The following is a 72,089-nucleotide window of genomic DNA, read 5'->3' as shown; positions in this document are numbered from 1 at the left end:
GTATTTATTTAGGCTTCATTCTACATTCTTAAACAATCAGTTATTTAGAGCAAAGCTACTTTCTCTTTCCCTCTAATTAGAAAAACATTCTTTATACTTTTTATACAACATGCTATTATCATAAAATCAAACTTACTAGAACAATGCCAATCATTCAAAACACTTTAGTTAATGCATTCTGAAACAGTAATAAACAATCTTTTGGCAGGGATTAATGGACTGTATAGGTGTTACATTGTTCTGTAACAGGACGCTGAGAATTGTTAGGAATAGGAATTTGTTTTTTTGTTGCTCATCCTGCAAAGGCAGAGGAGGCGGAGGCAGCCAATTTTCCTCCTTTTTAACTACATTTTTTTTTCAGACTCCTCAGGGAGAGCCCTGGGCTGAATGGATGATTGAAGGGGACATAGGGCAGTACAAACTAGCCCCCAGGTCATTAAGGTTGAGACCGATATTTTGCTTCCTTATTTACGTTTCTTCTTAAAGATGTAGCTGATCAGTCTTCAGAATTCTAAATTTAAAGTGCCTTGTTGAATAGAAGATAGCTGGGGGGTTTTGTTCCCAGTACAGGTGGGGGAGCAGGAGGAGGCAGTGGAAGCTCCTTAAATTGAGGTGGGGGAGCAGAGGGCGATGGAGAGCGTGGCTTAAGGGGGAGAGAATTCTCACCCTCTGGGTCTGCTGGATTATCATCATTATTCTCCTCTTCATCGTCCATCTGGAGGGGCTTTAAAACTGACTTAATTAAGGTCCAAGTGGACCAAATAGTGACTGGCAAAAGGACACCCTGAATATGCATTTTTTTTTAACTCTTTACCCACCTTATCCCAATTACTAGGTTCCAGGGTGCTAAGAGAAGGAAACCAAGAGCAATACTTTTCTACAATTTGCAAGTGCTTTAGAATATGAGATTCATTAGCCTTAGCACCACCAGCTTTTAAGAGCTGATGGAAGAGATAGACATAAGGTTGACACTTGGTTGTGCTGTCTCTGTTTCTCATAGTAACCCTGCTGATGCTCAGGAGTCTTCTCACCCAGAGAGGTAGTGAGGCCTCTGCTCCACCGGAGTTTCTGTGCTGATATCATACACCTTAGCCGATTAAATGAGCCTTCCCCAGAACGGAGAGGACCAGCCTCTTTTGAGATTCCAGTCCCACATTGGGTGCCACCTGTTGCCGGGGGTGATGCAGAAATTAAGATTAGAGACAAAAATATCTCTTGGAGACTGGGAGCAGGGGACACACCGCCTGTCAGGCGAGTGAGTCCCTTTTCCAAGACCCTTATTTATTATGCTTTTAGGGTAGAGAAATGCTTTACTGTGCACATAGACATTTTCACATGGTTGTTTACATCTGTCTGCAAAATGGGTCTTATATTACTCTCAAGGACAATAACAGAAAAACAGTTCCCCAGCTGCATTCTCACATCCATGCATACTTTAACAAGGTATGCCTTGATAGTGTTCCCTCTCAGCAGGGGCCTAGTGTTCCAGGCCCCCACCTCAAGTATGCAGGAAGGAGAGGAGAAACTTCAGGCTCTGTTTTCCACACTTTCATCAACAGTAACAAATGTATTATACCAATACTATGAGACAACAATGGAGGGTGGTTGCTTAGGGGTATGGGAGGATTTGTTTCCTTTTTTTTCTTTATTTCTTTTCTGGAGTAATGAGAATGTTCTAAAAATTGAAAAAAAATTAATTGTGGTGATGGATGCACAGCTGTATGATGATACCATGGGCAATTGATTGTACACTTTAGATCTTTGAATAATTTTATGGTATGTGAACAATCTCAATAAAAAAAAAACACAGTCAGATATCCTTTGCTCTTTAGTCTGATTTATCTTCATCCTAACCAATTCCACCTTATTCATATCTCTAATTGAAGTCTCATCTCTTTTCCAGCTTTTTTAACAGTTGCTGTACGGGGTAATGCTGACATTCAGAGCTGCCAAACTCTGGCTCTGAGCCTCAGGTGCCACATTGATACCTGAAGTTCCAAGGACAGACCAGGTTATACAAAAACAGTTCAGTGTTTCAGAATTTAGAGATAACCATTACAACTCATGAATAGATGTGACTGCTGTAAGAGTTTAAACCTTTACCATAGGCCTTTCCCTGATAAGCTATGCTCTCAGATTCAATTCTCAAGTTTTGCACATTATAGTTAGTCCATATTAGTGAGGTGTTATAATGTTTGTTATTTCAATTCTGGCTTATTTCACTCAACATAGTGTCCTCTAGGTCTGTTCATCTAGGTGCATACCTCACAACTTCATTTCTTCTTGCTGCCGCTCAGTGTTCCATTGTATGTATACACCACAATTCACCATTCTGTTTATCAGTCAATGTACCCTAAGCCATCTCCATCCATTGCAAATTGTGACTACTGCTGCCATAAACACACCAGTGTGCAATGTCCACTCATGTCCCTGTTCTCAGTTCTTCCAAGTGTATGCCCAATAGCAGGGTTGCAGAATCATATGGCAACCCCCTAGTTAGCTGCCTATGGAACCAACACTGCCCTACAGCAGGGCAGAGCCATTCTACTTCCCTACCAACAGCGAGTAGTTACATCCCTCTCTCCACATATTCTCCCTCTGTTTATTTTGTAAACAGTTTTATTCACACACCATGCAATCCACCCTAAGTAAACAATCAATCATTCCCAGTATAATCACATAGTTATGCATTCACCACAATTTATGAGGACACTTCAATTTCTTCCACAAAGAAAGAGGAAAAGGAGAAAACAAAATGAATAAAAATACAAAAGACTTTTATACTCCCTTATATATCCCTCTTATAGACATTTATCTTTGGTATACTGCCTTTGTTACAATTAATGGAAACATCTTACAATGTTACCATTTACTATAGACTCTAGTTTGCATTGATTGCATTTTCCCCCTATACCATCCAATTTTCAACACCTTGCAATGTTGACATTCATTTGTTCTCCCTCATTTAAAAACATTCTTATATTTGTACATTTAATCACCATCATTTACCACTCTAGGTTTTGATAAGTTATACAATCCCAGTATTTATCTCCTATCTTTCCTTCTGGTGTCACACATGCTCTTAGCCTTCCTCTTTCAACTGTACTCACACTCATTTTTGTTCAGAGTACTTAAAATATTGTACTACCATCACACACTATTAAGCTATCCATTCCATTTCTGGATCTATACAGTCAATCCTGTTGAACTTTCTGTACACCTTCAGCAGTAAATGCCCGATCTCTAACTTCTTTCTATCTCCTGATAACCTGTAATCTCAGCTCTCAAATTTCAGTCAAGAATATTAGTTCATAGTAGTGAGACCATACAATATCTGTCCTTTTTTTTCTGGCTAATTTCACTCAAGATAATGTCTACTTTATACTATTTTGTCTTTTGGATTTTATATGTCATATCTTGTTTTACTTTTATTTTTTCCCTCTTTCTCTCTTTTTACCCTTACTGATAGTCTTCATTCATACATTTTTCTCCAAACCTCTCTCTCTCCTGTTTTTTCCTATCTTCCTGAAGTGCTCCCTTTATTATTCCTTGTAGAGCAGACATCTTGTTCACAAACTCTCTGTGTCTGTCTCAGAATGTGTTAAATTCTCCCTCATTTTTGAAGGACAGTTTGCTGGATTTATAATACTTGGCTGGCAGTTTTTCCCTTTCATTATCTTAAATATACCATACCACTGTCTTCTTGTTCCATAGTTTCTACTGAGAAATCCACAGCTGGTCTTATCAAGCTTCCTTTGTATGTGATGGATTGCTTTTCTCTTGCTCCTTTCAGAATTTGCCCCTTGTCTTTGACATTTTGTAATCTGATTATTAAGTCCCCTTAATAATCTATTCTGTTTGGGGTACACTGTGCTTCTTGGATCTGTAATTTTATGTCTTTCATAAGAGATAGGAAAACTTCAGTGATTATTTCTTCCATTATACTTTCTCCCCCTTTCCTCTTTTCTTCTCCTTCTGGGACACCCATGACACATATATTCATGTGCTTCGTGTTGTCATTCAATTCCCTGAGACCCTGCTCATATTTTTCCATACTTTTTCCTAAGTGTTCTTTTGTGTGTAGGATTTCAGATATCATGTCCTCTAGTTCACAAATCCTTCTGCTTCTTTAAATCTGCTCTTCTATGTCTCCACTGAGTTTTTCATTTCATGTATTGTGTCTTTCATTCCCATAAATTCTGCCAATTGTTTTTTCAAATTTTTGAGTTCTTCCTTTTGTTTATCCAATGTCTTCTTTATATTCTTCATCTCTTTTGCCATATCTTTCCTCTACTCATTGATTTGATTTCTGAATTTGTTTAGCATATTTGTTTGAAGATCTTTAATTAGTTGATTCAGATTTATCTTTCATTAATTTGAATTGTAAGTTTGTTACTTTTACTGGACTATATCTTTGTTTTTCCTAGTATGATTCATAATTTTTTGTTGTCTTGTCATCTGGCTTCCTTGATTACCCCAATCAGATTTTCCCATACCAGATGGGCCCTGGTCTCAGGATGGTGTAATCTGTATCAGATTTCCTTGAGGATGAGACCCAGCAGGTTGTCAGACTTTCCTGTGAGGTCTCTACACTCTGTGCTTTTCCTATCCTGCCCAGCAGGTGGTGCTTGTCAGCCTCCAATTCCCCACTGGCATAAAGAAGTGAGGTGCCTTTAACTCTCAGTGGGCCCTCTCCCTGCCAGGGGCTAAGGGTGTCAGAAGCCAAGGTTAAGCTGTTTGCTTATTTTTTTCCCCCAGGCCTTGGGATCTGAGTTCTCTGCAGGTGAGCCACCACTTGAATTGAGCCCTTCCCCCCTTTCTTAGGGAAAATAATCCCTTTAGGGAATTATCTCCTACACTTGAGTTTTTCCTTTGCCTTTTTGACTATCTTAACTCCACCCTTGCCTAGGTCAGTGCTGACAATTGAAAATGCCTGGGGCTTTCTGTAATGAGATACTTAGAATGAGGAAAAAAAGGAAAAAAGAAAGAAGTTCCCTGTTCAGAGCCAGTCCCAGCCCTCCAGTTCACCAGGCAAGAACTGGAGTTGGTACCCAGTTCTGTGTGCCCCTTTTCTTGGGACACAGTCCTTTTCCATATTCTGAGCTCAGCCAATGCCAAAAGCTTCTGTTTTTGTTTATGTATTGTTTTCCCATCAGCTCTGTCTCCTCTCTGCTGGGAGAACCATTCAGGTTCCTTTCCTGCTTGCTCTTGGTTTATCTTTGCTGGTAGTTTGTAGACAGTAGTCCAAATTTCTTAATAAAACCACAATTTGAATTTGGATGAGCTACATTTCCCATGCTCCTGGCAGGAACTGCTCTTTTTCCCACATGTTCCAACTCAGCCTGTCATGCCAGAGGGGGCCAGGTGCCAGCTCCTCAGTTTGGGGAATTTTACTTACAGTTCTATGCTGTGATCTCAGTGATTCCACCCATTCCAGAGTGGTGTACAATGTTGTTTGGTCACAGAAGTCCCCCTAACATTTGCTCCAGATTATTTACTAGTTGTTCCTGACTATTTGCTAGTTGTTCTTGGGGACTAACTAAATTCCACACCTCCCTATGCTGTCATCTTGCCTGCATCCCTATTATAACCTTTTTTATTTATATTGAGTCAGTAATAGACTGCTTTTCATTTCTGTTATTATTTATTTCTTGTTTCTTTGTCTTATAATCTTTTGTTGCACATTGTACATTTTAATATTTTAAAGTGTTAACTCTGGGATTTAGTCCCTGAACTGTCTATTTCTTAAATTTGTATTCAGTTAGTTATATGACACTTTTTATTATATGCCAGGAGCTAATCCAAACAAGCAAACCAAGGCAAAAATTGCCTTTCATTGTCTTTGCAAATTGGCTCTGTTTGACTTGTCTCTTTCAGATCCCTCTTATCAGGAAGATCAGCCCCAAACAAATGTAAATGCAAGTTCATTTCTGTTTTATCTGTTCCTGTTGAAGCCAGAGCCACAAAGCATGTTTCTTTTCCTGGGCTTGTTCTTGCTAGAGGCCTTTGTTTACAGGAGTTTGAGTGAGTTTGCCCTCTATACCCTTTGAAATAGACCTTCTTCCCCTCCTGGGTGTTCTTTTAAGTCACTCAATGCAGGTAGTCCTTTGCTGCTTCAACTTAATTGTTTCTCCCACTGTCCCAGCTGTCTGCAAGGGGCTTCTCTGCCCTGAGGACAAACTTTGGGAGGGTGAGCACAGGACACATTCTGGGCTCATCTCTCAGACTTCCACCTGATAGATTGGCACTGACATATATGCACCCCAGTATGCACACAGGGGCCCTCTGCTCCCTCTGGAACAGGACCAAGGACCCACAATGGGGGTGCTTGCTGGATCTACCCTGTGTTGTGGAAGGCTGAAGAAGGATTTAGCAAGGACACTCTGGCTTTTGAACTATATTTTCTACATTCAGCAGTTGCCTAATTAATGCAGCCCTTTTTCTGCTTCCTGTAGTTTTGAGGAAGGTGATTCTCTTTAAGATTGCTTTGCCTCCTTTGACCAAGGGGTTTGGAACTATGGCTTCCTCAGAGCTGGGCCCCGGGGATCTGAAGTATCTGATCAAAGGTAGAGATCTGGGATCAGACCAGGCACCCCTGGAGTATGGAGGACTAGGTCTTTATGTCCCATCCTAGCAGCAGCAAGCTTGGCCAGGGGTCTGAACTCCAGTTCCCACTGCTGCCTATCAGGAAGTTGGGGAAGGGGGGTGGTAGCCACTAGAGGGAGGGTGAAACTCACTGATCACAATTTTCCACCCTCTTCTTCCCACTCTTTCCTGGATGCTACACAGTGTACCGCTGACTCCAGAGTTGCAAAGTAGTTGATTCAGCTCCTGCCAGTTCATTCATTGTTTTGGTGGAGGGACTGATTCTTGGTACTTTGTACTCTGACTTCTTCCCACAATCCTATCCTCTAGTCATATGGACTTTTTTTTTTTTTTTTTGAGGTTTTGTTGATTTAGATTTGCAAGCATTTTGTTGAGGATTTTTGTATCTGCATTTGTAAGAGAAATTGGGCTTTAATTTTGTTTTCTTGTATCTTTATTTGGTTTTGGTTTAGGGTGATTTTGGCTTCATAGAATGAGTTCAGTAGTGTTCTCTCCTCTTCAATATTTTGTAAGAGTCTGGGCAGAATTAGTAGTCATTCTTCTGGGAATGATTGACAGCTTTCACCTGTGAAGCCATCTGGGCTTTATTCTTTGGAGGTTTTTCATGATTAATTCAATCCCTTTATTTGTCATTTGTCTGTTGAGGTCTTTTAGAGTGTGTATAGGTTCTCTGTGTGTTTCTAGGAATTTGTCCATTTCTTCTAGGTTTTCTAAATTGTTGGTATACAGTTAATTATAGTATCTTATTGTTATCCTTTTAGGGGTCAGTAGTAATGTCCCCCATCTTATTTACATCTCCTCTCTCTCTTTTTTTTTTTTTTTTGCAAGTCTAGCTAAGGGTGTCACAGCATAATATCTCTACTGAGGACTCTGAAAATGAGGACACTGACTCTCTCTATGTAGGGATCAGACAGCTGTACAGCCTTGCTGCTCTCATAAACCACCTGATGCTTTCTGTTCTGATAGTGAAGAACAAGTTATTCCTTCAGATTTAGAAGCATATTTAGCAGAACTTTTACTCAAAAATACTCAAGTATAATTTCCAAGTGATAGAAATTGGAAAGGCCTTACTTACTAAGATACCTTGGACAGATGATTCATATCCCTCAAGTCCTATGTTAGAAAATTGTAACAGAAGGAGAAGCTAAACAGTTAAAAGCTGTGAATATTTTTAGAAAAGCAGAAAGCCCTTCTCAACCTTCTTGGATATAGGTAACATGTAGCCATCTTGTCCTCTGTGTAAAAAGAAAACAAGATGGGGCTGTAGCTGTTACTTCAATCATAAATAAGTCATAAGTAATGTAACAAGCCTGAATAGAGTTTTGATCAAATATATGCTTATCAACATGATGTAATGGTTAAGCTAATTATAGAATGAAATAAGAAATCTGTACTAAGTTACATATAAGTAAGAGTAATTTCTCTTCTAATTTTTAGTTTTTATGTAAAAAAGGTGGGTAATATCACTCTTACAGAAGTCATAGCTTAATTAGTAGAAACATTTTCAGTACAGTTTTGCAAACATTCAAGGTTTAGTGTGAATCTCTAATAATGCTATAAATACCCTCCTTTTTTTTTTAAACTCACCTGTGGTTCACCACGTGTATTTCACCATCCAAGGTTCAAACAACAACAAAAATAGAATATAATTTAATTGAATGTATCCTAAATCATCATATAGAATTTTAATAAAATGTGTTGTTTAGTAGTTGAAAGCTATATTCATAAAAATGTCTTTTAATATAATTGTGACTTCTCTGATTTCTGAGAATTTATTTTTTTGGTGCAAAATAGATAGAAAAATCACCAATAGAGGAAGCTATTATTTCACAGGCATTAAACTATTTTAGACTGCAGAATACTAGCATGAGTGGAGGAAAGTCATTTACCCATGGAAGTGGCTACACACCTTGTATGGTTTCCTAAGGAAAACAGGTTGGGGTTGAAGGGGTGTATTAGCAATGGAAGATTAGCAATAATAAACCAAAGCAATACTCTTAACAGTGTGAACATTAGGAAGAGCTATGTTAAGAAGAAAGCTTAGCTGTGCTTATAAGGCCAGGGGACAATTTAGAATGAAGTGACCAATAGGCAGTAAAAACAAGGGGATAAATTGCCTTTCAAAATAAACAGAATATACCTTTTATTATGGCTCTATGAGACAATTATAAATGTTTCAAACATCTCTATTAAAGCTTTCTCTAGAGAGATCAGTCATTTTTTATCTTATTCCATGGCATCTTTGAGTTTTGTATTTTACCATGTGCATTTTTCACAATTTTATGTTACCCTAATTATGCTGTGGTTGTTGGGCAGTTTAATTTCCTAATGGTCTATTGCATTGTAGAAGAAACACATTCTATCTCCTTTGAAATTGAAAAAATGAAGAAGAATCAAAAAGGCAGTATTAATTTGTGTTGAAATCCTACACTTGAAAATTTTAACTTAAGTGAGATTAGCGTTACTGGTGACTCTTTTAAAAATAAGATCCTAAACCAGTTTGCTCCCTTCAGGGACTTGTTATAAGGATACTTTTTGCTCATTGCTAGCTAATTTGATGTCTTGGAGTATGAAATAGGTGGATGGAGAGGCAAAAAGTCACAAATAAAATTCTCTAATGGCTATTTTGGAACTCAGCAAACATTATTCTGCTTCTCTAGGGGGCAGTCCAGGAAACTTGGGTAGTGCCCTCTATAAATATTTTGTTACTTTCATCACATTTTCTGTTAGATAGGTATTTTAGATCCTTTGTAATAATGAAGATACTTAAATTCAGAGAAGTTAAATAATTTGCCTAAGGTTTTCCAGCTTGTACATGGTAGGATAGGGATTTAAACTACATTACACAAAGCATGTGTGCTTTGAAGGATGAACTATAAGCCTTACTGTGCATGAAAGTGCTAGAAACAACTCTGTAGTAAAAACATTTTATTACTTCCTTTAAATATGATATTTAGGATTTCTCCTTCATTACTTTTCTTTTTATTTTATTGAATTTGTTAATAACTTTAAATATCTGCACACATATTTAAACTTTTGGAAAAAGAATATGTTTGATTGTGTTACACAGATATTTTAATGCCAAACCTCCTTCTCTCTTTTGCTCCAATCTCTCGCTTTGTCTTTCCTCTCCTCCTTCCTGAGGGCCCCACAACCACATGATCTACATTAAGAACCTAATCCTTCCATATTTTCCTTTACCAATATGGATATAGAGGGTTGACTTCTTAATGATATTTAGTCTTCCAATCCATAAACACAGAATGCCCTTCCATTTCTTAGGTCTTTGATTTCTTTTAGCAATGGTTTGTAGTTTTCCCTGTACAAGTCCTTTACAACTTTAGTTATATTTATTCCTTGATATTTGATACTTTTAGTTGCTATTGTAAACGAATTTTTTTTCTTGATTTCCTCATCAGATAGGTCATTACTAGCATATAGAAACACTACTGATTTTGTGTGCTGATCTTGTATCTTGCCACTTTGCTGACCTCTTATATTAGCTTTTGCAGCTTTTTGGCAGATTTTTCTGCAAATAGTAAAAGATTTACTTCTTCCTTTCTGTTCTGGTTTGCTAATGCTACCATTATGCAAAGTACCAGAAATAGATTGGCTTTATAAAGGGGGTTTATTTGGCTACAAAGTTACAGTCTTAAAGCCATAAAGTGTCCAAGGTAAGGCATCAACAATAGGGTACCTTCATTGGAGAAAGACCATTGTCATCTGGTAAACCTCTGTTAGCTGGGAAGGCAAGTTGCTGGCATCTGCTTGCTCCCAGGTTGCATTTCAAAGTGACATTCTCCAAAATATCAGCTTTCAATGGCCATCTTCAAAATGTCTGTCTCAGTGGCAGCAGCAAGCTCCTTCTGTCTGAGGTCTTATATGGGGCTCTAGTAAACTAATCAAGACCCATGCTGAATGGGTGAGGCCACACCTCCATGAAAATTATCTAATCAGAGTTATCACCTACAGTTGGGTGGGTCACATCTCCATGGAAACAACCTAATCCAAAGGTTCCAACCTAATCAACACTAATACATCTGCCTCCACAAGATTGCACCAAAGATAATGGTGTTTTGGGGGCCATAATACATTCAAACCAGCACACTTTCCAATTTGGGTGTCTTTTATTTCCTTCTCTGGCCTAATTGCTCTAGCTAGGTCTTCTAGCACAATGTTGGATTACTGTGGTGACATTGGGCATCCTTGTTTTGTTCCAAATCTTAGTGTCTTTCACCATTGAGTATGATGTTAGTTATGGGTTCTTCATATATACCCTTTATCAAGTTGGGGAAGTTTCCTTCTATTCCTATCTTTCAAAGTGTTTTTACCAAGAAAGGATGCCGGATTTTGTCAAATGCCTTTTCTGCATCAATTGAGATAATCATATGTTTTCCCTCTTTGATTTCTTAATGGGATGTATTACACTAATTGATTGTCTTGTGTTGAACTACACTTGCATACCTAGGACAAAATCCACTTGATCATGTGTGTGCTTTTAAAGTGCTGAGGATTCAATCTGCAGGTATCTGGTTGAGGATTTTAACATCTATATTAATTAGAAAGATTCGTCTGTAATCTTTTCTTGTAGTATCTTTATCTGGCTTTGGTATGAGGGTGATGTTGGCTTCATAGAATGAATTGGCTTCATAGAATGAATTGGCTTCAGAGTGTTCCTAACTGTTCAATTTTTTTGGAAGAATTTGAGCATGATTCATATTTATTCTTCTTGGAATGATTGGGAGAAGTCACCTGTGAAGCCATCTGGTCCTGGCTTTTCTTTGTTAGGAGGTGGGGATGGCTGATTCAATCTCTACTTGTAATTGATCTGTTGAGGTCTTCTGTTCCTTCTAGAGTCAGTGTAATTTCTTTGTGTGTCTCTAGGAACTTCCCCATTTCATCTAAGTTGTCTAATTTTTTTTATAAACAGTTGTTCATAGAATCCCCCTATGATTCTTTTTACTCCTGTGGGGTCAGTGGTAATCTCCCCCATCTCATTTCTGATTTTATTTATTTGCATCTTCTCTCTTATTTTTCTTTGTCTGTCTAGCCTAGCCTTCATCAATTTTATTAATCTTTTCCAAGAACCAACTTTTGGTTTTGTTAATGCTCTCTATTGTTTCTTTATTCTCAATTTCATTTATTTCACTCTAATCTTTGTTATTTCTTTCCTTCTGCTTGCTTTAGGTTTAGTTTGCTGTTCTTTTTCTAGTTCCTCCAGATGTACCATTAGGTCTTTGATTTTAGCTCCTTCTTTTTTTAATGTAAGCATTTAAGGTTATAAACTTCCCTCTCAGTACTGCCTTTGCTGCATCCTATAAGTTTTGATATGTTGTGTTCTAGTTTTCATTCATCTCAACATATTTACCAAATTCCCTAGTAATTTTTCTTTGACCCACTGTATTTTTAAGTGTGCTATTTTATTTCCATATATTTGTGGGTGTTCCAGTACTCTGACTGTTATTGATTTCCAGCTTCATTCCATTATGATCAAAGAAGATGCTTCATATAATTTCAATCTTTTAAAATTTATTGAGATTTGTTTTGTGACCCAACATGTGATCTATCCCATCCATTAGCACTGTTTTTTTCCTGGAGGTCAACTCTGGGAGAAGTGTCACCCTGGAGAGGACTTTCCCAGCCAGAACAGTCCAGGGGAGAAAGTCAGGAAAGACACTAAAAAGCCTCTTTGATGGCTCCCCAATGCTGCACTTTCCTGACCTGCTCAGAAGATGGGGCTCTTCAGTAAGCCTCTTCCCACAGCCTAAGGAGGCCCTATCTCTTTGAACTTCCATAACCTTTTTCCCCATCAATTGTGCAGTTTAAGCAATAGCTGTGGCATTCCCTGACTGGGGTGGGTTAAAACTGTGACTCAAAGCTGGGTCCCAGGGATCACAATTTGCCAGTCAAAAGCTGTGATCAGTACTTTGCCATGTGGCACTCTGTTCTTGGGGAACAGGATTTCCACATCTTCTCAGTCTGCAGCAGCCAGTCAGGAACTGAACCTGATGTGGCTAGACTCAAGACTGGTGATTGTGTGCCAGCAGTCACTGCTGAGAACTTGACTCACAGTTCTGTACTGCAGGGTCTCAGCCTCTTCATCCTTCTCTTCCCTGGATGCTGCATGGTGCTTCCCTGGTCTTCAGAGCCCCAGAACACTTGTTTCAGACAGTTTCTGCCTGTCCACTAGCTGTTTATGGAGGAAGAGTGAGTACTGCAGCTCCCTACTCCACCATCATCCGTGATGGTATTTTTCAGACACGTGCACGCACACACAAACACGCATTATTCGTTTAAATATGTTCTTCTGTACCCTTTTCCTTTTTTCTCTATTGCATTCTTTGGGGGTTTTGTATGTCAATTTATAAGAATAAAGCATGCTGTATACTGCAGATATTACCCTTTGCTGTCATATGTGTTAAAAATATTTGTACTTTTATACATAATCAAATTTGTCTATATTTTTCTTTTCAGTTTGTGAGCTTCTGGTATTAGTTAAGATGATCTTTTTCTGTTCCTGAATTGTATCTGTAGTCTCCTACTTTTTATTATTTGATTTTTACACTTAAACCCTGAAAAATGTCCCTTTGACACAGGAGCCAGCTTGTAGTAAAAGCCATTGGCCAAATGTGGGATAATTTGGGCATCAAAAGAAACAATGATAGTAATGGATTATATCTCATCAAATCTAAGAATTCATGAACCCATACTGACACCAATTAATTAATTAATTAATAATAGAGGGGAAATGGAAAGTTCTTCCTTATAGCAGACACTCCTCCTAAAAATGTAGAATGAATGATGGAATTTGGTGACCAAAATAGTAATCAATTCAGACATTAACCATCAATGAATGCTAAAACTAGTGAGTAAAAGTTTAAAGAGTAAAAGTATATTTCCAAAGTCTCTAAGTTTCTCCACATAAAATGCTTATTAATTTCAAATAGAAAAATAGTAACTATACAATGAAGAATCCTGACAGATATCATCTTAACCAAATAATAAAGTTAACATTATCAGTAATGGGACAAATCAGCATCATATGCCTCTTGTTATGACACACTGAGCAGAATATAACAATTTCTTCTCTGCTAATTCTGCCAAAAAAAAAAAAAAAATGCATAACCTGAATCAAATCATGAGGAAAGAGACAAATCCAAATTGAGGACCATTCTTCAAACTAACATACTGTGCTCTTCAAAAGTGTAAATGCCATGAATGGCAAAAACTGAATAAATCTTCTAGATTTAAAAAATTAAACATTTTGACAACTCTATGTAACACAAGAGCCAGAATTTTGATAAGGACACTATTGGAATAATTGGTGAAATTGTAATGAGGTCTGTAGATTCAGGTGTTGTGTCAATATCAATTTCCTGGTTTTTATAATTCTACTATATTTAGTAAGAGATTACTCTTGTTTTATACACTAAAAGTACTTTAGTATACAAGGAGCATCATGTATAACACACTTTCATACACTTCTGAAAAAATTTTATGGACGCATAGATAAAGAGAAAATGCAAGTGCAAATGTGGTCAGATGTTAACATTTGGGGAATCTGGGTGAAGGGAATATTAGAACTTTTTGTACTATTCTTGCAACTTTTTGTAAATCTGAATTTACATCAAAATCTAAACAGTAGAAAAATCGTCTATATGCTAGCAGTCAGACATTGTTCTAGTCCACACTTTTACTACTTCACATTCTCTACTAGTACTTCCAAGTCCTGGCTTCATGGAATGGTTTACTTCTACCTCCTCACCTTGTGTGGGTTTGTGGTGGTTTGGAGCTCTATGTACCCCAGAAAAACATATTCCTAAACTTAATCCATTCCTGTGGGTATGAACCTTTTGATGCGGTTACTTCAGTTCAGATGTTACCAGCATCAATCAGGATGAGTCTTAATCGTGTTACTGGAGTCCTCCATAAGCAGAATGAAATTCATTCAGAGAGTGAGAAAGCCACGAGGAGCAACCAGAAGCCGAAATTCCACAGAACCCAGAACAGAACCAAGAGGCCACCATGAGCATTGCTGTGTTACAGAGAAGCCAAGGGCCAAGATTTGCTGCAGCCAGCCCCAGAATGCCAGTTTACAGGAAGAAAAAAAGCACTGCCTTGATGACACTTTGATTTGGACATTCTTTTAGCCTCAAATCTGTGAGTAAATAAATTCCCATTATTTAAGCCAATCCACTGCATGATATTTGCTTGAGCAGCCAAGGAAACTAAAACAGGGCTGAAGGCCTTATTGCTTCATCACAGCCATCAAAACTCATGTTTTATTGTGAAGTGTAGTAGGCAGACTGTTTTAGTTTGCTAATGCTGCCAGAATGCAAAACATGAGAGATGGATTGGCTTTTATAAAAGGCGGTTTATTTGGTTACACACTTACAGTCTTAGGGCCATAAAGTGTTCAAGGTAACACATCAGCAATTGGGTTCCTTCAATGGAGGATGACCAATGGTGTCTGGAAATCCTCTGTTAGAGGGGAAGGCACGTGGCTGGCATCTGCTCCGAAGTTCTGGTTTCAAAATGACTTTCTCCCAGGATGTTCCTCTCTAGGCTGCAGTTCCTCAAAAATGTCACTCTTAGTTGCACTTAGGGTATTTGTCCTCTCTTAGCTTCTCCAGAGCACGAGTCTTTCAACAGCCGTCTTCAAACTGTCTCTCATCTGCAGCTTCTGTGCTTTCTTCAGTGTCCCTCTTGTCTGTAGCAGCTTGCTTCTTCTGTCTGATCTTATATAGTGCTCCAGAAAATTAATTCAGACCCACTCTGAATGGGCAGCCCAACACCTCCATGGAAATTATCCAATCAGAGTCATCACTCACAGTTGGGTGGGGTGCATCTCCATGGAAACACTCAAAGAATTACAATCCAATTAACACTGATAGGTCTGCCCACACAAGATTACATAAAGATAATGGCATTTGGGGGGACATAATACATTCAAAGTGCCACACAGGCTAATGAGACCCCAAAGATATTCACATTCTAATCCCTAATTTCTGTGAATATGTTATGTCATATGCAATGGGAAATTAAGATTGCAGATGGAATTAAGGTGGCTAATCACTTCACCTTAAAATAGGGAGATTATTCTAGATTATCTGGGGGGACCAAAACAATTACTAGTGTCCTTAAAAGTGGAAGAGGGAGGCAGAATAGTGGAGTCAGAGAGAAATGCAGTGAGGGGAAAAGAGTCAGATAGCTACTGGCTTTAAAGATGAAGGAAGTGGGCCATAAGCCAAGAAATGCAGGCATTTTCTAGGAACTAGAAGAGGTACAAAAACAGATTCTCCCCTAGAGCCTCCAGAAGGGAACACAGGCATGAATAAAACCTTAAGCCCAGTGAGACCCTTGTCAGAATTTTGACCTATTAAAACTGTAAGATAATAGATTTATGCTGTTCTAAACCACTAAGTTTGTGGTATTCTGTTACAGCAACAACAGAAAAATTAGTACACAAGGATTATCAAATGCTAAAAAATGGCTCATCACTTTTTTGTTGTTGTTTTCTACCCCTGGAGATTTCATTTCTCTCTCTTGTTGTTTGTTTTAGTTAATTCAGAATTTCTTAGTGTTTAGAGTTTATAGTGAAAAGTATTTTTCAAAAATATACTTATCAATATTGCAAGAAATAGAAGTTCCTTGAAGTGAGACACACACACACACACATGCACACACACACAGACATATATATATATTTGATATAATTTTAGATTTATGGAAGAGTTGCAAACATAGTGAGAAAGTTTCCATTTATTCTTCACCCAGTTAGTGTTAATATCTTATATAACCATAATACAATTATCAACACTGAGAAATGAACATTGCTGTAATAAAGGGCTTGACTCCATTTTTAACATCTGACCACTCAGTTTTCAAGCCCACTCCTTCCCCTTTTCTGTTTTGGTAATTCACATCTGGGGAAGCCAATTAAAAAGCCTGGGTGCTCCCTTCTTTGTCACTGATGGAAGTTTAAACCATACAAAAGCTACGTAAGGCAATCCTCAATCCATCTCCAGTCCTTCACCATCCTCAAAAACAAAGCCACTTGCCCTCCATTCACTCAAGCCATTTCATACCAGCTTGGGTGTCTGCCCTGCTCTTCTCAGAAAGCCTCCTATTGTGAAGGTAAAGGTTTCACACTCCTTTGATGTGTTTGTGGTATCATCAAACTTGACATCTGAACCAATTTTTAGTGAGGATTTGATACTTCCCTCCACAGAGCAACCACAAGATAGTATGATATTATAAATTAAAATATGAATCCATTCAGATATCACAATTTCTCCATTAGTGACCTTTTTCTCTTCTAGCATACAATCCAGGATCTTACTTTGCATTTAGTTGTCTTTTCTCCTTAGTATTCTCCAAACTCTGGCACTTCCAAAGTCTTTTCTTATATTTTATGATGTAGACAATTTTATTCTGTAGGATATCCCTCTATTTGCCTTTGTCTGATGTTTTCTCCTGCTTAAACTGAGGTTATGTTTCATTGGAAAGAATATCATAGAGGTGAAATACCCCTCCTGGTAAATCATATCAGGAGTTCTGTGATGTTGATGTTTTTTATTATTGATGATAGTGATCTTTACCATTTGATTATGGTGGTGTTTCAGTTTGCTAAAGCTGCCAGAATGCAATATACCAGAAATGGGTTGGTTTTTACAATGGGAATTTATTAGCTTACAAATTTACAGTTCTAAGGCCATGAAAATGTCCAAATTAAGGCATTAACAACAGAGATACCTTCTCTGAATAAAGACCACCAACATCTGGGACACCTCTTACATGGGAAAGCACATGGCCAGTGTCTGCTGTTCCTTCTCTCCTGGATTTAGCTTCTGGCCTCAGTAGCTTTTTTTCTGAGTGTCTGTGGGTTCTGTCTTAGATATTCCAGGGCTTTTTACCATCTAAGCTCTCTTAGCTTTTCCTGTCCTTTATCCTCTATAAAGGACTCCAGTAAAAATGATTAAGACTAGAGGTGGGGCAAGAAGGCAGCATAGAGAGATGTGGAATTTAGTTAGTCCTCTAGAGCAACTAGTAAATAGTGAGGGACAACTAGTAAATAAATAGTCTGGAACAACTGCTGGGGGACATCTGTGACTGTCCACATATCATACATTAGCCTGGAATGGGTAGAATGGCTGAGATTATAGCATAAAAGCTGTAAGTAGAAACTGTGGAACTAGCATCCCTTCCCCTATGGCAGGCTGAGCTGCAAAACTTGGCTGTGGGAGAAAGAAGCAGTCCTGGCCAGGAGCAAGTAAATATAGTTCAACCAAGCTCCAACTAGGGTTTTAATTTAAAAAATGTAGGCTGATGAATACAAGCTACAAACACAGACAAACCCCTAACAAGCAGCAAAATACTCTGAGGTTACTTCCAGTGAAGAGGAGGTAGGGCTGATAGAAAAAATGTTGCAGAGGCTTTTGGAGATGGCTGAGATTAGAATACTGGAAAATGGCTGTGTCCCTAGAAAAAGAGCACAGAAGACTGGGTACTATCTCTGGCCAACAGGCAAAATTGGGGGGCCAGGGACTGGCTCTGAAAAGAGGCTTTCTCTCTTTCTCCTTTTTTTCTTTCTCAATCTGAGTGGGTCAGTGGAGAAAGCCTCAGCCATTTTCAGTTCTCATTGACCTAGGTAGGGGTAGAGTTAACAGAGTCAGAGAGAAAAAGGAGTAATTCAAGTGCAGAAGATAACTCCCTAGGGGGTGTATCTTCCCTAAGAGGAAGTGGGTGGGCCTAGCTCATATGGCTGCCCTCCCTTCAGAACTCAGACCTGGGGGGAAACAATCAAACCAGAAACAACAGCTGAGAATTAAAGGGACCACACCTCTTTACACCAGTGGGGAGTGACAGGTTGACTGGTGTCACCTGCTGGGCAGGTTAGGAAAAGCACAGTGTCTAGAGGCCTCATGGGAAAGTCTGTCAATCTTCTAGAACATACTCTTAGGGAAATCTGATACTGAAATCGCCCCCTCCTGAAACCTGAGCCCATTCTGGTCTGGGAAAATCTGTTGTCAGGAGGCAATGCAGAACCTAAGAAACAGAATAACAGTTACAGTAAAGATGGGAGCAGGGGATTCAAAGCCTAGTTGGCAAAGAGTGCTTCTGCTTGTTCCACATCATATTTATTAGCTTCATTTTATCACAGGAAATAGGGGAGTTAGGAACAGGCTGGAGAAAGCAAGATAGGGAAGTTAACAAGATAGGGAAGTCAGGGACAGGCCATTCAAGGCTTGCATGCTTCTTGCATAAACAATGCAGGTGCTGCCCTGGACAGTGTTCCATCTGGGCAGGACTTGGTGTTCCAATGTCCACACCCTTGAATATGTCAAGGATGCATTCCAAGCTCAGGCCATTTTCCCACATTTCCCCCTTTTTGTTTTTGTATGGAGAGGAAAACTGAGTGAGCTGTTTCCTTTTGCATTAATTCATAGGTGGTTTTTCTCATGCATCTGAGGACTAAGCATAAACAAATTAATATAATCCAGATAACAAATAATCCCCCCACAAACCCACTGACTATGCTCTTAACCCAGTTTATAGGGTTAAGAGTTTGGATTCCATCAGCAATGCCTGCAAATGTTTTTGACGAGGACAAACTTGCAGACTTGCTTATTGCATTGCAAGCACATCACCTTGTAACTGATTAACATCAATACTGAGATTTTCCCTATGTCCTAAAAGGTGGTGTTTCACTTATTCCCACAACATGGCTGTTTGATTGTAAGCATGGGGAGTAATACAAAAACTAAATGTATTCCAATCACATTTTAAATGCAGCTGCATGCGTATATTTTGGACTTTTTCTCCCAGCAATAACACAGCATTTTCTAAATCCACTAGGTGATTATTTACTTCTTTGTCTATTCTCAACTGTTCTCCCCATGCCTGACTGGAATTCTTATGCCATTGTTGTATAAATTTTGTTGTCTGAATACTCCGATGCAAGGCGGTCTCTGCCACCGCTGCCACTGTAGTTATTGCAATAATGCCTAAAATTAGCACAATTAGCATGCCAATAAAGCACTTGGTACATTTGGATATTTTTTGAAAAATAGTAAGCAGGATATGCATGCTCGGAAAAGACTCCCATGGCCTTGACTGAGATACTGGCAGCCATATGCCTTTTCTCCAACGTAGTATAAGAACTGCAATGCTGGTACTATTTAAAGTGGAATTCAGACAAGTATATAAACTGCAGCTTTTATTAGCTGTGCAAACTACCTCCTGACTGGACATATTAATTGATAAATTACCAACCCAAAAGACATATGGTTCATGAACACAAGCTTGTATGGTAAAATTAAGGAAAGACGTGAATTCTAATGAATAATTTGTGTGGTGGTGATAAGTGACCTTCCATAACTTAATTTGTTCCAAGCTCAAGGGAATTTTCCAAATGGTATCTTGAGGGGGGTCCTGCACCTAGCATGGGCCATGGTGGGACCATGCCCATGCCATTGCCAAATAAGGGGATGTGGTGAGTTAGTGACAATACCGGTATGATTATATTGACCGATATGCCATCTTAATTTTGCATGTACTGAGCAGGACTCATTCATACCACTGCAATTCTGAACTGCGTACCCCTTAGGGGACCAGTCAGTGACTATTCCATAGGAATCATTCAACAGTAGTACACTATTAGTCCCTCGACATGTTTCCCAATAAATTCTATCTAAAGCTAGGTTGATAGTAAAACAGCAGGAGTATATTTTGTGAATTATTAGGCACATACATACAACACTGAGTATTAATTACTGCTTTAGGTGGTGGTTAGAATATTTAATGCTATTTTGTTTCGCAAAACCACCTTTTTTTCTTTAAGTTGTGAGGTTCTATTGTTAAGCAGTTATTACTAGTTTTTACCATTTTTTAACTTTGACCACAGAAATAATTGTTTCCACAAACCTTTTACAGCTTTCTGTATCTATTTTTTAACTTTGACTACAGAAATAAATTTCCCACTTCACAAACCTTTTACAACTTTCTGTATTCATGTTTCCACAAACCTTTTACAGCTTTCTGTATCTATTTTTTTAACTTTAACTACACAAATACATTTCTCACTTCACAAACCTTCTGCAACTTCCTGTATTCATTTAGGTTTCATCCTACATTCTTAAACAATCAGTTATTTAGGACAAAGCTATTTTCTTTTTCCTTTTAATTAGAAAAACATTCTTTATACCTTTTATACAATGTGCTATTACCATGAAAATTAAACTTGTTAGAATGGTGCTAAATATTTAAAACACTTTACTTAATGCATTCTGAGACAGTAATAAACAACCTTTGGCAGGGCTTAATGGACTGTACAGGTGTTACATTGTTCCTTTACAATGGAACACTGAGAATTATTAGGAATAGGAATTTGTTTTTTGTGTTGCTCATCCTGCAAAGGCAGAGGAGGTGGAGGTGGCCAATATTCCTCCTTCTTAATTACATCCTTTTTTTTTTTCACACTCCTCAGGGGGAGCCCTGGGCTGAACCGATGATTGAAGGGGACATAGGGCAGTACAAACTAGCCCCCAGGTCATTAAGGTTGAGACCAATATTTTACTTCCTAATTCATGTTTCTTCTTAAGGACATAGCTGACTAGTTCCCAAAATTCCAAATCTAAAGTGCCTTGTTGAATAGCAGATAGCTGGGGGGTTTTTGCTCCCAGTACAGGTGGGGGAGGAGGAGGCAGTGGAAGCTCCTCAAATTGAGGTGGGGGAGCGGAGGGAAAACAATCCATGGGCGATGGAGAACGTGGCTTAAGGGGAAGAGAATCCTCACCCTCCGAGTCCACAGGATCATCATCATCTTCCTCCTCCTCATTCTCCATCTGGAGGGGCTCCAAAACTGACTTAATCAAGGTCCAAGTGGACCAAATAGTGACTGGCAAAGGGACACCCTGTATATGCAATTTCTTCAACTCTTTACCCACCTTATCCCAGTCACTGGATTCTAGAGAGCCAAGAGAAGGAAACCAAGAGCAATATTTTTCTACGATTTGCAAGAGCTCTAGAATATGAGATTCACTAGCCTTAGCACTGCCAGCTTTCAAGAGCTGATGAAGGAGACAGACATAAGGTCAATACTTAGTCGTCTGTCTCCATTTCCCATGGTAACCCTGCTTTACAAAATGCTTGGGAGTGTCCTTACCTTTGAGGACGTAGAAGGCCTTCAAGTTCCACCTGAGGTCCTGCACCAATATTGTAACCACAAATCTGCCTGCCGCGAGCCTCCTCCCGGACTATCTGTGCCCCACGTTGGGAGCCACTTGTTGTCGGGAAGCAATACAGAACATAAGAAACAGAATAACAGTTGCAGCAAAGATGGGAGCAGGGGACTCAGAGCCTAGTTGGCAAAGAGTGCCTCTGCTTGTTCCACATCATATTTATTAGCTTCATTTTATCACAGGAAATAGGGGAGTTAGGAACAGGCCAGAGAAGGCAAGATAGGGAAGTTAGCAAGATAGGGAAGCCAGGGACAGGCCATTCAAGACTTTCATGCTTCTTGCATTAACAATGCAGGTGCTGCCCTGGACAGTGTTCCATCTGGGCAGGACTTGGTGTTCCAATGTCCACACCCTTGAATATGTCAAGGATGCATTCCAAGCTCAGGCCATTTTCCCACAAAAATCTGATTGGAGTAACACAGGGCTGTTACAGGAGACAGGCTTTACTAAAACAGCTAAAAATTAACTAGAGGAAATTACAACTGAGGGCGAAACAACTTAACATTTGATAGGTCAAAGGAAAAACTGTGCCAGACAATGTGAAACAGGCAAGGATGGTTTTATTCACAGCTACCATGGGAGAGGAGAGTGTAGAACTCAACTCTATTGAAACAAAGGACAGCAGGTTTTTAAAGGGGCAGGAGTGGGCTGGAGGACGGTAGGGGCAGATGTTGATCATGTGAAGCAGGAGTGCCTTACTGAGGATGCAGTTTGGACCACTTGGTTTGGAATGTTTTCCTTTGCTGTAATTAGAATACCTGGTGTCTTACAAGGGCCAGGAGAGAAGACGGGGTGGAGGAATGGGGTGAGGTCGATAACTTGGAATATCTGGTATGTGAAGTTGTCTATTTTTCCCTTTTTTGTTTTTTTTTTTTGTTTGCTACAATGTGAGTTGTTCGTCTCTGCAGTCCCACAGCTGCAAGGTTAGTTTCAAGGGGTGAGGGGGGGTTGGGGAATGAATAGGTGGATAGGGGAGCAGGGGCAGCAGGGTTGGAGCTTGGTAAAGAAAAAGAAAAACAATCTTGGTCAGATGCTAAATATGATTGTTTCTCAGAAGCCAAGGGAACGTAAAAGGTAAGCCATTCACAGATATTCTCTCATGGGCATATCCAATTTTTGCTTCTAAGGTCCTCCCTCTTTGTCTATTCAGAGAGATAACCTCCTTTTCATTTTCACAGAATAAATCCTCAATAACTGCGGGAAAACCTTATTGTCCTAACATAGAATCCATTCCTTCTCATCTCACTCCAAACCAGGGCAATGCGACTCAGTAATCTTTGGCAGCACATATCCCAAAGGATTTGCTCCTTTCTGAAAACACCAGGGGCTGTTCGGGTGGGGTCCCTGCCCTCAGTGCTCAGTTCCGCTCTCTCAACCGCGCCCTCTGCTGGACGATTTAATAATAGGTCTTCGTTTGCTTTGTGTCTTCCAAATCGCTCCTGGTCCCGGGGTGGGGTGGGGTAATTCTTGAATGGTGTCCGTCTCTCCTTTCCCCTCTGTCTTTCTCTTTCCCGCGCACAGACTTAACTCCAACCTCCCATGGACAATCAGTGTCTCACAGAGACGATGTAAACCATAGCAAGACGAAAGAAACCGCCTTCTTGCAGGGTGTGTGGTAGGAAGCAATCTTCTACAAATATGGGTAAAAATCTGTAAAGTGTTCTTTGCCCAGATGAGGAAAGGCTTGTCCACAAAATGATGCAGAGCGGTTTTAGTTCCTCTTTTCTTTTGCCGTCTCCCTGGCTTCTTCTCAGGGTTTGATAAGCAAGGCCTGTTACAGAATTTAACAAAGCCTCCTTCTGAGAAGATTCTGCCCTTGCAGAGAACGCCGAGCCACGTTATTTTAATTGGTAGCATTGCTTTTCTTGCTATTACACCCTTTGAGGAAACAGCTTGGGGAAAGAATGCACATTCAAGCAGTCTGCTATTTTCATTGGAAGATGATATACTTTCCTTTTTTATGAAACTGGGAGGCAGCATGATAAAAATAGAAGGCTTTAGTATCAAAGAGACAAGGGTTGATGCTTCCTTCCCATTATTTACCAGCTCTGGGACCTTGGACAACTTATTACATCTTTCCATTTTCTTATGTATAAGCATGATAATAAGTTTGCCTCATCAGATGTGAGATAAATGAGATACACATTTAATTTGCCTGGCATATATTTGACATAAATATTAGTCTCCTTCTTGTCCTTTCAAAGTTATGGAATATTTCTAAATATCATTTCCTGGAATGTGTATGTGGAATTTTCATTTGTTTGTTTGTTTTCCTATAGCAATCTCTTGATTTGAAATCAAAGTATACTAAACTATTTGTAGGAACTATCCTATTTAATTCTACAACTCTTTGGAATTTGTTCTGTTGTAATCTCCACGAACCAGTTTGTGGAATGGATTTTCTTTATGGGTCAGAAAAGGCAACACATCCAGAACACTTGCCTGATAATAGTTTTCCCATGGAGGATGCCAGACATCTGGTAAAGAATTTGCTGAAAAACTTTCCTCTAATTATGTCAGGATGAAATAATTATTATAAGTGCCATCTCAGCTGGATTATCCAAGAAAGGCATTTCAGAGCCAATTCCTTACAAATGCTACTTAAAAAGCAATAATAGAGTCTTTCTGAACATTCATTTTTTTCCTTCATATTCCTCTTTCTTTATATGCCTCCAGCAGAGAAGCGTCTGTTTTATGAGACATAATAAAAGGATATTTCTCAGCAGAACACACATTACAGGACATAATTTACAGTAGGATCATCACAGAACTCGCCAGCCCCTCCATGTATTTATCTGATCTGTAAGGCTTTAATTCAAAGAAGATTGTTTCATTTGTTCCTAAGATTGAGCTTTGGAAGAATCTATTAAACTGTGTGAAAGAGATACCTACATCACTCTTGTTTTCTACCTCTGAAATGGAAAAAATAGATTGCATTTGCATAATTTCTATAGATTTTAAGTTATTATGGAATGTATTAGTTTCCTATTGCTGCTGTAACAAATTACCACAAACTTAGTGACTTAAAACAACATACAGTTATTATTTGACATTTCTCGAGATCAGAAATTCAAAATGAGTTAAATGGGGTTGAAATCAAGGTGACAGCAGGACTTCATTCTCTTGGATGTTCTAGAGGAGAATCCACTTCCTTGCCTTTTCCAGCTTCTACTGGCACCTGCATCCCTTGACTTGTGGCTCCTTCCTCCATCTTAAAGGCCAGCAGGGTGGCATGTCCAAATCTCTCTGTTGTCATCCCGTCTCATTCTGCCTCCTGCCTCCTGCCTCCATCTTCTAAGGACCCTCGAGATTACACTGGGCCCACCCACATGATCCAAAATAATCTTCCACTCAAGGTCCTTAATTCAATCACATCTGCAAAGTTCCTTTTTCCATGTAAGGTGACATATTCACAGGTTTCAAGGATTAGGGTGTGGACATCTTTGGGGACCATTATTTTGCCTGTACCACAGGCAAAGGACTGTGGCATTAACTCTTACTTTCACACGCAAATATGCATATGTCTGTGAAAATGAACACATCTAGTGACTGGCTTGGTGCAGGGAGGGGATGTTTATTGCACAGCCTTTTTTGGGGGCTACATGGTTTCAATAATACAAAGGACAGGTCCTAAAGAGACCAGTTTGTGGAATGGATTTTCTTTATGGGTCAGAAAAGGCAACACATGGGAGTTGCCCCTTCTTAGGCAGAGAAAATGTCACATGGGATCTGGTAAACCATCAACTATGTCCAAAAGGCAAAGCGAATAAATTTCATGGGTGGCATGTGACCTTGTTTTATTATGGTTTGAGGTTTCCTTAAGTTTGAAGGTGTTTTACCCCTGCTGTTTGACTTGCCAGCAAAGCTGCTCTGTAGGTTACACAACACGTCAACTCACTGAATGTCTTCAGCTCACTACAAGGTCTGTGCACTTAGTCTTCAAGCAATGGAGGAATTTTAGAGATCTTCCAATCCACCATGGTATTTTATAGTTGAATGAATGGACATACAGAGGCTAATTAACCTGCCTACTCCATTGCTCTAATGTCTATGTCATGTTACCTCTGACTTTGTTTGCAGGTGACATTGGGACAAGCAAATAAAACAGCAGGTGGCTAAATTGGCATATTAGAGCTTTATTTCCCAGTAAATATTTGGGAATCAGTGCTAGTTTATGAAGTTCAGATTATCTCTCTTTTATTTAGGAATGATGAAGTAATTTTTTTAACTAAAAGGAGCATGATGTTTTCAAACTTAATTCTATATTCCACATGTTTGGCAGATAAGAATCAATCAATGTGTAAGGAAAATTATTGCTTCTTCCATAGTTTGATAAAATCTTTTTTATTTTTATTAGAGAGTTTGATAAAATCTCTGTAATGTTTCCTTTACCCAAATTTTGTTTTTTATTCTTATTTTATTAAAATTCCATCTGCTTTTGAGGTAAAATAAAATGTCAACTTTCCTTAATTGGAAGAAAGACTGACAATATTGTATTGTTTACTGCAGTAAATTGTATGTTCTTCAATATTCCTCTCGGAGAAAAATGTCAGCTTCCTGGGATCTCAGATTATTTTAAGTTCTTTATATAACCAGAATGTCCCCAGGCTTCCTCAAATGGAGGTTACACATGAAGCCACATTAACATTAAAAACCTGAATTTCCTGGGTTCGTTGGCCCCCACCTGCTACCTGGACTTCTTCCCTGTGCCTGAGGTCCCCTCTGCTTCTGTCTTTCTCTAGGGTACCTCTCAGATGTGCTCAGTGCCAAGTCTGAGCAATCTCCTCCCCAACCACCTCCTCTCGGATGCCTGCAAGCCTCGCTCCACTCAGAGAATGGAGAGATCCCTCCTCTCCACATTCAACTCCCTTACATGGTTATTTATTTCCTAAGGAGCACTTGATTGTCCTAAATTTGATGAAGTCCCTGAAGTCCATTAGCTTCTGCTCTCTCTAGCAGGTTCTTTCTTGTCCTTGGGGTCGAGGAATAGAACTGATCAGTTTTCTCTGTTGCTCTGTCTCTCCATCCCAGAAATCAGGATAGATCTTCAGTCTGCAGGCATCTCATCAGCTAATGCCAATAGAGAGAGGGACAGAAGGACAGGTAGACAGAGATAGATAGGTAGGTAGGTAGATAGACAGACAGACAGACAGACAGACTTGATAGACAGATAGGAGAGAAGGTGTTAGAGGGGGACTATCAGTCTGTCAGGCTCAGCTTGAACCACCTTTCTATCCTGAAGTAACTGTTAATTTATGATCAAGATGAGTGATTCCTCAGTGGCAGGAATAAAATGTCTTCCCAACAGATACCGCATTCTTATTAAATTTCATTTGAACTTGTTATTTAGTTAACGTCAATTTTACCCATGATTGTCAGAATTTGACAAAACCTGTTAAGAAAAGTAGAAAGCATTATAGCTGGATAATGCTCCTTTCTCTTTCTCTCTGTATATATGTATGTGTGTATATGTGTTTATGTGTGTGTGTGTAATTACTTTATTGAAAGCACTGTTTCAAAATAATGGAGATCCAAGACAAAAATTACCCAGTAGCCTATCCTGAATTAAAAGCAGTGTTTTCATTTGCCTAAGGTCTAAGGTACTGTCCAGAGGCTCTTTTAATGCCTCTGTAACAAAACATGTTAAACATGTAAAGAGGCGTGGAAGGAATACCTTTTCTGGGATCAAGTCATGTCTTGATCATGATTTTAATTTACAGATTTGTACTTTTTTTGTATAAGGGTAGCAGTTTCTTTGAAAATGTTATTTTATTTCTCTCAAATTCTAGTTCTCATTTTTCACAGCATTATTTCCCAAAGATATGAATCATCCAAAAGAATTCTTTTCTTTAATTTGTTTTACTACTGATGTGTGATTACTTTTCTTCATAGACATCCCACCAGGCTCATGAAGAAGTTGCTGTTTCTCAGCAAGAGATGTCGGGCCTCGTGGCCAGGCTGTGATACGCTTGTCCCCTCTCGCTCTGGGTGGCTTCTTGAGACCTGGCTCCTCTTGGTTGTCTTACAAAGACTGGTCTTGTTGTGTAATACTTTAATTTTAAAAAGTCATGCTTCCCCGTGAAGTTTCTTTCACTCTGACATCCTGTATTACCTGCTGTTTTGATTCAGAACATGTCTTCTGCCTGCAGCTGCTTCTGTCAGATTTTTTTCCCTCATGTTCCTTTCACCAAAGCTTTTATGTCAGCCTTCATTTCTGTGCTCATATGACTCAGAGGGAGAACTGGCTACCTTGGCAACTGTTTTACTCATATTTTGTTATAATGTTTCATTTCTGCTTTTATTTCTGAGATTAAATTCACGTCTCTCAAGCACATATGTTTTTTGTAAAGGACCGAGCAGTTTTTAGTTGGGTAGAAAAAGAAAAAGAAAACAGATTCATTTGTCCATAAAATCAATATTCAAATATTTATGAGCATCTGGAACATGGACAGCTCTGGCCACAATGATGTATAAGGAAGCTTTGGTCCTTGTTGACCCAGAACATACAACCTGAGATGGGGGTGAAGGGAAAAGAGCAACATGAATACAGTTTAATAAATGGGAAGATAAGTGTCATGCAAGTTGCTTTAAGAACATAGGCTTATAACCAGCCTTGGCATCAGGGAAGCATGCTCAGTGGAAGTGACCTTTAAATGGAGACCCAAAAGCTGAGTCAGAGTTAGCCTGGCAAGCTCAAGAGGCTTGTTCCAAAAAAAAAGAAATAGATGTGAGGTAAGAGACAGCACAATGAACTCAAACTTCTGGAAAGACTACAGTGTGATGGGTACACATATTGTGAGAGTGGGGTGGTAACCAAGTCAAACAATGAAGCACCTTTTAACTAATGTTCAGAAGGTGAAACGTTGTCTGGAGGACAACAGGGAGACAGGAAGTGTTATAAGCAGGGAAGTGACAGAGGCACTGTATTAGAATGTCACATATGGATTTTGAGTCTGAGAGGCAAGTCTAAAAGTAAGAAGATAGTCAAGTAGGAGTTGATGACAGTCTGAACTGAAAAGGCAGCAGTGGTGTTGGGAAGCAGTGAGTTTATTGGAGGGTTATTGGGCAGTAAGATTGACAGGACTTAGTGACTGATTCTGTGTGGAAATGAGGGAGAAGGGTTTTCTTGGATAACATATAGGTTTGTGGCTTGAGCAAATGGGTTGGTATTGATGTCTTTTTGTTGAGTCAGGGAAAACACCATGAAGAGTGGGTTTTGAATTCAGTTTGGAAATTGTTGAGGTTTAAGTGCATGTGGGTTACATGTAGTGATAAACATACATGGATCTGCATTTCAGAACTGTAAACATATTTGAGAGTTATTAACAATAGTTGATACAGAGCCACAAAACCGTACCACAATTCCAAATCTCAGAAACTCTGAAAATGGAAAGTGTTTTGTTTTTAAGCTTGGTACAAATGTATTTTTAAACAGAACCTGACATGAACTGACTTAAAGATGGTTATAATCTTTACTTATCCCAATAGTATGATTATTTATAAATTTTGCTATAGAAGTGTTAATTTGTTCAGTTATGAGGTGCTGCCAAAATCCTATTTGTGGTGTTAGTGATTGTTGGGGATTGAATCATATACCCCACAAAGACATGTTCTTAACATTAATCCATGTTCCTGAGGATGTGAACGCATTTGTAAAGAGAAAATTTTGAAGATGTTATTATTAAGGCATGGCGAAATTGAATCAGGGTGGGCCTTAATTCCTGTTACTGGATGTCTGACCAAGAAAAGAAATTAGGACACAGTAGTAGAAGTAGCAGAAATGGGAAGTCAGAGAAAGCCACAAGAAGAAGCCATAAATCAGTGGAAACCAGAGGGGAAGACCCAAGAGAAAAAAGGTCACCATGTGACAGGAGTTAAAGATGCAAGCTGAGAACCCCAAGGATTACAGCAAGTTAGCACCAGAATGCTACAGACTTTGGGAGAAAGCATGGCCTTACTGATTTCTTGGATTTCAGACTTCTAGCCTTCCAAAATGTGAGATAGTAAGTTCCCATTGTTAATCCAATCAGTGTATGGTATTTGTCATAGTGGCCTGGCAAACTAAAACAGTGATGTAAGAAGAGGAAATTTGGGGACAGGGACAGACAGACACAGGGACAGAAGACAGCTGGGTGAAGATTGAGGCAGAGCTTGGAATGATGCAGCTGGAAGCCAAAGATTGCCAAGGATTTCTGGTAAACCATGAGAGCAAGAGGCAAGGAAGTTTCTCCTCTACAGGTTGCACAGGGTGCCTGGCACTGCTAACATTTTGATTTTGGACTTATAGTCTCCAAAACTGAGACAATAAATTTCCATTGCTTTAAGCCATTAGGTATGTGGTCCTTGGTTATAGCAACCCTAGAAAACTAATACACCCTCTAAGTATTTCTAGTGATTATTTGACATGATGAGTCCACAGGCTAACACCACAGAAATCAGAGGAAAGCCAATCTCATGGAACCCTTCTTCAGAGAAACAGAAATAGAAAAAGGAGGCTGTCCCACTCAGGATAGACTGAGGAGAGATAAAGGCACCAAGGGACCCATTGCTGACTTAGCAATCCAGGCACAGGACAGTCCGTGGCTTTGGGAAGCACTGTTTCTTGATATTTTCACTGCTCTCTACAAAAGAAGCTCATTTGAATTTCATTGGTATTGGGCAAGTATGCAAAGCTAAAGTTATTCTGGCTTCCAGTTTTTACACTATTCTGGGCAACTAAGAAGTAACCTCTATATGTTTCTTGCTTTCAACAGGAGAGAAACAACTCATAGTTTTGTAGGAGTTGGTAATCGTGCATTTTCTTCATACTCTTCAGTCATTTCACTTCTCACGGCACTTTCTTTCTCTATTTTTGTTTCCTTCAGGATGCCATCACACTGTGTAGTGCTTACTTGGGCTTTGTCTATATTTCAACAAAAAAGCCTCCTTGTTTTTTTTTTTTTTTTTAAAGTTTATACATTTTTCTCTTCCAATTCTTAAATGTAAAGCTTCTAATGATTTCATTTAATTACTTAGTATTTGTAAACCATAGAAATGGCCATTGTGTCTTTATAATCTTCTTCTGGAGAGGATTGTGGGTACCAAAGAATAAACTCCTGAATTACCCAAACACCTTTATATAACCTGCAATATCAAAAGTGTGCTATTATGGTTACCATTTGTCAAGATGAAGTCACAACTGGAACTGTCAACCATTGTGAAAGTTATAGATCTTTAAGATGGTATGTCTTCTACTGTCTCATAATTCTAGAATTTAGAACAATGCCTAAACCAAGAAGGTTCATGTTATTTATTTGAGATCCAGATGCCTCCTCACATGGAGATTCATTTAACCTCATGGTCTACCTATTTGGTACTTAATAGTTTCTTATTTACTTGGTGTCATCTTCAAGTCTAAAACTGACATTATTTATTGTATTTTTCCTCTTCTAGACCATTTATATAAATGCTTGATGGAACTGATGCCAAGTGGAACTGGCAGATTCTGCTGTGTACGTAACTGCATTTAGAGAAGTATTCACTTGTTCCTTTTGTTTTCTGTTTCTTAGACAACAAGAATTCATGATTAAATATCCCAATGCTGATTTTCTAAGAAGACCTTAATTACTAAAACTTAAATATTTGAAAGCCTAAATACATTACATAGTCTAGATTTCACTTGCCCACATGTTTATTCTTCAAATCACTGAATATAGAAAGATCCCTAATAGAATACTTCCATTGTCACTCATGTATTACTTTAATGAAACTAAGATGTCTACTAAACATGGCACTTATAGGAACAATTTGAGAATAAAGGGACAGCATAGCAGGTGCTGGTCGGTGACAATCAAATACAATGCCAGTGCTGTTGATCCTTCTTTAACAAGATGAATCCAAAATTATGCCATTTTACAAAGATTGAATAGAAAAGAATTACTCAAAGGCAGATAAATACAGAAAAAGAAAGATTTGGTTAAAAGAAAAAGCCAAGCGATAATATATAATCACTGTACCATTTTGAAATAGCTATGTGTTTTTATTTTTGAAATTCTAAAAAGAATGAAACTTTGGGTATAAACCCCAAAGCTCTTAATTCTCTTGCATAGCCCACCTATTCTGGGGGTAGATTTGGGGGATGTATCCTTTGTATTCAGGGACAGGCAAGGCAACTAAAAGGAGTAAGAAGCTTCTTTGCTATCATGGATAATCAGTCAGTCCAGAGGTTTGCATCAATAGCTCTCTGTTATAGTGTTCTCTCTCTCTCTCTCTTTCTCTCTCTCTCTCTCTCTCTCTCTCTCACACACACACACACACACCCCATCCCCTCTCCACATATATACTGTGACTGCCATCTGATTCCCAGACCTATCCAACTAATCCTATTTAACTATTTAACCCTTTGTGCCAGTCCTATAGCTTGGCTTTTTTTTTTTTTTTTTTTTTTTTCTGTCAGAAACTCTGATGTCATGTCATCTTTAAGAGCTATCCTTCTGATTTAGTCCACTGACTCTGGAAATTTCTTGAGCTAAAGAATTCAGAAATGTAATTTCTTTACTGTTAATGTTCTTGCAATCAGATGTATATTCTTGCCATTATGAGCTCCTTATTGTGAAATGGAATGCCAATCTGTCTTTGTGAAACATTGTAGAAATTGCCTGGAGATTTAGGCCCTTAGCATCTATTGAAATAATCAGGAGCATTGTGGTATCTGGCCTTCTGCTCACCCCTACCTGCTCTTATCTGCCAGTGCTAAGACAAGCCCAAGGTAACCTGTTGTTATTCAATGGTTGTCCCTAAGCAGCTGCTCTTGGTTGCTCAGCCTGCACTCTGTTCTCCACCTGATTACCTTTCAATAGCCTGAACCTGATGATGACTCTCGACTGCAAACAGAAAACTCCCTTCTGTGCGTGCAGCCTTGCCTGGGGTGGCTTTCTAGATAGCAATATTAAAACGTTATATTAGGATAGGACTTTTCAATGCCTTCTGGGGTGTTTTCTCATTTCATCCAGAGAGCACAGTGAAAGAGGCAAGGCAGAGTTTTTAGTCCTCATTTTAAACATAAGGAAACCACAGTTTTGAAGACCTGAATGACCTGCATTAGGCCACATAGTTAGGTAAGTGTTCAAAGTCGAACACAATTCAGCTCTCCTACTGTTCCTGGCCTGGGCCATTTTCATCTTCACCAGTGTTTCCCAGACTTCATTCAACCCATGCCACCGTCTTATCTTTGCCATGTTTGAGTACCACCTGTTAATATTTTCAATGTTTTTAATTGACTCACTTTTTAACCCAAATAAATTTATTTAGTAGTCTAGTTTATATCATAATTATAAATGAAAAGCTAGTACTGCTTTCAAAATGTAAGGTAACTGACTCTAAATATGTAAAAACAAAACAATATGAAATTCTAGCTAAGTAAGTTTTTGTATTGTCAGCCAAAGACTATGAATCTAAGGTCTCCTTTATGGTTATAAAAAAGAAAGGTTAGCACGTGTTAGAGAGATAAACAAGTGTTCGCAGTGAATATTTCCTAATTATTTAGTGTAGTTTTCAACTGCTAGAGGAAACCAAGCAACAAAACAAGATGGTTTGGCAGAAATAGGATGTTCCTTTCAGCATAATTGCTCCTCTTTTTTATTATTGCTATTTTAGAAAATAGATTTTTTGTCAATTATCAGGTATCTATTGTTATGAAAAAATTAAGGTTTGGAATAAGCAAAAGAGATTACCGGATATCCTTTCAGTGGAACACTGGGCCCTTCAAGGGATTATCTGATTACACAGGGGTCTCTGCACATTTTTTGCCTCTCAGTTACTTTACAACTCTGTACATAGCTGATAGCAATGCAAATAATTCTTGCGTATAGACAGGCAAACAAATTCTGTCTGGTGGAGAAAGCCACTTTTGAGTCCATTTGTAAATTCACTTCAACATTCTCTTACTCCCTGTAAATAATGATTCTTTGCTTTCTTTAAACAGGCTACAACATTGGTTTGACTCTCTCATGTTACTGATAAATAATATCTTTTGTATGTGTTCATTTTATAGCTCTTTGGGGATTAGGATTTTGTTATCTTCTTTCAAAATCTGTCTTGTAACGCTATAGTATGGAAATTTGAAGCCAAAGTCTACTTTTTAAAAAAACACTTACTGGTGTATTTTTTCCATCTCAAACAGCAATAATTTGTGAACACAATTGCTAATATCTATCTAATACTGCTGTGATTTAAAAAACACGAAACAAAACTAAGTGCATCTGCTGAGATACAAAGAAAAAGAGAAAAATTCGCATGATTATTTTAACAGTTTATCTAATTGTGTTTTTTGAGGTTCATAGTGGATGAGCTGATTTCCCATAACCATCTTTGGCTGTTGATATTTTAAACATAGAGAACCTACCCCAAGCAAACTCTGTTCCAAAGGTGTCACATGAGATGATTTTTTTAGTGGTAAAGCCTGCCGAGGGCAAATCCTAAGCAAAATTATGAGGTGATAAAGTTTAACCTTCATGCATCTTGTTTTTATGTAGCACCTGCTGACTCCCTCCTACCATCTCCAGGCAGATCCCTTTTCCTTCCTCTTGTTGAAGTTACTTCTCCCAGGCAGATCTCTATTTGCCTAGAAAATGTGGAAATCAGGCTTATGAGATATTATGGACTGGGTTCAGATTCTGCCTTTGTTACTAGTTGTGTGACTGGGGCAAGTTAATACACTTTCTGGCTTCCAGTTTCCTCATCTTTGAAAGGGAGATATTCAGAAAACTGTGATATTAGGTAATGTCTAAATGATGCATTGCTCATTCTCCTTTTCACTCTCACCCATGATGTTCACAGTTGTATCTTGGCAGGGGAGGGAGGTACAGTGCCAAGGACAGTGAACATGGTTTTGTATACGCAAACCTATATGGAAATTCTCGTGAACACTAACATTTGAACATCCGAACTTGGATCAGAGAAAGGAACACAAGGAAAGAACACATGCAGATGTGTGAGGTTTTGAATCAAACAGGATTGCTTGGTTAACGACCACAGAGATAATGAGTTGCAGCTAGATGGGTCAGGGTCTCCCCTCCCCACATACCACCGGTGGAAGGGGCTGTGCACAATTTCGGTTTCTTCTAGTCTCCAGATGCTGGAAAATTGGCATTTCCGGTACCATCACTGGAAATCTGGCACCAAAGATTGGGCTGCTTGGCACCCAAACCTCTATTGTTCATTCTGTACTTACGGGGCTATTCTCATGTTTATCTTATAAAAAGGGAGAATATCTGGTGGGAGGGTTTCCCTGCCTAGAGCCCAGCCCCAGGATGTGCCCCACTGCTTCCAGCTCAAGGTGGCCCCTCTACCAAATTGGAAAAGGATGAGGAACTCATGCACCCTATAATTTTCTGTCCACAGTTTCCAACCCATGCCCAGTGATGGCATGGGTCCTTTGCTAGACATCTGGAAATTGTTACCTTTCCAGCTTTACTCTATTGTCAAATTCCTAGCTTACCTTCAGGTCTACCTCATTCTGCTTTACCATGAAGTACGTATTGCTTTAGTTCATGTTCATAGATTTGTTTCTTATTATGAGGGTTAAATGAGATAATATATTTGAAAGCACAAGCCCAGGGCCGGGCCTGTGAGAAGTGCTCAATAAATATTTGTTGGCTTTAAAACTAAATCTGGCTTTAGTTTTTTCAGATTCACAAATACAGTACTCTTTGAAATGTCATGGAGCGAGATATGACCAAATGCTTCCTGAATTTCCAGGTTGGCCATTTGCTGTCACGGTCCCTCTGAATAACTGCTGATCACATGCACTTTCAGTCTCTGCGTGGCCTGCTATTAGCTGTCTGCTGACCAGTCCCTGCGACAATGTTAGTCACTAAGATATTAAAAAGAACCACTCATGTGTGCTCCCTCCAGAGACCTCTACATTTTTTTTTAATATGGATAACATTTTATTTTATTTTATTTTATTTTGAAATAAATTCAAAGTTACATGAATAGTTGCAAAAACAATACTAGCCCCATACACAGAATTCCATCATACCCTGACCCTCCTCCCCCAATAGCTTAATCCACCAACTTTAACATGCTGTCACATCATTATTTCTTTCCCTCCCTATCATTCATCATATATTTCTCTGTCTTCTGAATATATGAGAGTTAGCTGCACACATCCTTGAACATCCACTATAATTCACATATGTACTCCCCATGAACAAGAACATTCTTTTATGTAATTCCATTAAGCCCAGCTAAGAAGTATAAAAGATTCAACAATGATACAATGCTTACATTCTACATTCCCTTTTCCCTATGTCTAAACTGTGTCCCTTCGAGCCACCTGTCCTCCACCCTCCAATCCCATCCAAGTTCATCCTTAGCATTCAATTATCGTCTAGTTAGACTGTCTTTTTTTTTTTTCTTTTTTCAATTGTGGAAACATATATACAGCCTAAATCTTCCCATTCTGCCCCTTTCCTAGCCTTCCATTAGTGGGATTAATCACATTTAGAACGATGTTATGCTCTTTCCCACCATCCATTACTAGAAATTTCCCTTCACCTCAAACAGCAACCCTACACTCCTTTCTTAACTCCCCATTGCCCCTTCCTCCATTTCTCTTAATCCAGACTCTACTTTTCATCTCTATGGTTATATTCTCTGATAATTTCTTTGTGTTTACTGTGGGGCTTAAAATTAACCTCTTAAATCCCTATCAATCTTGTTTGTCTTTGATACCACCTTCACTTCAATAGGGCACATAAACTATGTTCCTATACTCCTTCATTTCCCCACCTTTATATAGTTGTCTAAAATTACATATTTTACATTGAGTTAAAAAACCATTGATTTGTCCTTAGAGCTTGTGTATTTTTTATCATGTAGGAAGTAAATAGTGGAGTTATAGTTCAAAAATTATTGACTTCCATTTGTATTCCATTGTGTTTGGAGAATGTTCTTTGAGTATATTCAATTTTTTTTTTTTTTTCATATTTCTTGAGGCTTGTTTTATGTCTCAGCTTATGGTCCCTTCTGGGGAAAGATCTGTGATCACTAGAGAATAATGAGTGTTCTGGTGATTTGGGATGTAAGGTACTATATATGTCTGTTAAAGTTCTCTATATCTCTTGCTCCTTTCTTTGTCTCTCTGTTGGTAGGGCTTCCTTTAGAATCTGAAGTATGGCAGGTCTTTTATTGGCAAAGTCTCTCAGCATTTGTTTGTCTGTGAAAAATTTAAGCTCTCCCTCAAATTTGAAGGAGAGTTTTGCTGGATAAAGTATTCTTGGCTGGAAATTTTTCTCTTTCAGAATTTTAAATATGTCATGCCACTGCCTTCTCGCCTCCATAGTGGCCACTGAGTAGTCACTACTTAGTCTTATATTGTTTCCTTTGTATGTGGTGAATTGCTTTTCTCTTGCTGCTTTCAGAACTTGCTCCTTCTCTTCAGTATTTGAGAGTCTGATCAGAATATGTCTTGGGGTGGGTTTATTTGGATTTATTCTATTTGGAGTTCGCTGGGCATTTATGCTTTGTGTGCTTATATTGTGTAGAAGGTTTGGGAAGTTTTCCCCAACAATTTCTTTGAATACTCTTTCTAGACCTTTACCCTTCTCTTCCTCTTCTGGGACACCAATGAGTCTTAAGTTTGGACATTTTATTTTATCTATCGTATCCCTGAGATCCATCGCGATTTTTTCAATTTTTTTCTCCATTCTTTCTTTTGTTCTTTCATTTTCTGTTCTGTGGATTTCTAAGACACTGAGATGTTGTTCAGCTTCCTCTAGTCTTGAATTGTGAGCATCCAGAGTCTTTTTGATTTGGCCAACACTTTCTTTTATTTCCATAAGATCTTCTATTTTTTTTATTTACTCTTGCAATGTCTTCTTTATGCTCTTCTAGGGTCTTTTTTATGGTGCTTATATCCTGGGCCATGGTCCTCTTGATGTCCTTTAAATCCTTTGCCATGTTTTCGTTCTTTGATTGTACCTCTTTAATTAATTTTGTGAGGAATAATGTTTCTTCCGAAATCTTGATTTGTGTGTTTGGAGGTGGATTCTCCATATCATCTGGTTTTATCATATGCATTAAGATTTTCTGTTGTTTTTGGCCTCTTGGCATGTTTTGCTTGATAGGGTTCTTAAAGGATATCGATCTAATTTTTCAGAGACACAGCTTGGTGACGTGCACTTTCTCTGTATTGAGCTGTTATCACTAAAACCTCACTTGGGGCTGGGCTGAGAAAGTGCATGGCGCGGCTTCCGTGAGGGAGGGGCTCCTGGCTCTAGGTTCTCGGCTCTCAGCGCGGGTCCGCAATTTTACTTACAGATTTTATGCTGTGATCTCGGGCATTCCTCCCAATTCATGTTGGTGGATGTTGAGTGTACAGTCACATTTGTCTCCCCGCTACCATTCCAGGTTATTTACTGGTTTTTTGTTCATTTATGAATTGTTCTGGGGGAGACTAGGTCTTCCAGCTCTTTCTATGCCGCCATCTTCCCAGAATCCAGAGACCTCTACATTTTAAGTGTGGTAGGGGAAGAGCTTATAATTGCTGTGCTCCCTTGCACCCCACAGCTCTCGGGCCTGCCTTCTAGGTTGGTAAATAGATAGATGGAGAAAATACAAGAAATGAGAGGGAAAGAAGTATGGCTCCTACTTGAGTAATGAGCTGCTAGATAGATGAAAGTTGGATGGTTCTTTAAGAGGCAAAAATACCAAACACATTCTAAGTTTACTTTTATGGAATAGATTCTTAAGATTTCAGATCAGGAGAGGGGAATAAGAATATATAATGGTTGCTGCTTTTAGAATTAAAAAATTAAACTGAGAAACGAAAGGCTGCTTTAACAATGTTTCACTTTGGCTTCATTATTTCTTTTTTTCATTTTTCATATCTTCAAATGATATGTACCAACGAATCAGAAAAAAGCAATGTTTTCACCAAAGTGTGCAAAACCAAATTAATGTGCCAGCAAATTGCATTGTCCTTTGGTCTTTAGTTTCCATAGAAATTAATTGTTCCTGTGATAGTTCAGGGAAAAGAGGGTTTTGATAGACTTCATTTCAGTATTGTGTCTGGGTTGTCAAATATACTGAACTTTTAGAATTTTATCAACCTGAGTCTCCTATGTAAGAAAATCAGAAATTATGTAATCACAGCAATTAAATTACTTCCACTGAGCAGAAGAAAGCATTGCATTTAATTTCTTATTGCTCTTTTAATACTGCCAACAGCTCCCAAGTGCATTGGAAATACAGTGGACCCTGGGAATAACTTTTTTAGGAATGAAACTCACTTATAAGAAAGTTTTTAAAAATAATTCAACTGCAAATTTATACATCATTTAAAGTAAAATTGCACAGTGCAAAGGCCTGGATGATAAGATCCCTGTGGAGGTTCTAACAGCTGCTCCCAACTGAAGGGCACAAGTTTGAACTAGCTGAAGTTGTAATTTTCAAAACTTACCTTCTGCTTGTACATTTTCCTGTTTGTCTCATATGAAAAAAAAAACAAACTTTCATTGTCTTTTTTACTATTTTCCTTAATTTTCTTTAGTAAAATAGGGAATGTTCTGATATCATTCATTCAAATACTGACCTTTATATCCCTTTTAGGAGCCCTTAATTTCTAATTCTGTATCATCTATTTTTGACATCTATAAGCAGGTCAGAAGAAATTTGGTGGGACTGGCAAGATCCATGGAATCACATTTGTACTGTTAGATATCTATTCCTAGAAGCTGCAGAGAGTACAGGAGCCCATGTCCTTTGGGTTTTGAAATTTGGAGCTGTACCTTCACCACCCACATCTTTGGTGTTGCTGTGGGCTCCCTCCTCTTAGATCTTTTCTAAGGCTCTCACTGCACCTCAGGGTGAGGAAGTGGAGTGGGCTTTGGGGCTACACAGTCCTGGGTTTGAATCTACTCTCCTCTACTTTATAGCTATGTTCTAAAATTCAGTTTCTCATCTGAAAAGAAAACAATACTTTTTGACTTGAGACAGGGGGAACACATATAAAGCTTCTGACACTTTGAAGACACTCAATAAATTACAGCTATTATTATTGCAGATAGTGAAGACACCTTCCTTCCCATACCACTTTACTTAACTGTATCAGATTCCTCCAGAGAAACAGAACCAACAATATATATGTATATAGATGTGTGTGTGTGTTTGTGTGTGTGTGTGTGTGTAGTATATATAATAGACCTAAAGAGATTTATTATAAGGAATTGGCTCATGCGACTGTAGGGGCCAGCAAGTCTGAATTCATAGGGCAGGTCAGAGCCTGGAAATTCCAGTGAAAATTCTTGAGTCTGAATTCTTTAGACTGGAAACTCAGAAAAAAGCAGAGGGTGTAGTTTTGAGGCAGAATTCCTTCCAGTATCTGGAGCCCTCAGTTTTGCTGTTAAGTTCTCCAACTGATTGAATGACGCCCAGATACATTTTGGAGAGTAAACTCCTTTACTTAAGGTTATCTGATTGTAGATGCTTATCCCATCTACAAAATACCTCTTCAGTTAGAACTAGGCCAGTATTTGGCCAAACAACTGGACACCATAACCTAGCCAAGCTGACACATATGATTAATCATCACACTTAATGTAACCTGTTTCTCCGCACCAAGATTGCCAGCTTACATGGTCTGTTTCCTAGAACACCTGACGTTGACTTAGTTAATATGTAATATTATTTTCCTGAACCCATAGAATCTATGCTTATGTATTGTATAATCTGGTACTATTTTACCTTTAGCAATTTAATTTCTAATCAGTGTACTTGGGCATTATCTTTTTCTTTAACAGGCATATGCACATACTCACTATATATAAAAATCTATTGTTTTTTTTCAGTAAACAGTAGATTTTATTGTCCTGAGACAGAAGATGATTATGATGTATCTTTTGGGAGAGAGATGAGAAGAGGTTTGTTTTTATGTTGTCTTAGATTGCAGAGCTGGAGGAGATGTTTATAAAACACGTTTAGCTTTTCAGATGTGAAAATGGAAGCTCAAGCAGTTGAGTTGCTTTGGCTTGCACAGCTGGCTAGTGGCAGATCCTTGTGAGAGCCAAGACCTGACTCTTAAGTTGGTTTCAATACTGTTGTTCCCTCTGTACCACAGCCTTGCTTTCTAACCCCACGTTACCCTGTACACTGCTGGTGATTCTTCCTCCTGTGGGGTTGCTGGAAGAAAGTTCCAAGGTGTGACCTAGAAAGCAAGATAAGGGATAGGCTTTTGCCCATCCTTGCTAGACACTCCAAAATTCTGTATAGACATTGTTCCACTCTTTGAGGATGAGAATCTAAGATAATGCATAATTGAAGTTTTAAAATGTTTACTTGGGTATTAAAGTATTTTGAAGGCTGTGCTTTTCTTTTCTTTTCTTTTCTTTTTCAAGCAGGATATTCTGTTAAATAATAACCTTTTCCAGGAACTGAAACATATTTTTTCCAGTCATTGACATGATAATGACTAAGACTTAGAGGCATTTTGCATTGCTCAATGGAATGCAATAATATGTCAATACACTGAAAAAAACCCTAGAACAACATTTGATGGAAATCTCTCCAGCTCGTCTATTTTAATTTCATCCTGTTTCAACTAATTTAAAAAAATCACCCTTTGGAAGCATGTAAACCAGAATATATGGAGAATTGGTATGTACTTTTGCCTAGTTTTTTAAAATTTAATTTTATTGAGATTGTTCACATACCATACAATTATCCAAAGATCAAAAGTGCACAATCAATTGCTCATGGTACCATCATATAGCTGTGCATACATCACCACAATTTTTTCCCAATTTTTAGAACATTTTCATTACTCTAGAAAAGAAATAAAGACAAAAAAAGAAAACTCAATTCCTCCCATACCCCGAACCACACCCCCCTCCATTATTGACTCATGGTATTGGTATAGTACATCTGTTACTATTGATGAGACAACATTAGAATACTGTTCACTGTAGTACATAGTTTGCAATAGGGAAAAAATATACCTGTATACACTATTTATAGTGTCATACAATTCTTGTTCATGAAAGAGATTTCTAATATTTGTACAGTTAATCATGGACATTGTCCACCACAAGGTTCACTGTTTTATACATTCCCATCTTTTAACCTCCAACTTTCCTTCTGGTGACATACCTGACTCTGAGCTTCCCCTTTCCACCTCATTCACATACCAGTCAGCACTGTTAGTTATTCTCACAATAACATGCTACTGTCGCCTCTGTCCACTTCCAAACACTTAGGTTCAACCCAGTTGAACATTCTGCTCATAATGAACAACCGCTCCCCATTCTTTAGCCTTGTTCTATATCCTGGTAACTTATATTTCATGTCTATGTGTTTACATATTATAATTAGTTCATATCAATGAGACCCTGCAATATTTGTCCTTATGTTTCTGACTTATTTCACTCAATGTAGTGCCTTCAAGGTTTCTTCATCAACCCATTTTTTTAAAGACAGTTTTGTTCACCCATCATACTTTCCAACCTAAATAAACAATCAATGATTCCCTGTATAGTCACATATTTATGTTTTCACCACCATCACCACTGTCTATATAAAGACATCTCCATTTCTTCCACAAAGAAGGAGGAAGAGTCAAAGAAAGTAGAGACAGAAGAAAAAAGAAAAAGAAAGAAAAAAATGTCAGCTAAAAAGCAATGAAAGGAAAGATAGAATTAAACAAAAGTACATTGAAAGAGTCAGACAACATCACCAATGCCAAGAATCCCATACCCCTCCCTTATGTCCCCCTCATATAGGCATTTAGCTTTGGTATATTGCCTTTGTTACATTCAAGGAAGCATAACACAAAGTTTTTGTTACCTATAGTCTCTAGTTTGCATTGATTGTATTTTTTTCCCCAATACCACCCTATTTTTAACACATTGCTAGGCTGACATTCATTTATTCTCCCTCATGTAAAAACATATTTGTACCTTTTATCACAGTTATTGAGCACTCTAGGTTTCACTGAGTTATACAGTCCCAGTCTTTATCTTTCCTCTTTCCTTCTGGTGTCCCACATGCTCCTAACCTTCCTCTTTCAACCATACTCACAGTCATCTTTGTTCAGTGTACTTACATTGCTGTGCTACCATCACCCAAAATTGTGTTCCAAACCTCTCACTACTGTCTTTTCCTTTCTGTTTGTAGTGCTCCCTTTAGTATATCCTGTAGAGCAGGTATCTTGTTCACAAACTCTCTCTCATTGTCTGTTTTTTCAGAGAATATTTTAAACTCTCCCTCATATTTGAAGGACAATTTTGCTGGATATAGGATTCTTAGTTGGTGGTTTTTCTCTTTCAGTGTTTTAAATATATCACACCACTTCCTCCATGGTTTCTACTGAGAAATCTGCACATAGTCTTATCAAGCTTCCTTGCATGTGATGGATCGCTTCTTTCTTGCTGCTTTCAGAATTCTCTCTGTCTTTGACATTTGATAATCTGATTATTAAGTGTCTTGGCCTATTCAGATCTATTCTGTTTGGGGTACAGTGCGCTTCATTGATTTGTAATTTTATGTCTTTCATAAGAGATGGGAAATTTTCATTGATTATTTACTCTATTATTGCTCTGCCCCTTTTCCTTTCTCTTCTCCTTCTGGGACACCCATGACACATACATTCATGTGCTTCATGTTGTCATTTAATTCCCTGAGATGTTGCTCATATTTTTCCATTCTTTTCCCTAACTGTTCTTTTGTGTGTAGGATTTCAGGTGTCTTGTTCTCCAGTTCCTGAATGTTTTCTTCTGCCTCTTGAGATCTGCTGTTTTAGGTCTCCATTGTGTTTTTCACCTCTTGTGTTGTGCCTTTCATTTCCATGTATTCTGCCAGTTTTTTCAAACTTTCAATTTCTACCTTATGTTCACCCAGTGTTTTCATTATAGCCTTCATCTCTTTTGTTATATCTTCCTTGAACTCATTGATTTGGTTTTTGATTTTATTTAGCATATTTCTTTGAAAGTCTTTAATAGATTGTTTCATAGGAGGAAAGGAACAACATAGAGCTGTTTTTCTAAACAAACTCTGAAGGAAGCTATCTGATTCTTTAAACTACATGCATATATAACTGATAGAAATAAAAAGTGAAATCAGAAAAAATTAGGAAGAAAGCAAGATAAATAAAAAATACAAAATAAGATGGCAAAATAAATCCAAATATATCAGTAGTCACAATACATTTAAATGGCTTAAATTTGTCTATTGAAAAAACTGAGCCTTTCAAGTTGGATAAACTCCAACCATAGTCTTTTAAGAGACACACCTAAAAAACTACAGCATCGAAAGTTTATAATTTAAAGGGATGGAAAAAATATATATCCTAGGCAATTACTAAAAAAGGAAAGCCAAAGAGGCAATGTTGATACCAGACAACATAGAATTCAGGGTGTGCTGGTTTGGATATATTATGTCCCCCCAAAAAAGCCATGTTCTTTAATGCAATCTTCTGGGGACAGATTTATTAGTCTTGATTAGGGTGGAAAATTTTGATTGTTTCCATGGAGCTGTGACTCACCCAACTGAGGGTGATACTTTTTGATTAGATTATTTCCATGGAGGTGTGGCCTGCCTATTCAAGGTGGGTCTTGACTAGTTCACTGGTGCACTTAAGAGAGAAGCTAAGAGCCAACACAGACCCAGATGCTTGCTGACACTTAGAGAGGGTTGGACGTGCAAACAGAAGGACATTTAGAGATGCTAAGCTAAGAGATGAAGCCCAGAGTTTGCCCCAGAGAAGCTAAGAGACACCCAGAGACATTTGGGAGAAAGCCTTTTGAAATGCAACCTGGCAGCAAAGGACTCACAGACACCAGCCACGTGCCTTCCCAGCTGACAGAGGCATTCCGGACACCATCAGCCCTTCTTCACTGAAGGTATCCTCATGTTGATGCCTTAGTTTGGACACTTTTATGGCCTTAGAACTCTAAATTTGTAACCAAATAAACCCCCTTTAAAAAAGCCAAAAAAAAAAAAAAAGATTGTTTCATTAAAGTGAAACAATATCTCAACTGTATCTTGATTGAGGTGTGAGTTTGTTCCTTTGACTGAGCCATATCTTCATTTTTCCTAGTGTAGATTGTAGTTTTCTGTTGTCTAGGCATCTGGTTTCCTTGGTTACCCCAATCAGATTTTCCCAGACCAGAACGGGTTCAGGTCTCAGAATGGGGTTATATTCAGGGTGTATCTTAGAAGAGTGACAGACTTTTCTGTGATGTCTCTAGTCACTGTGCTTTTCCTAACCTGCCCAGCAGGTGGCACCTATCAGCCTGTTGCTCCAACTGGTGTGAGGAGGTGTGGACTCCTTGGTTTCTGTTTTGCCTGTTTTCCCCCAGGCTCTGAGGTCTGTTTCTGAAGGGAAAGCTGGGCCCCACCTCCTTCCTCTTAGGGACAGTAATCCCCCTAGGGAGTTATCATCTGTATTTGAATAGTTTCTCTGACTCTGTTTTCTCCACCCCTGTCTGGGTCAGAGTGCTGTGAACTGAAAATGGCTGAGGCTCTCTCCTCTGAGTCCCTCAGGTTGAGAGAGAGAAAAAGGGACAGAAAGCCCCTTTTTGGAGCCAGTACACATCCCCCAGTTTCACTCATCAGCGAGAGGTAACACCTGGTCTTCTGGGCTTCCCCTCCCAGGACAAATGGGTCTTCTGGTTCTTTAAGGTCAGTTGTCACTAAAAGCCTCTGTCTGCTTGTTGGGCGTTTGTAGCTTGTGTTCAGCAGTCCACATTTGTTAGTTAAAAACCCATTTGGAGCTCAGCTGAGCTATATTTGCTCACTCAAATAGTGCTGCTAGATTGTACCACAGTGAGGTTTTGCAGCTAAGCCTGCAATGGGGGGAGGGGACTCTGGGCACGGTTCCACAGCTTTTACTTACAGATTCTGTGCTGTGATCTCGGGCATTCCTCCCAATCCAGGTTGGTGTACAATGTGTATACAGTCACGGTTGTACTCCAGCAGTTGTTCCAAATTATTTACTAGTTGTTCCTCTCTATGCCACCATTTTACCCCTCCCTGCCTAGTTTTTAAATGTAAGAGCTTTTTGATATATTTTTATATATTAGAACATTTAAAGTAGCACTTACATTTAAATTTGCAACATATTTTAAAGACATATGGAATTGCAATGTGTCTACCTCAGTTTTGTAACTACGACAGTCTCTCCTTAAGATAAGATAAGGTAATGGCAGCTGCTTAAATTTTAATCTTTCCATATATCTTAATAAGTGTGTGTGTGTGTATGTATCAACAAAGATAGGAAGGAAAATCACATATTGCCACACTTGTAGCAAAACTAGGGGAAAGAAAAATCTATAAATGTCCAATTACTTTTTTTTTCAAAACAATATTTTCTTTTCATCCAAATCAATTCCAAAGTTTATATACCAGGAAACATTAAAAACATATGTTATGTGAGTATGAAGGAAAAACTTAACTTTAATGTTGCAAGAGAATCCAGTTCATTTATGAAAATTAGTTGGACAATTAAGTTTTACCCAAGAAAATTTTGACTAACCCAAAGAAATCACAGATAAAACATTTTACGAAAAGTATAGATAACAAAAATTGGCATCACAGGAAACTATGATCATCTAATATTTCTTTAATTATAGTTCTAGTTCCATAGATATTTGTGTTATGCCAATTTGTACCAGAGTTAAATGACAGAAAAGGCAACAACTTTTAAATTGGTGGTATACATTTCTTTAAGATTTTTTAATGTAAGGCCATTACAAACACACACACACACACACACACACAAACCACAAGTTGAAAAATGAAGGCAACAGAAAAATTCAGCTTTTCACAACCAAAAAAAATGAGCAGAACATTAAAAATAACTTAGAAAAGTGTGTGTTGTGAAAGTATGTTGCAGATCTGCCTCTCATTGCCTCAAATTATGTCAGTCTATCATTCTAAACAAATCTTTTTAAAGAATGAGAGTAAAAAAATCATTTTCAGCGTATATGTAAGTTCTGTGTTTTATCACTCAGGTATGTTTCTTCAACATTACTTTTTAAAATGGGCCATTTAAAGAAAGACATAATTTTCATTCCATTGAGTTTCATTAAACTTACTTAGGGTTGAATACACAAGAAATGTGCTTTTAATGCATAAAAATCACAGTGGATAGCAGCAAAGGACATGGTGGTGGTGGTGGTGGGAATTAAGGGAGAATCTGATCATTCACATTGTGATTATTTTGCACATTAATGAAAAATAATTCACACTTCTGAAACCTCAAGATATCCCTTTTTAAAGTACCAAAATAAACCCAAGACACCTTGCTGACACTTCCCTACTCCCAAACAAGCTGACTACTCTTTTACACATAAAACTGAAATAGTTATGGCAGCAAAAGATTTTGATAGCAATGAAAGTTTGTAAACTATATTTCCATCTCTTTTACTTTTCCCAAAGTGCAAATGCAGGGTTCTCATAATCTTTCAGTAGTGCTTCTCCTGTAAATAATCCTTCATGTTTTCTGGCAAAGGCAGTTTTTGAATTAGGTCTATTCTGGTATACTGACGTATAACAAAATGGCACAGGTACTGCAAAGAGCACACCTAAATGAACCGTGAAACTGGGCTGGTCAATCTGACAGGGTAAGTGGCAGATCCAGGCAACTGAGACCTTGAATAACAAAAAATTCCATTTTCAGAGTCTCTAATTGGATGTTCAATTAGATCAACTATAGAAGTATGTCCCTCCACATCTGGTTGTTCATAAAAGCTAAACTTACCATTTGAGTGTTCTATTCTAGTGTGAAGTGTTTTGCCATGCGAGTGAAAGTTCAAACTTAAAAGATAAAATGGTCTTCAGAACTATCCCAAACAAGAAAAGAACCATCTGGCACATTTGCTAGCTTCTCTTCTGCTTCCAGCATGTGATGGGCCCCCAGTATCATCCTTGATTTGCAAGTTTTTTCAGCTCCTCTGTAAGGCTTGTCACAACCATAGGACCAGTATTTTGCACAGTCATAAACTCTTGCAACCCCAGGAGCAGAGTTAGGATCAAAATTCAAATGATACCCCAGGCTTTCAGCCACGTGCGCCTCTGTGCCAGTGAGTCCACTGAAGTGCCTTTGGATTTGGTTATTGTACATTGGAGGTAGCAACGAGGAGAGTGGAGGGACATCGTCATGACTCACTCTCGGGCTCTGCAACACAACGCCCGTGGTGCCAATCAACAAGCCACTCAGGGGCTGGTCCAGAAAGGTGTCTGGGGCTCCGACTAAGTCCTGGTCCACCTGACCCTCATCATCAGGGAAAGAGCTCCCTCCCAATTGGGAAGGAACTGCATAAATTTCCATGGGAGAAGAACTGTCCAGGCAGTAGCTCCATGACGCTTTTGACGGGTACATTCCCTCATCTAAAGGCACAGTATACTAAATATACTCCTGAGGCATAAGTCCAGTAACGACAGGCACATGTTCGTCCAGGTGGAGATGCAGGTCTCCTTTCAGAGAGTCTGAGCTCTCCAAGACCGCGCTCTGCTCCTGACACACGGTGTTGGCCTGGAGGTCGTGGAAGTCCTTCCGCACCCTGTTCAGTGTGGGGCTGGGGCTGCACGAGTGCACCAGGGCCCTGACCCTCACCTCCTTCTTGATGCACGTCTCCTTGGAGGTAGTGGGCCGCAGGGGCTCTAGTGGTGGTTGCGGTGTGAGGTGGTGCTCATGGGCTGATGCGCCCTTATGTCCTTGAAGTCGATGGATGCCGATGAGAAGGAGAAGGCGACTTTGTCTGCGGGGCTCCCTGGGGGTGCGCTGCCCTTATCCTTCAGCTTCTGTTTTGCAGAAAGCCGCCTTTTCAATCTGCTCATGAGGCTCTCACTCTTGGATCTGTTTTTTCCACCTCCTTCATCGTCACTGTTGATCTCATGGCTGGCCTATCTTTACCATAGCAGCTACCAAATAAGGAGTCATCTTTTCCAAAATGACTAGCTAGCACTGGTTGCTGAACTACGATGAAATCAGTTTCATCTTTACTTTTATTCAAGTTAAAAGACTTATGGAAAGAACCTAAGATGGCAGCTAAGTGAGACAGGACAAAAAAAAAACTCCGTGAAAAATACTAGAAAAAAAACAGAAGGAGACCCAGAGTACCAGTTTCAGCAATGCACCTGTTGGATGAGGCCTCCGAGCACCACAGGGGCCGTATACTTGGTGTAACCAGGAGTCTGCCTTCCGAAACGAGTGAGTAAGACGGCTGGAAGACCCGCAGCCATGCTGTGGTGTGGGGAAGCCAGGGGTTGGCAGCTGGAGACAAACTGGTTCTTTAAAAAATAAAAAGGGAAAAACCCAGGAGTGGCTGCAGTTGCCCATGGTGGAAACCACGCAGCGAAACACAACAGGAGCAAGCTGAGCCGGCCTCTCAGTGTCGGCCCGTGGAGGATAGCTCAGGGCAGACACCCTCGGGACTAGGGGAGTGCAGGGGAGAGCCGGAGGGAGGGAGAAGCCCTGCGGCTTGTAGCTGGACCCCCGGAGGGCTGGATAAACTCCTGCCCGGAGCCATGCCCACAGCCCAGAGCCCCGCCAGTTGTCCCGGAGCTGGGAAGGAGGAACTGTGAGAAGAGAGGGGGTTGTGGAGATGCCCCGTTCAACCATTTTTGCGTCAGGCTGAGAGTGCTCCAGCACGGCAGGGCGGCCTGGGGCTTCTCTTGAGGGACGGTGCACAATTGTGACATAGCACAGCCCTCCCTCAGCAGAGGTCCTGGAAGATCACAGCTGAGAAAGAGGGCCTACTCAGAAAACCCAGGGACGCTGCGCCAAGTCCGGTGGTTTGTGGGTCAGCGAGAGAGAGGGTCTGGGTCAGATCCAAAATGAAGGCTTAGACTCTTGTGATAGCCTTTAATCTCCAGAAACACCTGGGGGATTGAATATTAAAACTGCCCTGCCTCCATGGCCACCCAGACACACGCCCCACATTCAGGGCAGATGGCTCTAGCAGCACACCCAAACTGAATTCACCAACTGAACCCCGGAAGAATCATTTCCCCACACACTGCAGGGACAAGGTTGGAAAGAGCTGACTTGAGGGGTATAGGTGACTCACAGATGTCACCTGCTGGTTAAGGTAGAGAAAGTGTATGCCACCAACCTGTGTTTCTGAAAAATTACATTGGCATTTTTTTTTTAACAACTCTAAAGAACCCTATCAAGCAAAGCAAATGCCAAGAGGCCAAAAACAACAGAAAATCTCAATGCATATGATAAAAACAGATGATATGGAGAACCCAAGTCCAAACACCCATATCAAAATATCAGAAGACACCCAGTTCTTGGCTCAATTAATCAAAGAACTACAATTGAGGAACGAAAACATGGCAAAGGATTTAAAGGACATCAAGAAGACCATGGCCCAGGATATAAGCGACATAAAGAAGACCCTAGAAGAGCATAAAGAAGACATTGCAAGAGTAAATAAAAAAATAGAAGATCTTACGGAAATAAAAGAAAGTGTTGGCCAAATTAAAAAGATTCTGGATATTCACAATACAAGATTAGAGGAAGTTGAACAAAGACTCAAAGTCCTAGAAGTCCACAGAACAGAAAATGAAAAAAACGAAAGAATGGAGAAAAAAATTGAAAAAATCAAAATGGATCTTAGGGATACGATAAAATAAAACATCCAAACTGAAGACTCATTGGTGTCCCAGAAGGGGAAGAGAAGGGTAAAGGTCTAGAAAGAGTATTCAAAGAAATTGTTGGGGAAAACTTCCCCAACCTTCTACACAATATAAATACACAAAGCATAAATGCCCAGCGAACTCCAAATAGAATAAATCCAAATAAACCCACTCCGAGACATATTCTGATCAGACTCTCAAATACTGAAGAGAAGGAGCAAGTTCTGAAAGCAGCAAGAGAAAAACAATTCACCACACACAAAGGAAACAACATAAGACTAAGTTGTGACTACTCAGCAGCCACCATGGAGGTGAGAAGGCAGTGGGATGACATATTTAAAATCCTGAGAGAGAAAAATTTCCAACCAAGAATACTTTATCCAGCAAAACTCTCCTTCAAATTTGAGGGAGAGCTTAAATTTTTCACAGACAAACAAATGCTGAGAGAGTTTGCCAATAAAAGACCTGCCCTACTCCAGATACTAAAGAGAGCCTGACCGACAGAGAAACAAAGAAAGTAGAAAGAGATATAGAGAATTTTAACAGACATATATGGAACCTTACATCCCAGATCACCAGGACACTCATTTTTCTCTAGGGATCATGGATCTTTCTCCAGAAGGGACCATAGGCTGGGACATAAAACAAGCCTCAATAAATTTAAGAAGAAAAAAGAAAATTGAATATATTCAAAGCACATACTCCAACCACAATGGAATACAAATAGAAGTCAATAATTTTTTGAATTGTAACTCCACTATTTACTTCCTACATGATATAAAATACACAAACTCTAAGGACAAATCAGTGGTTTTGAACTCAACGTAAAATATGTAATTTTTGACAAGAACTATGTAAAGGTGGGGGAATGGAGGAGTATAGGAACATAGTTTATGTGTCCTATAGAAGTTAAGCTGGTATAAAAGAGAAATTGGGGAAGAGGCAATGGGGAGTTAAGAAATGAGTGTAAGGTTGCTGTTTGAGGTGAAGGGAAATTTCTAGCAGTGGAGGGTGGGAAGCTGATAGCATTACAACATTCTATATGTGATTAATCCCACTAATGGAATGCTAGGGAGGGGGTGGAATGGGAAGATTTAGGCTGTATATATGTTTCCACAGTTGAGAAAAAAAAAAAAAAAACAGTCTAAATAGACAACAATTGAATGCCAAGGATGACCCTGGATAGAATCGGATGATGGAGGACAGGAGGCTCAAAGGGACATAGCTGAGACATAAGGAAAAGGAAATATAGAATGTAAGCTTTGTATCATTGTTGAATCTCTTGTACTTCTTGGCTGCACTTAATGGGATTGCATAAAAGAATGTTCTTGTTCATGGGAATTCTATATGAGAATTATAGTGTTTTTTCAAGGAGGTGTGCAGCTAGCTCTCATATGTTCAGAAGACAGAGCAATAGATGATGGATGATAGATAGGGAGGGAGGGAGGGAAAGAAATAGCAGTGGGACAACATGTTAAAGTTTGTGGATCGGGGGATATCAGGGAGGTCAGGGAATGCTGGAGTTCTGTGTATGAGGTTTGTATGGTTTTTGCAACTCTTCCTATAACTTTGAATTGATTCCAAAATAAAATGCTAAAAAAAAAAAAAGACTTATGGAAGGTTTTAAGAGTAATTTTCTTCATTATGACTGGTTGTCTAATCCAGGGGGATCAATTTCTCTGGAGAATATTATCCCCAAACATCTGGAGAGGATGCAATGCTGCATCTATGTATTTTTCCAGCTTCGTTTAACCTTTGCAGCCCTTTTCCGGCAGTGGCAGTGGCAGCTCCACTTCCTCGTCCAGGGCCTTTGTGACAACCAGTTACTTTTAAAGGAGTATATACTTACCCAAGGGCAGCACAGTTGGCTCTGGAGCACCAAAAGGAGTGAAATCAAGCAGGGATTACACAGAAGAGAGAGTGCAGAATGGGGTCAGAGTGTGGTGAAATACAGATAATATTAATTAGCTTTCACCTTCAGAAGTAGAAGTTGAACCTCAAGTTGGAAAATTCTGGGGACAGATCTAAGCCTTGGTAGGCCCCATGCAAGGACTACCAAGGAGTCAAAAGGAAGGAACTTAGGGAGTGTATGAGACTAGAGGCAGCAGTCTGGAGAAGGCTGATAGATTATTTCCAAAGGTGACCATAATACCTCTCCCATACTCCTTGCCTTTTTTTTCATAATATGATTTGGCATTCCTCCCATTAAGAGGGGTAGCCTTGAATCTGGGTTTACACCCTGACTTGCTTTGAGTAATAGAATGGGTGGAAGCGAAGGCATGTGACTTCTGATGCTAGGCCTTAAGAGACCCCACAGCTTGCATTTGTGCCCTGTTGGAGCATGTAAAGAAGTCCAGCTACTCCATTGGAGACAACACAAAAACAGAAAGGACCTGGAAACTTATGGGTCATGAGAGGAGAGAATTGCTGGGGGATAAAATATTGCAAGGAGAAGAAGGCCCAGCATCCAGCCATTCTGGTGGAGGAGCCCAAGGCTATGTTGGAAACTCCTGCCCAAAATACACTTGTTTGAGTGGACCCAGTGGACAGCATATGAAGCAGGGGCAGCCTGTTACAGCTGAGTCCTGCTCAGCTAATCCACAAACATGGGCTCATAAAAAATTTTTAACCATTAAATTTTGGGGTGATTTGTTATGCAGCAATAGATAACTATTAGAGGAAGGTACTTTGGACTTCAGAAGGAGTTAGCCATGGATGTTGGGTGGTGAAGAGATAAAAGAGGAAGTGATTAAGAGTAAAGGATCATATTGAAACAAGATGGACTTGAAGAATAAGAAAAAAAAAAAAAGAACAGAAAGAGCCATTTATTAAAGAAACTGCACTATAGCATCATTAGAAGACACTCTTGAAATAAGAAACTGAGTCCCCAAACTCCTCCTCTGCTCTTGTTGGTCCAGGAAAATGCAACACAAACATGACAGGAAAACAAGAAATAACAACAAAAAACCCCACAGATTCCACTCAATGTTATTCTAATTATAAGGCAGAAAATGAGAATCAAAACATTTTTTGAATGATAACCTGAAAGAAAAGAAAAGCATGATGCAGAGAAAAACTAACACAACCTTTCAAAATGAATTTAATATTATTGACTAAGCAATTGCTGATATAAAGAAACAGCATAAAGCATAAATTCAAAGACTGAAAATAGAAATGGAAAAACAGTAGATATAAATGGGAATTGACTCAGGTCGGGAAAGAAGTTAAAGAAGAAGACAACATCCCAGAAATGAACCCTAAATTACATGGTACCCAACTGTGATGGCTAATTTCATTCATCAATCTGCCTTGGTTATGGTGTCCAGTTGTTTGGTTAAACAGGTACTGGCCTGACTGTTACTGTGAGGGTATTTTGTAGATGGATTTGCATCTATAATCAGTTGATTGCATCTATGTCTAACTGCATCAACATTCAACAAAAAGATTGCCCTCAGCAAGGTGAGGAGTCTCCTCATCCAATCAATTGGAGGTCTTAAAAGCCACAACTGAGAATTTGAGAAACAGGAAAGAAGTATTTCTGCCTTGAGTTCAGCCAGCCAGTCTCCTCTGGGGAATATGGACTTGGCCAGACTTCAGAATCACTATCTGAGTTTCTACCCTGTGACTTGCCCTAAGGAGTTTGGACTTTTGCCAGCAAGGATGCATAAGCCAATTACTCCTAATCTCTCTCTCTCTTTCTCTCTCTTTCTCTCTCTCTCTCATATTCTGACACCCAGAACACCTCTGTCAGCTGGGAAGGCACGTGGCTGGCATCTGCTGGTCCTTTGCTCCTGGGCTGTATTTCAAAATGGCTTTCTCCAAAATGTCTCTGGGCTCCTGTCTTCACTCCTCTCTCTCAGCTCCTATATATAAGCTCTGTTTCTCTGGAAAACCTTGACTAATACACCAAAGAAGAACAGAATTGACCAAAATAATAGCAAGGGAAAGACAATGGACAGGAAAAAAAAAGATTTTTAAAAAGCAAACAAGTAAGAAAGAAAATGTAAAAGAATAAGAAAAAAGTGATAGATATAGAAGATAGGAAAAGAAGATACTGCCTATTTATTGTATATACAATTTGAGTTGCTGAAAAGGAGAAAATCATAGTTAAATAGAATATTTAAAACTAGAATTAAAGAAAACTTTCTTAACATAAAAAAGACCTAAATCTATATGTTGAAATTACTCCTGTTTCCACTAAATACCTGTGTTCTGGTTTGCTAATGCTGCTGTTAGGCAAAACACCAGAAATTTATAAAGGGAATTTATTAAATTATAAATTTAAAGTTCTAAGGCCATAAAAGTGTCCATACTAAGGCATCAACAAGAGGATACCTTCACTGAAGAATGGCCAGTGGCATCCAGAACACTTCTGTCAGCTGGGAAGGCACATGGCTGGTGTAAGCTGGTCCTTTGCTCCTGGGTTGTGTTTCAAAATGGCTTTCTCCAAAATGTCTCTGGGCTCCTGTCTTTGCTCCTCTCTCTTAGCTCCTATGCATCCTTGCTTCTTTCTCCTAGAGCATTCCTCTCTAAGCATCTAAGCATCTGGGGGTCCTTTCTTAGCTTCTCCAGGGCTTCATCTTTTAGCTTAGCATCTCCAAATGTCCTTCTGTCTGCATCTCCAAGCATCTCCAAGTGCCAATGCCTGTGTTGGCTCCTGAGCTCTCTTAAGTAGTCCAGTGAATCCATCAAGACTCACCCTGAATGGGCAGGGTCCACACCTCCATGGAAATAACCCAATCAGAGGTGTCACCCACAGTTGGGTGAGTCACATCTCCATGGAAACACTCAATCAAAAGTTTCCTCCCTAATCAAAAGACTAATAAGTCTGCCCCCACAAGACTGCATCAAAGAACATGGCTCTCTGGGGGACACAATATATCCAAACCAGCACAGCCTGACATTACTGATCCTGAAAGTTCAAGTCAGGCTAAATCCTAGTGAAACTATTGAACATTAAAGGTAAAGAAAAAAGAATATCCTGTGCCTCCAGGTAAATAGATAAAGTCACTTAGAAAAAAAAAGAAAGGGTGGCATAAGACTGATTTTCAACAGCAACATACAAAGCAAGACATAATGTTTGTATGAAGTCTACAGGAAAATAGTTTTAAGCATGCCAGAACACAAGGATGTACTTTTTCTACATGTCCTTTCTAAGGAATCAACTAGAACTGAACGTCATTGGTGTTCGTTGGAGAACGTTTACTAAGGAACAGGGAGTGAGCATTTGAGACTAAAATTTGGAAGAAAAACATAAATATTACAGGCTTTAACAGCTAAAGAATGGAAGGAGAAGAGAAGGAAAAAGGAGAAGATGGAATCAGCTTCCTGGACTGGTCAAAGAGTATATATTTTTAAAGCTAAAAATGAAGAGTAAACACTTGAATAAAAATTAAGAATAAACACCTGAATAAGGAAAAAAGGTGACTTAGGGAATTATATAAAGTTATTAAGATAAAGGTCACTGTTCTAGTTTGCTAATGCTGCCCGAATGCAAACCACCAGAAATGGACTGGCTTTTATAAAAGGGGGTTAATTTGGTTACACAGTTACAGTCTTAAGGCCATAAAGTGCCCATCAACAAAGGATGCCTTCACTGGAGGATGGCTAAAGGCATCTGGAAAACCTCTGTTAGCTGGGAAGGCACGTGGCTGGCGTCTGCTTGATCCTAGGTTGTGTTTCAAAATGGCGTTCTCCAAAATGTCTGCATCAGCTTCCAACTACCATCTTCAAAATGTCTGTCTCAGCTCCAGCTCGCTGTCAGCTCCTTCTGTCTGAGCTCTTACATAGTGCTTTAGTAAACTAATCAAGGCCCGTGCTGATTGGGTGGGGCCATACCTCCATGGAAATTATCCAGAGTTATCACCTGCAGTTGGGTGGGTCACAGCAACACTGAACCAATAGGTTCCAACCCAGTCCACACTAATATGTCTGCCCCAACAAGAATGCATTAAAGAGAGGGGCGGGGCAAGATGGCGGACTGGTGAGCTGTATGTTTCAGCTACTCCTCCAGGAAAGTAGGTAGAAACCCAGGAACTGTGTGGACTGGACACCACAGAGCAATCTGACTTTGGGCATACTTCATACAACACTCATGAAAACATCGAACTGCTGAGATCAGCGAAATCTGTAAGTTTTTGCGGCCAGGGGACCCGCGCCCCTCCCTGCCAGGCTCAGTCCCGTGGGAGGAGGGGCTGTCAGCTCCTGGAAGGAGAAGGGAGAACTGCAGTGGCACCCCTTATCGGAAACTCATTCTACTGATTCAAACTCCAACCATAGATAGACTGAGACCAGACACCAGAGAATCTGAGAGCAGCCAGCCCAGCAGAGAGGAGACAGGCATAGAAAAAAAAACAACATGAAAAACTCCAAAATAAAAGCGGAGGATTTTTGGAGTTCTGGTGAACATAGAAAGGGGAAGGGCGGAGCTCAGGCCCTGAGGCACATATGCAAATCCCGAAGAAAAGCTGATCTCTCTGCCCTGTGGACCTTTCCTTAATGGCCCTGGTTGCTTTGTCTCTTAGCATTTCAATAACCCATTAGATCTCTGAGGAGGGCCCTTTTTTTTTTTTTAATCCTTTTTTCTTTTTCTAAAACAAATACTCTAAGAAGCCCAATACAGAAAGCTTCAAAGACTTGCAATTTGGGCAGGTCAAGACAAGAGCAGAACTAAGAGAGCTCTGAGACAAAAGGCAATAATCCAGTGGCTGAGAAAATTCACTAAACACCACAACTTCCCAAGAAAAGGGGGGTGTCCGCTCACAGCCATCATCCTGGTGGACAGGAAACACTCCTGCCCATCGCCAGCCCCATAGCCCAGAGCTGCCCCAGACAACCCAGTGTGACAGAAGTGCTTCAAATAACAGGCACACACCACAAAACTGGGCGTGGACATTAGCCTTCCCTGCAACCTCAGCTGATTGTCCCAGAGTTGGGAAGGTGGAGCAGTGTGAATTAACAAAGCCCCATTCAGCCATCATTTCAGCAGACTGGGAGCCTCCCTACACAGCCCAGCAGCCCAGAACTGCCCTGGGGGGACGGCACTCACCTGTGACATAGCAGTCATCCCTCAACAGAGGACCCGGGGTGCACAGCCTGGAAGAGGGGCCCACTTGCAAGTCTCAGGAGCCATACGCCAATACCAAGGACTTGTGGGTCAGTGGCAGAGACAAACTGTGGCAGGACTGAACTGAAGGATTAGACTATTGCAGCAGCTTTAAAACTCTAGGATCACCAGGGAGATTTGATTGTTAGGGCCACCCCCCCTCCCTGACTGCCCAGAAACACGCCCCATACACAGGGCAGGCAACACCAACTACAAACACAAGCTTGGTACACCAATTGGACCCCACAAGACTCACTCCCCCACTCACCAAAAAGGCTAAGCAGGGGAGAACTGGCTTGTGGAGAACAGGTGGCTCGTGGACGCCATCTGCTGGTTAGTTAGAGAAAGTGTACTCCACGAAGCTGTAGATCTGATAAAGTAGAGATAAGGACTTCAATAGGTCTACAAATCCTAAAAGAACCCTATCAAGTTCAGCAAATGCCACGAGGACAAAAGCAACAGAAAATTATAAAGCATATGAAAAACCAGACGATATGGATAACCCAAGCCCAAGCAACCAAATCAAAAGATCAGAAGAGACACAGCACCTAGAGCAGCTACTCAAAGAACTAAAGATGAACAATGAGACCATAGTACGGGAGACAAAGGAAATCAAGAAGACCCTAGAAGAGCATAAAGAAGACATTGCAAGACTAAATAAAAAAATGGATGATCTTATGGAAATTAAAGAAACTGTTGACCAAATTAAAAAGATTCTGGACATTCATAGTACAAGACTAGAGGAAGTTGAACAACGAATCAGTGATCTGGAAGATGACAGAATGGAAAATGAAAGCATAAAAGAAAGAATGGGGAAAAAAATTGAAAAAATCGAAATGGACCTCAGGGATATGATAGATAATATGAAAAGTCCGAATATAAGACTCATTGGTGTCCCAGAAGGGGAAGAAAAGGGTAAAGGTCTAGGAAGAATATTCAAAGAAATTGTTGGGGAAAACTTCCCAAATCTTCTAAACAACATAAATACACAAATCATAAATGCTCAGCGAACTCCAAATAGAATAAATCCAAATAAACCCACTCTGAGACATATACTGATCACACTGTCAAACACAGAAGAGAAGGAGCAAGTTCTGAAAGCGGCAAGAGAAAAGCAATTCACCACATACAAAGGAAACAGCATAAGACTAAGTAGTGACTACTCAGCAGCCACCATGGAGGCAAGAAGGCAGTGGCACGATATATTTAAAATTCTGAGTGAGAAAAATTTCCAGCCAAGAATACTTTATCCAGCAAAGCTCTCCTTCAAATTTGAGGGAGAGCTTAAATTTTTCACAGACAAACAAATGCTGAGAGAATTTGCTAACAAGAGACCTGCCCTACTGGAGATACTAAAGGGAGCCCTACAGACAGAGAAACAAAGACAGGACAGAGAGACTTGGAGAAAGGTTCAGTACTAAAGAGATTCGGTATGGGTACAATAAAGGATATTAATAGAGACAGGGAAAAATATGGCAAACATAAACCAAAGGATAAGATGGCTGATTCATGAAATGCCTTCATGGTTATAACGTTGAATGTAAATGGATTAAACTCCCCAATTAAAAGATATAGATTCGCAGAATGGATCAAAAAAAAATGAACCATCAATATGTTGCATACAAGAAACTCATCTTAGACACAGGGACACAAAGAAACTGAAAGTGAAAGGATGGAAAAAAATATTTCATGCAAGCTACAGCCAAAAGAAAGCAGGTGTAGCAATATTAATCTCAGATAAAATAGACTTCAAATGCAGGGATATTTTGAGAGACAAAGAAGGCCACTACATACTAATAAAAGGGGCAATTCAGCAAGAAGAAATAACAATCGTAAATGTCTATGCACCCAATCAAGGTGCCACAAAATACATGAGAGAAACACTGGCAAAACTAAAGGAAGCAATTGATGTTTCCACAATAATTGTGGGAGACTTCAACACATCACTCTCTCCTATAGACAGATCAACCAGACAGAAGACCAATAAGGAAATTGAAAACCTAAACAATCTGATAAATGAATTAGATTTAACAGACATATACAGGACATTACATCCCAAATCACCAGGATACACATACTTTTCTAGTGCTCACGGAACTTTCTCCAGAATAGATCATATGCTGGGACATAAAACAAGCCTCAATAAATTTAAAAAGATTGAAATTATTCCAAGCACATTCTCTGACCACAATGGAATACAATTAGAAGTCAATAACCATCAGAGACTTAGAAAATTCACAAATACCTGGAGGTTAAACAACACACTCCTAAACAATCAGTGGGTTAAAGAAGAAATAGCAAGAGAAATTGCTAAATATATAGAGACGAATGAAAATGAGAACACAACATACCAACACCTACGGGATGCAGCAAAAGCAGTGCTAAGGGGGAAATTTATAGCACTAAACGCATACATTAAAAAGGAAGAAAGAGCCAAAATCAAAGAACTAATGGATCAACTGAAGAAGCTAGAAAATGAACAGCAAACCAATCCTAAACCAAGTAGAAGAAAAGAAATAACAAGGATTAAAGCAGAAATAAATGACATAGAGAACAAAAAAACAATAGAGAAGATAAATATCACCAAAAGTTGGTTCTTTGAGAAGATCAACAAGATTGACAAGCCCCTAGCTAGACTGACAAAATCAAAAAGAGAGAAGACCCATATAAACAAAATAATGAATGAAAAAGGTGACATAACTGCAGATCCTGAAGAAATTAAAAAAATTATAAGAGGATACTATGAACAACTGTATGGCAACAAACTGGATAATGTAGAGGAAATGGACAATTTCCTGGAAACATATGAACAACCTAGACTGACCAGAGAAGAAATAGAAGACCTCAACCAACCCATCACAAGCATGCCCAGGAATGCCCAGGAATGACTATGGTCTGTTAATTTCTGATGGATATAGTAGGAACAAGTTCACAGAAATGTTGCTATATTATGTAACTTTCTTGGGGTAAAGTAGGAACATGTTGGAAGTTAAGCAGTTATCTTAGGTTAGTTGTCTTTTTCTTACTCCATTGTTATGGTCTCTTTCAAATGTTCTTTTATTGTATGTTTGTTTTCTTTTTAACTTTTTTTTCATACAGTTGATTTAAAAAAGAAGGGAAAGTTAAAAAAAAAAAAGAAAAACAAGGAAAAAAAAAGATGCAGTGCCCCCTTGAGGAGCCTGTGGGGAATGCAGGGGTATTCGCCTACCCCACCTCCATGGTTGCTAACATGACCACAGACATAGGGGACTGGTGGTTTGATGGGTTGAGCCCTCTACCATAAGTTTTACCCTTGGGAAGACGGTTGCTGCAAAGGAGAGGCTAGGCCTCCCTATGGTTGTGCCTAAGAGCCTCCTCCCGAATGCCTCTTTGTTGCTCAGATGTGGCCCTCTCTCTCTGGCTAAGCCAACTTGAAAGGTGAAATCACTGCCCTCCCCCCTACGTGGGATCAGACACACAGGGGAGTGAATCTCTCTGGCAACGTGGAATATGACTCCCGGGGAGGAATGTAGACCCGGCATCGTGGGACGGAGAACATCTTCTTGACCAAAAGGGGGATGTGAAAGGAAATGAAATAAGCTTCAGTGGCAGAGAGAATCCAAAAGGAGCCGAGAGGTCACTCTGGTGGGCACTCTTACGCACACTTTAGACAACCCTTTTTAGGTTCTAAAGAATTGGGGTAGCTGGTGGTGGATACCTGAAACTATCAAACTACAACCCAGAACCCATGAATCTCGAAGACAGTTGTATAAAAATGTAGCTTATGAGGGGTGACAATGGGATTGGGAAAGCCATAAGGACCACACTCCACTTTGTCTAGTTTATGGATGGATGAGTAGAAAAATAGGGGAAGGAAACAAACAGACAAAGGTACCCAGTGTTCTTTTTTACTTCAATTGCTCTTTTTCACTCTAATTATTATTCTTGTTATTTTTGTGTGTGTGCTAATGAAGGTGTCAGGGATTGATTTAGGTGATGAATGTACAGCTATGTAATGGTACTGTGAACAATCGAAAGTACGATTTGTTTTGTATGACTGCATGGTATGTGAATATATCTCAATAAAATGAAGATAAAAAAAAAACAAAAAAAAACTACAGATAGCGCTAACCCTTCTTTGAACCAGTGCCCCTTTCCCTTTTCTCTGAGACTATTTGCCACCCCTCTCCCACAATTAGTTTTGGGTATATTTTCTCCTAAACCATGTTTTTGTTATACTTCTACTACAAATAAATGTATTCATGAACAACAACAACAACAACAAAAAAAGAATGCATTAAAGAATATGTTTTTTTCTGGGGGACATAAATACACAAACTGGCACAGTCACCATTAGAGCAGAAATATGCATATTCTTAAAAACCAAAGAAATTTCAAATAGAATACACAAAACAGACCATCTGATGAAAGATACACAATAAATATAACAAAATGCATTAACATAACATTAAATAATTGGAAAGAATAGAGATAAAATATTGGTCATATTAATAAATGCAATTGGGCTCAATTTACCTATTTTTTTAATATTCATTTTATTGAGATATATTCACATACCACGCAGTCATACAAAACAAATCATACATTTGATTGTTCACAGTACCATTACATAGTTGTACATTCATCACCAAAATCAATCCCCGACACCTTCATTATCACACACACAAAAATAACCAGAATAATAATTAAAGTGAAAAAGAACAACTAAGGTAAAAAAGAACACTGGGCGCCCTTGTCTGTTTGTTTGTTTGTTTGTTTCCTTCCCCCACCTTTCCACTCATCCATCCACAAACTAGACAAACGGGAGTGTGATCCCTATGGCCCCCCCAATCCCACTGTCCCCCCTCATAAGCCACATTTTTATATAATTGTCTTCAAAATTCATGGATTCTGGGTTATAGTTTGATAGCCGCAGGTATTTACTGCTAGCTACTCCAACTCACTGGAACCTAAAAAGGGTTGTCTAAAGTGTGTGTAAGAGTACCCACCAGAGTGACCTCTCGGCTCCTTTTGGAATCTCTCTGCCACTGAAGCTTATTTCATTTCCTTTCATTTCCCCCTTTTGGTTAAGAAGATGTTCTCCATCCCACGATGCCGGGTCTACATTCCTCCCCGGGAGTCATATTCCACGTTGCCAGAGAGATTCACTACTCTGGGTGTCTGATTCCACGTAGCGGGGAGGGCAGTGATTTCACCTTTCAAGTTGGCTTAGCTAGAGAGAGAGGGCCACATCTGAGCAACAAAGAGGAATTTTGGAGGAGGCTCTTAGGCACAATTACAGGGAGGTCTAGCCTCTCCTTTGCAGCAACAGTTTTCCCAAGGGCAAATCCCAGGGTAGAGAGCTCAATCCATCAAACCACCAGTCCCCTATGTCTGTGAGCACATTAGCAGCCATCGAGGTAGGGCAGGCCAATACCCCTGCATTCTCCACCTGCTCCTCAAGGGGGCTCTGCATATTTTTTCCTTTTTTTTTTTTTAAACTCTTTTTTAAAATCAACTGTATACAAAATTAAAAAAATTAAAAAAATTAAAAAAAAACATACAATAAAAGAACATTTCAAAGAGACCATAACAAGGGAGTAAGAAAAAGACAACTAACCTGAGATAACTACTTTACTTTCAACATGTTCCTACTCTACCCCAAGAAAGTAACCTAATACAGGAACATTTCTGTGAACTTTTTCCTACTCTACCCATCAGAAATTAACAGGCCGTAGTCATTCCTGGGCATTCCCAGAATGTTAAATTTACCCACGATAGCTTATCTGTTCTTATTGGATTATAGTTCCTCCTTCCTTAATTGCTGTCTATTGCTAGTTCCCCTACATTCTACATTATAAACCATTTGTTTTACATTTTTCAAAGTTCACATTAGTGGTAGCATATAATATTTCTCTTTTTGTGCCTGGCTTATTTCACTCAGCATTATGTCTTCAAGGTTCATCCATGTTGTCATATGTTTCACGAGATCGTTCTTTCTTACTGCCGCGTAGTATTCCATCGTGTGTATATACCACATTTTATTAATCCACTCATCTGTTGAAGGACATTTGGGTTGTTTCCATCTCTTGGCAATTGTGAATAATGCTACTATGAACATTGGTGTGCAGATATCTGTTCGTGTCACTGCTTTCCGATCTTCTGGGTATATACCGAGAAGTGCAATCGCTGTATCAAACGGTATTTCTATATCTAGTTTTCTAAGGAACTACCAGACTGACTTCCAGAGTGGCTGAACCATTATATAGTACCACGAACAATGAATAAGAGTTCCAATTTCTCCACATGCCCTCCAGCATTTGTAGTTTCCTGTTTATTTAATGGCAGCCATTCTAATGGGTGTGAGATGGTATCTCATTGTGGTCTTAATTTGCATCTCTCTAATAGCTAGTGAAGCTGAACATTTTTTTCATGTGTTTCTTGGCCATTTGTTTTCCTCTTCAGAGAACTGTCTTTTCATATCTTTTGCCCATTTTATAATTGGGCTGTCTGTACTATCGTCATTGAGTTGTAGGATTTCTTTATATTTGCAAGATATCAGTCTTTTGTCACATACATGGTTTCCAAAATTTTTTTCCCGTTGAGTTGGCTGCCTCTTTACCTTTTTGAGAAATTCCTTTGAGGTACAGAAACTTCTAAGCTTGAGGAGTTCCCATTTATCTATTTTTTCTTTTGTTGCTTGTGCTTTGGGTGTAAAGTCTAGGAAGTGGCCACCTAATACAAGGTCTTGAAGATGTTTCCCTACATTATCTTCTAGGAGTTTTATGGTGCTTTCTTTTATATTGAGATCTTTGGTCCATTCTGAGATAATTTTTGTGTAGGGTGTGAGATAGGGGTCCTCTTTCATTCTTTTGGATATGGATATCCAACTCTCCCAGCCCCATTTGTTGAGAAGACCATTATGACCCAGTTCAGTGACTTTGGGGGCCTTAACAAAGATCAGTCGACCACAGATCTGGGGGTCTATCTCTGAATTCTCAGTTTGATTCCATTGGTATATATGTCTATCTTTGTGCCAGTACCATGCTGTTTCGACAACTGTGGCTTTATAATAAGCTTCAAAGTCAGGGAGTGTAAGTCCTCCCATTTTGTTTTTCCTTTTTAGAGTGCCTTTAGCAATTCGAGGCATCTTCCCTTTCCAAATAAATTTGATAACTAGCTTTTCCTAGTCTGCAAAGTAGGTTGTGGGAATTTTGATTGGGATTGCATTGAATCTGTAGATGAGTTTGGGTAGAATTGACATCTTAATGACATTTAGCCTTCCTATCCACGAACACGGAATATTTTTCCATCTTTTAAGGTCCCCTTCTATTTCTTTTAATAGAGTTATGTAGTTTTCTTTGTATAGGTCTTTTACATCTTTGGTTAAGTTTATTCCTAGGTACTTGATTTTTTTAGTTGCTATTGAAAATGGTATCTTTTCTTGAGTGTCTCTTCAGTTTGTTCATATCTAGATATAGAAACATTACTGACTTATGTGCATTAATCTTGTATACTGCTACTTTACTAAATTTATTAGCTCTAGTAGCTGTATCATTGATTTCTTGGGGTTTTCCAGATATAAGATCATATCATCTGCAAACAATGACAGTTTTACTTCTTTTCCAATTTGGATGCCTTTTATTCCTTTGTCTTGCCTGATTGCCCTGGCTAGCACTTCCAGCACAATGTTGAATAACAGTGGTGATAGCGGGCATCCTTGTCTTGTTTCTGACCTTAGGGGGAAGGCTTTCAGTCTCTCACCATTGAGTACTATGCTGGTTGTGGGTTTTTCATATATGCTCTTTATCATATTGAGGACGTTTCCTTCAATTCCTACTTTTTGAAGTGTTTTTATCAAAAAGGGATGTTGGATTTTGTCAAATGCTTTTTCAGCATCTATTGAGATGATCATTTGATTTTTCCATTTTAATTTGTTAATGTGTTGTAATACATTGATTGTTTTTCTTATGTTGAACCATCCTTGCATGCCTGGAATGAACCCCACTTGGTCATGGTGTATGATTTTTTTAATGTGTCTTTGGATTCGATTTGCAAGTATTTTGTTGAGGATTTTTGCATCTATATTCATTAGGGAGATTGGCTGGTAGTTTTCCTTTTTTGTAGCATCTTTGCCTGGTTTTGGTATTAGATTGATGGTCGCTTCATAAAATGAATTAGGTAGTGTTCCATTTTCTTCAATGTTTTGAAAGTGTTTAAGTAAGATTGGTATCAATTCTTTTTGGAAAGTTTGGTAGAATTCCCCTGTGAAGCCATCTGGCCCTGGGCATTTATTTGTGGGAAGCTTTTTGATGACTGATTGGATCTCTTTGATTGTAATTGTTTGGCTGAGGTCTTCTGTTTATTCTCTGGTCAGTCTAGGTTGTTCATGTGTTTTCAGAAAATTGTCCATTTCCTCTACATTTTCTAGTTTGTTGCCATACAGTTGTTCATAGTATCCTCTTATAATTTTTTTAATTTCCTCGGGATCTGCAGTAATGTCACCTTTCTCATTCATTATTTTGTTTATATGGGTCTTCTCTCTTTTTGATTTTGTCAGTCTAGCTAGGGGCTTGTCAATCTTGTTGATCTTCTCAAAGAACCAACTTTTGGTGTTATTTATCCTCTTTATTGTTTTTTTTTTTTGTTCTCTATATCATTTATTTCTGCTTTAATCCTTGTTATTTCTTTTCTTCTACTTGGTTTAGGAATCGTTTGCTGTTCATTTCTAACTTCTTCAGTTGATCCATTAGTTCTTTGATTTTGGCTCTTTCTTCCTTTTTAATATATGCATTTAGTGCTATAAATTTCCCCCTCAGTACTGCTTTTGCTGCATCCCATAGGTGTTGGTATGTTGTGTTTTCATTTTCATTCATCTCTATATATTTAGCAATTTCTCTTGCTATTTCTTCTTTAACCCACTGATTGTTTAGGAGTGTGTTGTTTAACCTCCAGGTATTTGTGAATTTTCTAAGTCTCTGATGGTTATTGACTTCTAATTGTATTCCATTGTGGTCAGAGAATGTGCTTTGAATAATTTCAATCTTTTTAAATTTATTGAGCCTTGTTTTATGTCCCAGCATATGATCTATTCTGGAGAAAGTCCCATGAGCACTAAAGAAGTATGTGTGTCCTGGTGATTTGTGATGTAATGTTCTTTATATGTCTGTTAAATCCAATTCATTTATCATATTGTTTAGGTTTTCAATTTCCTTTTTTGTCTTCTGTCTGGTTGATCTATCTATAGGAGAGAGTGATGTGTTGAAGTCTCCCACAATTATTGTGGAAACATCAATTGCTTCTTTGAGTTTTGCCAGTGTTTCTCTCATGTATTTTGTGGCACCTTGATTATGTGCATAAACATTTATGATTGTTATTTCTTCTTGTTGAATTGCCCCTTTTATTAGTATGTAGTGACCTTTTTTGTCTCTCAAAACATCCCTGCATTTAAAGTCTATTTTATCTGAGATTAATATTGCTACACCTGCTTTCTTTTGGCTGTAGCTGGTAGGAAATATTTTTTTCTATCCTTTCACTTTCAATTTCTTTGTGTCCCTGTGTCTAAGATGATTCTCTTGTATGCAACATATTGATGGTTCATTTTTTTTTGATCCATTCTGTGAATCTGTATCTTTTAATTGGTGAGTTTAATCCATTTATATCCAACGTTATAACCGTGAAGGCATTTCATGAATCAGCCATCTTATCCTTTGGTTTATGTTTGTCATATATATTTTTCTCTCTCTCTATTAATATCCTTTAATGTACCCATACCAAATCTCTTTAGTACTGAACCTTTCTTCATGTCTCTCTCTCCTTTCTTTGTTTCTCTGTCTGTAGGACTCCCTTTAGTATTTCCAGTAGGGCAGGTGTCTTGTTAGCAAATTCTCTCAGCATTTGTTTGTCTGTGAAAAATTTAAGCTCTCCCTCAAATTTGAAGGAGAGCTTTGCTGGGTAAAGTATTCTTGTTTGAAAATTTTTCTCACTCAGAATTTTAAATATGTCATGCCACAGCCTTCTCGCCTCCATGGTGGCTGCTGAGTGGTCACTACTTAGTGTTATGCTGTTTCCTTTGTGTGTGGTGAATTGCTTTTCTCTTGCTGCTTTCAGAACTTGCTCCTTCTCTTCCATATTTGACAGCGTGATCAGAATATGTCTCAGAGTGGGTTTATTTGGATTTATTCTATTTGGAGTTCGCTGGGCATTTATGATTTGTGTATTTATGGTGTTTAGAAGATTTGGGAATTTTCCCCAACAATTTCTTTGAATACTCTTCCTAGACCTTTACCCTTTTCTTCTCCTTCTGGAACACCAATGAGTCTTATATTTGGATGTTTTATATTTTCTATCATATCCCTGAGGTCCATTTCAATTTTTTTGATTTATTTCCCCATTCTTTCTTTTGTGCTTTCATTTTCCATTCTGTCGTCTTACAGGTCACTGATTCATTGTTCAACTTCCTATAGTCTTGTAGTATGAGTATCCAGAATCTTTTTAATTTAGTCAACAGTTTCTTTAATTTCCATAAGATCATCAATTTTTTTATTTAGTCTTGCAATGTCTTCTTTATGCTCTTCTAGGGTCTTCTTGATGTCCTTTGTATCCTGTTCCATGCTGTTCTTGATGTCCTTTATATCCTGTGCCATGGTCTCGTTGTTCATCTTTAGTTCTTTGATTAGTTGCTCTAGGTACTGTATCTCTTCTGATCTTTTGATTTGGGTGCTTGGGCTTGGATTATCCATATCATCTGGTTTCTTCATATGCTTTAAAATTTTCTGTTGTTTTTGGACTCTTGGCATTTGCTTAAATTGGTAGGGTTCTTTTAGGATTTGTAGACCAATTGAAATCCTTATCTCTAATTTGTCAGGTCTACAGTTTCATGGAGTACACGTTCTCTGAGTAACCATCAGGTGGCATCCGCGAGCCACCTGTTCCCCTCAAGCCAGTTCTCCCCTGCTTTGTCTCTGTGGTGAGTGGGGGAGTAAGTCTTGTGGGGTCCAATTGGTGTACCAAGCTTGAGTGTGTGGTTGGTGTTGCCCGCCCTGTATAAGGGGTGTGTGTCTGGGCGGTCAGGGAGGGGGGCGGCTTTAACAATCAAATCTCCCTCGTGTTCCTGGAGTTTTAAAGCTGCTGCAATAGTCTAATCCTTCAGTTCAGTCCTGCCACAGTTTGTCTCTGCCAGTGACCCACAAGTCCTTGGTATTGGCGTGTGGCCCCTGAGACTTGTGAGTGGGTCCCTCTTCCAGGCTGTGCACCCCCTGGTCCTCTGTTGAGGGATGACTGTGCTATGTCACAGGTGAGTGCCAACCCCCCAGGGTGGTTCTGGACTTCCAGTCTGTGTAGGGAGGCTCCCAGTCTGCTGAAATGATGTCTGAACGGGGCTTGTTAATTCACACTGCTCTACCTTCCCAACTGTGGGACAACCAGCTGAGGGTGCAAGGAAGGCTAATGTCCATGCCCAATTTTGTGGTGTATGCGTGTTATTGTAAGCACTTCCATCATACTCGGTTGTCTGGGGCAGCTCTGGGCTATGGGGCTGGTGATGGGCAGGAGTGTTTCCTGTCCACCAGGATGATGGCTGTGAGTGGATGCCCCCCTTTTCTTGGGAAGTTGTGGTGTTCAGTGAATTTTCTCAGCCACTGGATTATTGCCTTTTGTCTCAGAGCTCTCAGTTCTGCTCTTGTCTTGACCTACCTAAATTGCAAGTCTTTGAAGCTTTCTGTATTGGGCTTCTTAGAGTAATTGTTTTAGAAAATGAAAAAAAGATAAAAAAAAGAAAAAAAAAAGGGCCCTCCTGGCAGATCTAATGCGTTATTGAAATGCTAAGAGACAAAGCAATTAGGGCTATTAAGGAAAGATCCAGGGGGCAGAGAGATCAGTTTTTCTTCGGGTTTTGCAAATGAGCCTCAGGGCCTGAGCTCTGCCCTTCCCCTTTCTGTGTTCACCAGAACTCCAAAAAGCCTCTGCTTTTATTTTTGAGTTTTTCTTGCTGTTTTTTGCTATGCCTATCTCCTCTCTGCTGGGCTGGCTGCTCTCAGATTCTCTGGTGTCTGGTCTCAGTCTATCTATGGTTGGAGTTTGGATCAGTACAATGAGTTTCCGATAAGAGCTGCCACTGCAGTTCTCCCTTCTCCTTCCCAGCGTTGATGGCCCCTCCTCCCATGGGACTGAGCCTGGCAGGAAGGGGCATGGGTCCCCTGGCCGCAAAAACTTACAGATTTTACTGATCTCAGCAGTTTGATGTGTTCATGAGTGTTGTATGAAGCATGCCCAAAGTCAGATTCCTCTGTGGTGTCCAGTCCACACAATTCCTGGCTTTCTACCTACTTCCCTGGAGAAGTAACTAAAACATACACCTCACCAATCCACCATCTTGCCCCACCTCCTCAATTTACCTATTAAAATAACATTAAATGTACTTAAAAGCAAAATCCAGTTCTATGCCATATACAAGAAGAGTGATTCAGAAAAGCTAAAAGTAAAGGGAGAGAAAATATACAAGACAAATGCAAACAAGAGTAAAGCAGGGTTTTATGGTCTTGAAAACTAGCCAGGCACTATTCAGACAAATCATTAACAGAGAAAGGAGAAATAGAAAGAATTATAAAACAACCAACTTAAAGATAAAAAAAGAACATCAACTAAACCAAGTGAATAAAACAACATAATAAAGAAATCTGGTTCTTTGAAAACCTTACAATGGAAAATAAGCATCAGTTTTCATAACCAAGTAAGAATGGGGAAAAGCACAAATACACAAAATGAGAAATGAAAGGGGACATAACCATGGTAACAAAGGAAATTTAGTAATTTCACAAGCAATTACTTTGTGCAACACTAAGCAAATACATTTGGGAACCTATCTGAAATGGATAATTTTCTAGGAAAATATAACATATCAAGAATAACCCCCATAGAAAGTTTAAAATAACAATTTACATAGAATACATAAATTTATCAAAGGGCTTCCCCTGCCCCATGCCCCTACCTAAAAAAGCAACAGACTCTTCTGATTTCACAGACAAATTCTAACAAATCTTTAAAGACCAGATAATCCAAGTGCAAATTAAACTGCTCAAGATAACATAAATAGAAGGAAAATAATTAGAATAAGCAAACTTTAGAGTCAGAATCTAGAATACAGGTCATCAGGGGAAGGGGTAGGGATAGAGAATGGGGAGTTAAGTCTTTAAATGTACAGGGGTTCTTATTTGGAATGATGGAAATGTTTTGGTAATGGATGGTGGTGATGGTAGCACAACATTGTGAATGTAATTAACAGCACTGAAATATATTTCTGAATGTGATTAAAAGGGAAATGTTAGATTGTATATACAGTAACAGAATAGAAATAAAAAAAATCCATGGAATTACACTACACAAACAGTGAACCTTAAGTTAAACCATGGACTATAGTTAATAGTACAATTATAAAAATGTACTATCTATTTCACTGCATTAAAACCTAAAAAGGTTATCTATATAGTGCATAAGAGTGCCCACCAGAGTGTGGTGCAGTGAAATAGCTAGAAATAAATACCTGAAACTATTAAACTACAACCCAGTAGCCTTGACTCTTGAAGATGATTGTATAACAATACAGCTTACAAAGGATGACAGTGTGATTGTGAAAGCCTGGGTGTTTTTACTTTTATTTTTTATTCTTTTTTTTTCTTTTTCACTTTTTCTGGTACAAGGAAAATGTACAAAAAATAGATTGGGGTGATGAATGCACAACTATACGATGGTATTGTGAACAACTGATTATACACTTTGGATGATTGTATGGTATGTGAATATATCTCAAAAAAAAGTATTTAAAAAAAGCAGTTAAGAAGCTAAAAAGAATATTGCGGTTAACAAAAGCTTGGTGACCCATAAGATATAAAAGCAGAAGTAACCTACAGTTTTCTGAAGTCAGTACTATTCTCTGTTTTAAGAAGCTGGAAATAATGTACATTGATTGTTTCAGGAATGATTTATGTGTTGCAATTTTGATTTATTAAAGCATATCTTCTGCATTTGTCCTAAGGAAAAAAAAAGAAAAATGTACTATCATCAATTGTAACAAATGTTCCACACCAAGGCAAGGTGTTAATAATAGGGTGGTACATGGGAATCTTATATTTTATGCATGATTGTTCTATAAATCCACAACTTCTTTAATAAAGAAAAATAAATAAATAGAAAGAAATGTTTACATTATTTTTATGGGATAAGTATAACTTTGATGCCTAAACCTGAAAAAATCTATTTCACAAATATTGATGAAAATCCTAAGTATCAGAGTTGCACTGAAGAAAAAAAAAATCGATGAAAATCCTAAGTAGAATATTTGCAAATAGCATCCACTAGTACATCAGGCAACCAAGAAACAAGTAGGTTTTCTTTCATTTATACAAGGATTTTTCAATATTAGGAAATTTGTTAATATCTATTATATCATTAGGTCAAAAGAGAAAAATTATGAGATTATCCCACAGATACTGACAAGATATTCAATGAAATTTATTATCTTTTCCTGATAAATTACTTAA

At 39.0% G+C, this 72,089-nt stretch overlaps 1 pseudogene; it reads right to left on the bottom strand.

Annotated features, from left to right (window-relative positions):
* Positions 1-47,287: 47,287 nt before the first annotated feature.
* Positions 47,288-52,111, bottom strand: LOC119528794 (annotated as a pseudogene).
* Positions 52,112-72,089: the final 19,978 nt, after the last annotated feature.

This window comes from Choloepus didactylus, chromosome 3, assembly GCF_015220235.1.
Source record: "Choloepus didactylus isolate mChoDid1 chromosome 3, mChoDid1.pri, whole genome shotgun sequence".
NCBI classification, from domain to species: Eukaryota; Metazoa; Chordata; class Mammalia; order Pilosa; family Megalonychidae; genus Choloepus; species Choloepus didactylus.
Note: the sequence above shows the minus strand (reverse complement) of the source record. Positions and strands in the feature narration are given on the sequence as shown.